This window comes from Anabrus simplex, chromosome 1 (assembly GCF_040414725.1).
Source record: "Anabrus simplex isolate iqAnaSimp1 chromosome 1, ASM4041472v1, whole genome shotgun sequence".
Taxonomy (NCBI): Eukaryota; Metazoa; Arthropoda; class Insecta; order Orthoptera; family Tettigoniidae; genus Anabrus; species Anabrus simplex.
The window spans coordinates 100,281,732-100,353,820 of record NC_090265.1 but is presented as its reverse complement, the minus strand read 5'-3'; positions in this window follow the sequence as shown (position 1 = coordinate 100,353,820).

Here is a 72,089-nt window from a genome sequence, read left to right as displayed (position 1 = left end):
GTTGATTTTCCATGTTTACCCATTTTTACACCAGGCAAATGCTAGGGCTGTACCTTAATTAAGGCCACGGCCACTTCCTTCCCAGTCCTAGCCCATTCCTACCTTATCGTCGCCATAAGACCTATCTGTGTCTGCGAGTAAAACAAGTAGCAAAAATGGTTTAGTTGAGAACTGTGCTGTCACATACATATATCCATACGATTCATCATTTTGGATGCTTTCAGTCTCATCACTTAGCATTCACCGTGCCAATGGAATTGTATTCGGACTTAGACGACATCCGGAATGTCATTGTTCACCCCAACGACCCATAGAAATATGAGTTCGCAAATAATATTAGTCGTATTCGATTATTCTTACATGTCATCCCCTTCCCATCCCCACACATAGGGATGTCCCACATATATAGTAATTTTTTCTAGATAGTAAATCAAATGTGTGCCAAGTTAGGTTGCAAGTTGCTTTACGTCGCACCGACACAGATAGGTCTTATTGGGACGATGGGACAGGAAAGGGCTTGGATTGGGAAGGAAGCGGTCGTGGCCTTAATTAAGGTACAGCACCATATTTGCCTGGTGTGAAAATGGGAAACCACGGAAAACCATCTTCAGGGCTGCCGACAGTGGGGTTTAAACCCACTATCTCCCCAATACTGGATACTGGCCGCACTTAACGGACTGCAGCTATCGAACTCCGTCAAGTTAGGTTTAGAGGTATGCTGGAACACACACACACACACACACACACACACACACATACATCCATAATCTCGGCCATTCTGGACATTATTTTCCTTCTCAACCCTTATGCATATTGGGACTAAACTTTGACTTAAACGGTAACTGGAGTGTCACTATTCATCTCAGAAACCCAGATAACTATGGATTCGACTCAAATATAATTCATTTTCGATTATTTTTACATTGAACTCCCACCCCTCTCTTTTCAATGTTTATATAGAACAGGTGGTAAAGGAAATCAAAGAAGAATTTTGAAAGGGAATCACAATCCTAGAAGAGGAAATCAAAACCCTGAGATTTGCCGATGATGTTAATTTATCTATGTCTGCAGAAGACCTGGAAAAACTGCTTAATGGCATGGACGGAATCTTGAGGAAGGAGAATAAGATGAAAAACAAGTCCAAAACAAAAGTAATGGAGAGCTGTCAAACAAAGTCAGGTGATGCAGGAAATACTAGATTAGGAAATGAACTCTTAATCAAAGTAGATTAATACTGTTACTTGGGTAGTGAAATAACTAACGATGGCAGAACTATGGAGGACATAAAATGCAAACTAGCAAAAGCGAGGAAAGGCTTTCTTAAGAAAAGAAATTTTCTCACTTCGAATATTGATATAGGAATTATGAACACGTTTTTGAAAAGTTTCATCTGGAGTGTTGCGTGCAGGTTTAGCAACACCGCCTCGTAAAGCCCATTTCAATTCGTTCGCGAAGCGAACTAATTGGCTAAATTCAGCAACTGATAAAATGACAAAGGCGAGAGATAACAATTTTTTCAAAATATTAATCAGTGTGACCAACCCTCTAATACTCACATACGCAGTTCACATTGTTTCCGACCACCCTGTATAGAATTTCTTAGAAATATTTGGGTGTGAATTATTATGCAGACATAGGATGTACTAATGAAATAAATCTGCGGGCGAGTTGGCCATACAGTTAGAGGCGCGCGGTGGTGAGCTTGCATCCGGGAGATAGTGGGTTTAAATCCCACTGTCGGCAGCCCTGAATATATTTTTCCGTGGTTTTCCATTTTCACACCAGGCAAATGTTGGGGCTGTACCTTAAAAGACCGTGGCCGCTTCCTTCCAACTCCTAGGCGTTTCGTAGCCCATCGTCGCCATAAAACCTATTTGTGTCGGTGCGACGGAAAGTCACTAGCAAGAAAAAGTGAAATAAATCAGTAAATGCCGCTCAATAATAGCGCAATAAAGCATTGTCCTTTGTGGAAAATAATAATATGAAATAGAAGAGAAGTAAGTCCAAAGTAATAGCTGTAGAAGAGAAGGTGCATAAGAAATGGGAGGCAGGATGGAGCGGGACGCGAAGCCATCAGAGTGGAGATTGAACGAGCAACGTAAATACATAATGACACGTACAGGACTTAGCCTGCATATCAGGATTGGAGAGATAAACAACGATAGCAGCTAGGATACGAGAGACTTCGGAGGCTCAAGAATACTCGTATATAGCCCACATTTTCGATCTTTCTGAGTACTATAAATTCATACTTTTCTTTTCGTTTTACGTCATGCCGTCACAGACAGGTCTTATGCCTATGATGGGCAGGATAGTGCTAGGAGCAGGAAGGAACAAACCACGGCCTTGATTAAGGGGGGAGACCTAGCTCAACACGGACAAAATAGACCAATATTAATTCGATTGTTATATATGCCACAAACGTTGTTGACAAAATCCTGCACGTACCCCAGGATTGGCATGCTTCAGAGCAATCAGAAGCAACTTCAATAAAGTCAAAATTCTAATTATAACATTAAAAAATAAAATGTTCAAAATTTCCCGCCTTTTAAACAATATATCACGGTTTCCTTCATAACTCTCTTACTGATTCACGGATAATTATGATTTTTTCAGAGTTTCCTTCCATAATGTTTTACTACAATCTGTACCTCATTCAGAAAAATAGGATTTAAATTCGATTTTATATAACATTTTTATTTAAAAAGCTGTTAATATTTTCTGGTGGTCGAAATAAAAAGGCGACAAAAATCCAAATCAGAGTCTATGTTAATGATCAAGGTTCATTTTGTAGCTGGAGTTTTGATACACACTTTAAAAAAGGAGAAGTACGAAAATTCTTATAAACTTGGAATTTATAAGGGAAACAGTGATAAACTGTTAAAAAGGCGGGAAATTTTGAATATTTTATTTTAAAATATTAAAATTATTAAAATTCTGACATTATTGAAGTTGCTTCCGGTTGCCAGGAAGCACGCCAATACTGGGATATGTGCAGCGATTGTCAACAACAATTGTAGCATATTTTACAATCGAATGAATATTAACCTATATTTTTCCTTTGTTAAGCTGGGTCTCCCCCCTTAACGTACAGTCCTAGAATTGTCTGATGTGAAAATGGAAAACCATACTCTATTCGGGTCTGTTGACAAGCCCATTATATCCTCAATTCAAGCTAACAGCTAGGCTTCTCAAACCCCGTAGCCAACTTGCTCGGTCGTTTAACTTTGATACGTTACATTTTGAGTTCAGCCAGGGAACACTTACCACTTCGACCTCTCGGGTAATTCGATCTTCTGAAGAAGTTTGTACCTTAAATTTGACGCTGTCAGTCACATTTTCGAAAACTCGTAAACTGAATAAGGAAAGCTATAGAAATTTGGTAGCTGTGAGTTCGAGGCTTGCTTTACAAAGTCAAGGTAGGAATATTCCTTGGACATTGTGCAGGAATTGATACGCTGAAAAAGGGACGGAATTCTCCACATGGTATAAATAACATTGCATATTCATTAGGAATGATCACAGGTGTGATGTCCGACTCCATGGCGTGCTGGCCTTTGGTCACAGGGTACCCGGGATCGATTACCGGCAGGGTTGAGAATTTTAACCATTATTGGTTAATTTCACTTGTACGGAGGCTGGGTGTATGCGTCGACTTCATCATCATTTCATCCTCTTCACGACGCGAAGGTCACCTACGGGCATCAAATCTAAAGACCTGCACCTGGCGAGCCGAACATGTCCTCGGACACTCCCGGCACTGAAAACCATACGCCATTTCATTTTTTACGGGTGTAATACCTGAAAGAATTATGCAAGAATTTCAAAAGGCACTGGCAACATACTTGGATATATAGCCATATGATTAAAGTGATTACTTTGTGTGATGTTTGGGAGTGTGCATTTCTGGCCATAGTTCCAAAAATACTCGTGAAAAAGCCGAAGTGAGTAGCAGACGTTTGGGTTCGGCCATGCGCTCTTTCATCCTTTGTTTGTAATATCTGGATCATTCTGCTGTGGTTTGGTAGGATATCAGTTAATATCAACGAGTTCTATTGGAGGCATTGAACCCGATTTCTGTTCGTACTTATTGGCCTCATGCTATACCTTGATTTTATGATTCTTAAACTACAACTTTTCTCATAAAATCTTAAAATCGATGGCTTTCTTTAAAAACCTCGTAAGTCGAAATACTCTTCCTATCCATTATATTCCTTAAGACTGGTCACGCCTCCCAGTCCCATATGTATATGCAGTCCAAAAGAATAATTTTCGTTATGGTCATTTTCCTCTGCCAATTTGTAAAGGAAAATGAACCTTAAATACATTATACTGTAGGAGTGTGTAAATTTGCCATGCAATCAACATCCCTACAATACGGTACGGGAAGGTCCATTTTCCTTTAGACATTAGCAAAGGAAAATAAACACAGCGAAAATTATTCTGAAGGACTGCATACAAATATATGACCGGGAGGCGTGGCCAGTATTAAGGGATATAATAGGTAGGAAGAACATTTGGACATACGAGGTTTTAAAAGAAAGCCATTGATATTTCGTGTATCATCCTGTCACTGCACGCTAATTTTATTGTCCAGTTCTCTGGTTAACACGCAGGCCTTTGACCCAAGGGTTCCCGAGTTTTACTCTCGGACTGGTCAGGATTTAAACTCTGAAGAGTAATTTTCGGAATGGATGTTCCATACAATGGGAAGAAATTATATTATTATTATTATTATTATTATTATTATTATTATTATTATTATTATTATTATTATTATTATTATTATTATTATTATTATTATTATTATGCCTTTATTTACATGGCGTGACTGAGGCTATAAAGCCTGCTATTTTGTTAATCCTAGCTTTTCTGCATCTAAATCGAGCTTTAGTAACCCGCATCCTGTCGAGATCTTGGAAAATCTCAGTGCATTCATTCCTGGTTGAATACCTAGCTGCTGCAGCATTTGAAGTCGCCCCAGATTTCCCTCATTAAATGCCAATACTGCATCAATTAACTCCTAGAATCAGTGTCTGATACCCCACAAATACTCATTTTGGAACCCTAGCCTACATAACACTATTAAAACTTTCATAAGGGTTATGGGTTTTCCCATGTAAGCACTTTTTCAGAAGCTCATTCAGAGCCCTACTGAGCAGAGTTATATCTGTAATAGAGTTACCTCCATCTAAGCTACCGTTATAATTATGTACACTAATTTCTCCACTGCTATATACTTTCTTTCTTGAAGAACTGCTTTGTTCGCTTACACTGAATTCACTGTCATTATTCGAAGCACTTCCTCGTTCTAAAAGCACCTCGTGTTCTTCACTCACACTAATCTCACTCTCATTCATTACATGAGTTGAACCTGTATTTAAATTATTTACAGCCTTTATTTTCCTTCTGCCACAACCACCTCACCTTTTCTTGAAAATTCTTGTTGGCCTGGACATGCTAATAAGTTACATAAAAATGACAAAACCACGAAGATACAAACTAACTGTCTGTTTACCAGGCTAGCCAACACACAAAACTCCCCCAGACAAACGGAAAAACCGAAATAAAAAGGAACTAATCTGGAAGACAAAAAACATTGCAATTCCCAGACCTGAAGGAACAGATCTCGAAAGGAGGCGTGGCTCCCTTATGTTATGTGGCATTTAAATGGACTTTAAGTGGTGTTTGGGGTGTTTTTCAGCAAAAAACACATGCACATTATAAAACGGGCATCCAGCTACCAAAATTATCAAAAATCTAAAACTGGGTTTTTTCAACCCAAAATAGCTTACAACCTCCCCTTAACATAAAGGTATATGAGCGTTAAATGGTTGATCGTATCCATAACTAATTGGAAAATAAAGATTTAATATCTGGCGCCGTTGTCATATTATCAGCTGCTGAAATTAGTCTCTAAGATTGCTTCGCGGGCGAATTCAGATCGACTTTGCGATGTGCTGTTGCCAAATCTGCAATGGCTTATGAACGGCTTGAGGGCGCCAATAGATCAAGAAGTTAATATAAAGAACCACCTAATCGATACTTTATTTTATGCCTTAGGCAAAATAGAATATATATTAACACTTACAGAGCTGATGATGACCATTAAGTGGTCGAAACATGTCCTTATGCCTTAGGCAAAAATAGAATATATATTAACAATTACATGTTTCGACCACTTAGTGGTCATCATCAGATCTGTAAGTGTTAATATATATTCTATTTTTGCCTAAGGCATAAGGACATGTTTCGACCACTTAGTGGTCATCATCAGATCTGTAAGTGTTAATATATATTCTATTTTTGCCTAAGGCATAAAATAAAGTATCGATTAGGTGGTTCTTTATATTAACTTCTTGATTATACTCATCAATACGGTCATGAAATGGACAACTTGTAATAAGGCGCCAATAGAGGAAATAAACTTCTCCAGGAGAGAGAATTGAACAAGGACCTCCGTGATGATAGGCTTGGCCAATAGCAAGTATGTTAAGGTGGCACTGGCTGAAATCTATGGTGTGTTAGCGTTTAATGCTCATTTCTCGGCATGGTTCCAAAACCCGACTACGCCACGAGAAGATTTAGCAACACCGCCTCGTAAAGCCCATTTGAATTCACCCGCGAAGCGACCTGATTGCTTATATTCAGCATCTGATTAAACGACGACGGTGCAAGGTATCGACGTAACTTTTTAAGATTACTTTTTAGCAAGACCCACATTCTAACGCTCATATGCTCAGTTCACGTTGTTTCTAACCGCCCTGTGTGTCACACTTAACTTACTCCACATACACACACACTATAATACTAAACTTTACACATGATTATAAAAACACATTAAAGGAAAGAAAAAATGTATATAAAATAACCCAGAATAAATAAAATTGTCCGAGTGCATTAATAAAACAAATTTAGTAAATTTTAGTGACACACGGAATGAAATAAGAACACAGGAAAACAGAGATCTTGTATTTACACTCAACTTGTTCCGTCCAAGTATCGCTGCCAACATCTCAACACAATGTATTTGTAGTTATACCAAGTTATACCAATTTCCACCCACTTGGGATGAAAACCTCGTTTCGAAACTGATGGAAGTGGCTCACCTTTCTTCTGCTATGATTTATCCTTCCGTAAATTGCTACAAACTATTTATTTTCCATCACCTGTCTCCAGGCGTTCCAGTAAACAATGCGTGTGATAGCGCCTTAATAACTAACCACAGACTGCTATTTTTGTTTTGTTTTGCTATTTGCTTTACGTCGCACCGACACAGATATTCAGATATGTCTTATGGTGGCGATAGGATAGGAAATGCGTAGGAAGTGGAAGGAAACGGCCGTGGCCATAATTAAGGTACAGCCCCGGCATTTGCCTGGTGTGAAAATGGGAAACCACAGAAAACCATCTTCAGGGCTGCCGACAGTGGGGTTCGAACCCACTATCTCCCGATTACTGGATACCGCGGACTGCAAAGCGCCGTTTAAGTGCCTGGCTACTCTAGCACCATCTCTAACGTTATCATCCGTCGATGGCTTTCTTTAAAAACCTCGTAAGCCCGAATACTCTTCATATCCATTATATTCCTTAAGACTGGTCACGCCTCCCAGTCCCATATTTATATGCAGTCCAAAAGAATAATTTTCGTTATGGTCATTTTCCTCTGCCAAGTTGTAAAGGAAAATGAACCTTAAATACATTGTACTGTAGGAGTGTGTAAATTTGCCATGCAATCAACATCCCTACAATACGGTACGTTAACGTCCATTTCCCTTTAGACATAAGCAAAGGAAAATGAACACAGCGAAAATTATTCTGATGGACTGCATACAAATATATGACCGGGAGGCGTGGCCAGTCTTAAGGGATATAATAGGTAGGAAGAACATTCGGACATACGAGGTTTTAAAACAAAGCCATCGTTATTTTTAATTCTTTTAACCTTGTCTTTAGAAATTATTTTTTTACAATTGGCTTTACGTTGCATCGACACTATTATGGCGACGATGGGATAAGAGAGGGCTAGGAGTGTCAAGGAAGCGGCCATGGCATTAATTAAGGTACAGCCCTAACATTTTTCTGGTGTGAAAATGGGAAACCACGGGAAAACATAACATCTTCAGGATTGGCGACAGTGGGGTTGAACCCAATATCTCCCGAACGCAAGCTCACGGCTGCGCACCCCTTACAGCACGGCCAATTCACTGGACATTACAAATTTACCGATCGAAATAGCGAAAACTACTTCTAACACACCCGACTGCATCTTTCATTCTGTTTTCTGAGGTGGGTTTAACTCTAAGTTAATACAAGAAATTAAGACTTTGAAAATGTTCCTTTTCATAGTCGATTCTCGTTCACACGAAAGATAAATCCAAACTGATGCGGCTAAGTTCAGAAGAAAAAAAAAAAACACGAAAAGACGTATTCCACAGCGGGCCTGATTGTTGACCCTATGGAGCAGGGGTATTTCGGCAACATCAATAATGTAGCTGTCAGCGGGTAAAACAATCTTGAGGCTTTTCACGGCGGAAGTTGCGATGCCAGAGAACAAACCTTTGAGCCCGGTGGATATGTACGCACTGAGCGAGTTGGCCGTGCGCTTGCATTCTGGAGAGACTGGGTTCGAGTCCCACTGACGGCAATCTTGAAGATGGTTATCCGTGGTTTCCCATTTTCACACTAGGCAAATACTCGGGCTATACATTAATTAAGACCACAGCCACTTTCTTCCCATTGCTAGTCCCTTTCCTATCCCATCGTCGGTGCGAACTACAACATGTACGAAAATGTATGTATTTCAGTTATGTGAAAGGCGACCAGCTATGATCTGTCAAGAAGCTTCAAGTCACCTGCCATGGTTGGATGGTAAAAAATTGTCGGCTTCCATATCAAGCGTTATTCATGTATACTTGAAAATATTTGTTAATGTGACCAGTGAAAAATACATAGGTCGGTTAACATTTGGGTAATAGGTAATATCAGGAATGAAATGTGTATCTACCTCGTCCCCGCAGTGGTCTACCACTGTCACTATGTGTTTCAACTGTAGCACAATAGTTTGGATTTTTGTGTGAATTGTGGTTTGGCTACGTGTGGCATTATTAGTATTTGGCTAACTAATTTGCAATATAAGGCTCTGAATATCAAGCATTGTTCTATACATGGTTTCTGCACTTGGTGCCATCATTTGGCCGGCAGCTAATAAAATACAAGGAAATAACCTGATACCACTTTCATTTTGAATTTAGGGTAGCGTACGTCACAATATCACAGATAAAATGCATTTATCAATACAATCGTATATTACTACATAAAATACACAACTATTCTAAGTGATTGACGACGTTTGAGGTTAAACAATGGATTCTCAAACCACTTCTGAGCAATATTTGAACTGTCGCTTGGTGCAGTTTTATGGGCGTGTCATAAGTGAAGGATCATCAAGTAAGTAGGTTATTATCAAGGGACCATCATACTCCGTGTTCAAAATTCATATGAAACCCATCATTCACAGTCATCAAAAGGGATCCCTACAATTAGTAGCCACCATAGCTGCGAGATACGTTGTTGGGGAAGGAGCATCCATTTTTGCATCATTACTTCAGGAGCACCCTGTGACTTCTTTCATTTTTTCGTATTCACGAGACAAGAGCTTTGAGCTTAGATTGTAATCTCTTTGGGAAGGAAAGGAATCCAAATTTATAAGATACTAGAGGAGAATTTCGGATGAATTCGAGTATACCCGTGGCTAATTTAAAAATTCGATGATCATCGAGAGCAAATTACAACTTGGATTAAAACAGTGCAACGCCCAGTAAAGTAGAAGGAATTATCATGTTATCAGTTCTCTTCTGGCCAAACATGGAAAGATTGTGTTAGGCCGTGGGAAGATTCGAAGGCACACGTTTTTGTCGTCATAGTGGGAGAAAATTATTTATCCGACCCACGCTTCAGAATTTTGGACTTTTCTGAGGCAAATTATGAAATCAGAAAATCCGCAATCCTCCGATGTTTCTCTTCATTATGGATACTAATAACAAAAATGAGACACACAGGACGAAAATGTTAGTAGATGTTACCCAATAAATTTCGTCACTCATCGCGCCAAATATTGCGTATATAAAGGAACCGGCAGAACAGGAGCCATTCATTCTACTGCCGGCGGTTTAGGTGTTGGGATATGCCTTCGCCTATGACCCATAATAATTGTGTGGAATTGAATACAATGCATAAGGAGTGCTCGTGAAAGTGGTGATATTAATCCTGGGTGCAAGCTAGGAGGCCAGTCTGTTTTTGAAGTAACAGAGAAGAATATTAAGAAGTGTAAACTTAAATATACTAGCAGTTTCCCGCTGGCTCCACCCGCAATGTATGGTGTTGTTCGTTACTATCCTCACGTATGTGTTTGGGAAGTTTCGAGTTAATGAAATAAAGCACATGATCTGCTATGGTATTATAATGTAATAATGCCAACAAAACACGTGAAAATGCATCACACGGAGAAATTGAATTAAACGTTCCTTGGAACAACACTATGCACCGAACTGTTAAAAAGTCCTTCAACGATCTTCGTCATGGAAACAAATGTACTCATAACTTTTCTCAGAATCTACCAATTTGAGTAGTTAATACCACAAAAGGAATCACTTGATCCATTGAGTGTTTTTTTAGACCAAAACTAACTGCGTACTTTAATTACAACGAATGATATGATTGCTTCAATGTGAAAAAATGTTGAAGAAATGAGACGTCAAATTGAATTTGCTCTCAGAACTTTTCTTAGAATCTACCAATTTAAGTAGTTAAAACCTCAAAAGAAAGAAATTGATCCACTGAGTGTTCTTAGGCCAATACGAACTGCGTACCTCAATTAGAGCCAAAGATATGATTGCTTCAAAGAGACAAGCAAGTGAAAATAATAAAAAAAATTGAGGAAGGCGAAAGTTAAAGTGATTTATAGTACCTGATGACAAATCTGTGCATGGATATCTTTCAGTTAAAAAATTAAGGAAATCGACCGGATAGAATGGCCGGACTGACTGACTTTAGATTTCATATTTTTTTTTTTTAATATATAGATGTTGCGAAGTACCAAGTGAAAATAAGAAAAGTGATAGACTTATACAATTGCATCACAGAAGAAAATATATTTTGTTTTATTATCATAAAATAATTATATATTAGTAAGTTGTTAAATGCAAGAGTGAATTATTAATGTGATATAAAGTGATGGGAGAATTTGTGATATGTTGTCCATGTGTAGTGAAATGACGGGGTAAGCGCGAAACGCACAGGCGAACTGCCATGCCTGATGGCGTCCATCGTTTAACAAACAGGGATAATGGCATGAATTGTGTTATTTAAGTCTATTCAGCGTATTTATGTTTCGTAGAAAATTGGTCGAAGCTCCAGGACAATAGCTTGTTGTTTGTTTGGGTTCTTGTGTTGCAGAAATAATTGAGCACTTGGTGAAGCACGATGGAGCCCGTGGGATTATTGGAAGAATTATTATGTGCGAATTCCGATGTCCAAATCTCAGATTTTCAGCTAAGGATTGTGATATTTAGTCGTGAATGTATCGAGTAAAGATCGGTGGTGGTTTCTATCTAAGAAATACGAGGGCCATCCGGAAATTAGTACCCGTTAGCGCCGCATGAAACGCTGACGACTCGGGTGGCCGCTGGGTAAGGTCGGACCGCGTCAGTGGCTAGTCTGCCTGCTCTGTGCGAGGTTGTGTGACGCTAGCATTGCCTGTGTTGTGTCTGTGATCGTTTAAAATGTTTAAACAAATTTAGAACCCCGCCAGTTGTGAAGTGAGGGCCGTGATTAAATTTCTTAATGCACGAAACGTTTGACCTTGTGATATTCATCGCCAAATAACGGAGGTGTATGGGGACAATGTGATGGACGAGTCGTCTGTTCGGCGCTGGTGTCGCAACTTCAATCTGGGGTGGGGGAATACACACGACGAGGAGCGTTCAGGGAGACCATCTGTCATTACAGACCAACTGCTGAGCGCAGTAGACGAATGCGTGAGGAAAGATCGGCGCGTCAAAATTGATGAACTCTGTGAACATTTTCCTAATGTGTCTCGAAAAATAGATCATGAAATTGTCAAAGACCATCTGCATTATTCAAAAATCTGTGCAAGGTGGGTCCCTCGCCTGCTTACAGAGGAGCACAAAACCAAGCGTATGGCTGCAGCACTGGGAAAATTATTCCGATGAAGGAGCCTCTTTCCTGACTCGCATCATTACTGGGGACGAAACATGGGTTTGTTATGCATCACCTGAGAGTAAACGACAGTCAATGGAGTCTCACCATGCTCATTCACCAACCAAACCAAAAAAATTCAAGACAGTTCTGTCCACCAGGAAAATCATGGCAACCATTTTCTGGAATCGCCGACGTGTACTGCTCATTGATTTTATGTCCCGTGGAGATGCAATTAATGCTAATTAGTATTGTGAAACTTTAAAGAAATTACGATGGGCAATACAAAATCGACGGCGAGGTCTATTGTCCACAGGCGTCATTCTACTTCATGACAATGCCAGGCCTCATGCAGCTGCGATAACACAACAACTTTTGCAGCAATTGAAGTGGAAAACCTTCGACCATCCCCCACATATCCCGGACTTGGCCCCTTAGGATTTTCATCTCTTTACGAAGCTTAAATAATTTCTGGTGGGAAAACGATTTGACAGCGATGAAGAACTTAAACGAGCCGTGACTACGTATCTCAATACGATGGCGAAGGAGGACTATGACGCTAGAATACAAAACTCGTCCCACGTTATAATAAATGCCTAAATTTGCTTGGAGATTATGTGGATAAGTATGCTCTCTCCAATAAAAATGTGTATATGTGTTAATATTTACTCCTGTGTCTTTATTGCGCAAACGGTTACCACTTTCCGGATCGCCTTCGTATGTTGATATTTTGTGAGTAAATTAAATAATATAAAAGTGTTCCGAGTTTTGGGAAATGTTTTCTTTTCATCAATATCAGTTAAACTTTTTATCACGTACAAATTGTAGTAGGGATTAGCGTCGTGCCGTATTTTTTATGGGAGAGTGAGAAGTTCGAGGAACTTGAAATAAGCCGTGACGATAAATGTAATATGCGAAGTTAACACAGGTCACGTGGAAAATTTTGAGAAACATCCCTGGACAGATTCCTGGGGATGAATACTTACCACCAGACTACAAAGAGAATTGGACAAAGTGAACATTCTTCATTATGTTGAAATCAGCTGAGGGCAGATCCAAAGTGTTCTTAGGGAGATAGAATCACATCGATTTTGACAAGATAAGTGCAAAATCGCGGAAGACCATATTCCGAAACAAACGCTTCAATATCCGTTGTGCCCATCCTTCCGCACAGAAGATAAACTCTCTCAAAGCACATAGAAACCACTTTTTGTACCAAAGTTACAGTGTAAATTTGTGTAGTTTTACTCCCTGTCAGTGTAATTTTAACAGTATATGCTGGCTATTTCTGACGCGAGATAGTAATAATTTGCAAAAGAGAGGGAACTGTCGCAAGGAGCGTTATATTAACACTGTCTAGTCCTCGTAAACCGAGTACCGATGGGAACAGAGGAAAGTACGTTTAATAAGAGAGGTTGGGTAGGATTGATGAAAAGTAGATAATCGGCATAATCACCAAATGACGATCCCAAGTTGAGAGTTCTTCAAGTTTAAACTTTGAAATTGTCCCTTACTACAAGAATTTTGCCCAGATGTATCCAATTAATACCACTTCAGAAGACCAACAATTTGATTTAAATTATTCTTCCTTGTAACCGAAGAAAAGTGACTGTAGCATTTCAGAAGAAATTACAAAAATGATCCGCAACGCCTAGCGTCTGGCATTTAACTTTCCCCACAGAGGATTAATTCTCGAAGGAGCTTCATAAGGACAGTGGAGACTCTCAAACTTCACAGAAATCTGACCTTGTGAAAATACAGAAGTAATTTGAAAAGCCCAATCATCCCTCTCTCTAAAACGCAAGTCACTGAATAGTTTAAGAAGTGAGTTTCACGGTAAAAGACCAAACTGAAGAGGTGGAATATGCTGAATATCAAAAGCGACAACTCGCATCTGTTATCTAGTTTTATTGGCCTGCCCATTGACTAACAGCTTGTGTTCAAGAAGACGTTAGGTGTAAAAGTGTTAAAGCCGAAACCATTGATACACATTATTTGCTCCGCGTAAGACAGGAAAAAGATGCTGTCTATGTTTTACATAGCGCAGTCCATGGGCATTATTTTGATCGACGCGGTACAGTGTCCCATAGATGTCTTATGACCACTGTGGTGTATAATGGGACCATTGCAGGCAGACAACACACAGATTGTCCTTTCAACTTCATAGTAATGAGCCTGTATCGGAGAAGAAGCGAACAAATAGGGTTACTATTTGCAATCAACCTGACGTTCCAGTCGTGTGACAAGCGAGCAAGTCAACAAGAAGATCTAGTGTTAATTTGGAATATTACGTCGATCTGTGCAGAAAATTATACATTCCAATCTGCACTTGTTCTTTGCAAGATGACCGTGGTCTACAATATAATGTCAAGCAGATTTTCTGAACGTCATGAATGGACAAACCTGGCCATTCTGTGACCCAGATATCATCAGGTACGAATTTTGCCTTTGTGGTTTCATCAAAGAAAGTATGTACTTTAGAAAACCTGAAAATGTGCCTCAACACTGCGATTTCTGAAGATCTTTCTCAGAGAATTACCACCAACGATAGGGTGTACCTTAAATAAGTTGTGAGGCACAACGACATACATATGGAACATTTGATTCGTTAGTTACCGTATGGTATGGTCAATGTTGTATCACTGTGAATAATTTTACTTGTAGGCGATGGTGTCTATTTGCTGATTACTGTCATGGGAAGTGAGACCATGAAATTGGTATACGTTGAATCTCTTATCCTTTATATTACCATTGATAGCTGATCTAGCAACATGATGAAGCGAGTTACGTAAGAGTTCGTCATGAAGATGGGCTCCCAGGTTATATGTGAGTGTTTCAAACTCTCTGTGGCAGCACGAACAGATGTTTCTGTACTGAGACCTGGTATACTGTGTTCGTCTGATACATTGACATACATTTTGATACCCTCCCTCCATTAAATGCATGAGAGAGCTCCACAAATTTCCTGGTGTTTATTCCTTGTGCAGGAGCAAGACTTCCGCTTTGTGTTCCTTAGTAGCCCAGTACTGATCTAAACTGATATTTGCAACTCTGGGACATGTAAGGGTTAATTAAAGTTTGGGCTACTGACCTTTCTATGTCCTTTTTCCACGAACGGCAAGGGAGGACTTGATTTTTTCCAGGTTCAAGTGCTTGATTTGTTTCAATATTTACGACAATGTTGTCTTTTATATGTACTGGTGGGAATTACTTGTTACTGAATAAGTGTTGTATTGATGTGCGACTTTCCTGACCGCATCCCTTAGTGCCAGTGCTTAGTTAGAGTGTTGAACAGAAAGAACTGGAGAAGACTCTTTTGTTCCGGCTGTGAAGAACTTGTTAGCAGGGAAAGTTGGAAGAGCTGTGTGAGATTGCAAGTGAAAAGGTTCGAAGGAGGACTGGTTCCGAGATTCGGGATGGAGAATAGGTGCGGAGGTTTTGGCGTTTGTAATGGACTTTAATTGAGTTTTTGAAGTACGGGCAGCCAGGAAATTAAGAGATATATTTGCTATGGCAATTAGCACACTTCGCCTCGTTCCATGGTACGTAACAAGCAGTGACCACCACATATGTCGCAGCGGATGGCGTCTGTGCTAGAGGCAGCAGTGTGGTTCAACTTTAGATCATTATAGCCCATTGCGACAAGTGTAGCGTGGCTTACGCCCAGTGGTCTTGGTTCGGTGTAGTTGAGCACTCTTGAAGCTTGGGTTGGTTTTTGAAATGTGTCATTTTAGTCGCAAGAGTCTGTGTAAGTGTTTATAATTGCCTTTCAGTGGTGGGATGGGGGTATTTTTGCACTTCTTATTCTGCCTTTGGGAATTGAGGTTTGTGTCTTTTAGTGAGTGAGTCGAGAATTTGTTTGGTTTGTGCGTTGTATATGTTTGTGTTGTTGTTTCATTCGTGTGGGGTGGTGCGATTTGGGTTGCAGTGGTGGTGATGGATGTAGTGGTGTCAGATTTGGGTGCTGATGGTGAAGGTGATGTTTGCTGGTTTGGTTCGAGGCGCGGGCATTTCTTCTCTTGGTTGTAATGCTGGGTTGGGGATATCTTTCAGATGTGCTACTTCTTCAGGATGCAGCGAACATAGTAGTTAATCATTAGGGTAACAATCGGCATGTTATTGTGCGGCTCGTCAATAACAGAGAATGGATGTGAATGAAGTTGGCTAAAGTTTCCACTACAGGATACCAGGTCATGGGCACGGGACCTGGCATTGCAAGTGGAAAGATAGGAATTTAGCGTCTGGGGGAGATTTGGAATGTGGTGTTCTTCTTTACATACAGCATATAAGTAAGGGTACTCGTAGATGAAGTTGGAATAATTTTCCTTTGAGTTGAGCTGGAGAAAGTAGCTGATGATGAGTATCGAGTTGAGTACTGAGACTGGTTATCGAAGGTGCGGCTGAGAAAGGATAGTTCTAACTTGAGTTGGACAACTGTTTCGCTGAATTTGTCGTGGTCAAAGACTTGATGTACCCTTTCGGGTTGGAGGTGATTTCGTAGCTGTGTTAGCCTGGGGCATCAGTGTCCCGGCTACTCAATCAATTCGGGTGGTCCCAACTCCAGGGCATTACAGATATCCTTGAGTTTAAGAGAGGGGTAGTAGAATTGTGGTGAGTTTGAAGCAATGGAATTACCAAACGCACGTGCGGATCTAGATATGTGTGACAAATTGTTACCTGAGTCGTGATAGGGCTCGTATTTTTAAGTGGCTGGTGCCACTGGCAAGTCGTGACCTCAGAAACTGTCGTGAAAAATTGTTTTACGTGAATTTTAAGGTTTCCTTCTTAGGATCTGCAGACTGGTGCTCTTTTAGTCCGAACGCACTCCTTGACTATTTGCTTGGCGAGTGATATTAGCTCAATCCTCACAAGTTGTAAGTCTCAGCATTTGCCTTACCTTGTATAAGGCTTCGTCACTCACGAACTGCATCACTTTATTTTACACTTATTGCAATGAAATCTAATTAAATCTCTACAGGAAGCTACCTTGCTGAATTTAGAAAAGTTTTTTTTTGACAACGGTGAAATGAAATGAAATGGCGTACGGCTTTTAGTGCCGGGAGTGTCCAAGAACATGTTCGGCTCGCCTTGTGCAGGTATTTTGATTTGACTCCCGTAGGCTACCTGCGCGTCATGATTAGGATGAAATGCCCCCGTGCCAGCGAAATTAACCAATCATGGTTAAAATTCCCGACCCTGCCGGGAATCGAACCCGAGACCCCTGTGGCCAAAGGCCAGCACGCTAACCATTTAGCCATGGAGCTTGACAAGGTGATCTCTTACAAGAGATGATATGTTGTACCTGCACCTTCATATCTGTATACATAATGTCATTCGGGATTCCTTAAGAGCACGTACTGTATGACTATCGAACTCTCATCACTTATAAAATTACTTGTAATTCGTGCAATGCAGTTTCGAACATAAAATGCATGACCGAATTTCTCTTTTGAGCAGAGTAATATATCGAGGGATTGATCCAATTACTGTCTCGATATATTAAGTGCAATCAGATACTCTTAATGGTGTTTCTCCCCCCCCCCCTCCATTTTCATATCACTTAAAGGCACACACACTATAAGGTCCTCAAGCACTAACTAACTAACTAACTAAGCTTTCCTTCCTCCTCTGAGGGAACACCAACTCTCTGGCCAAGAGAATCATGACGTTATTATTTTCTAGAAAGTCGCTAAGTAGTTGCGAGATGCATCACCGAAAAAGTTAAGAAAAATTCATATACTGTATACCATGAACCTAAACAAACTGCATGGCATTATAGCCCTAATTAGCAGTGACCTAACAAGCAACCAGTGTTCAGCCCGAAGGCCTGCAGTTTACGAGATGACGTATCCCCTTGGCCTTATTCTTTCTTTAGATGGAACTGTCTCCATAGAGGCTCTCTTAACTCAGACTGTAAGTGTAGAAGGAGCTCGAATTATTTAGTGTACATTGCATTTTTTTAACAACGTAACTCTCTAAAGTAATATAGCCCACTGTTACTGACAGTAACCATGTCCTATCCATTATCTTATCTCTTAACACATATCATTCTTGAGTTAATGTGATGGATACTTAGGAAGAGAAGACTACATTTCATCACCTACCATAAAAACCTAGCGTATAACTTTGCAAGTTACTGTGCCTTAAAAATTAAATACAGTTCTTGAGAAGGTAGTTCTCTCTCACAATTTGTGCTCTGTCTTAAACTAATTAAAGTGCAGTGTTAAAGCTAGTTCCAGCTGTCTCCAGAATGGGGTACAGATTTATCACTGAGATATTAGCTAACCGGCGGAAAATGCAATATGGAACGGTTGCTAATTAAGAGCAAGGCGCAAAATGAAGAGAAGGATGCAATCATGACAGGGAAATGAAATAATAGTACATTTGATAATAAATAAAGTGAACGGTATCATAAATATTTTCGCAACTTTATAACAGAATACGAGATTACCTCAACACTAAATTGATTGTTGACCCGACTTAACAGTATTTACATTTCCGAATCAAGTAAAAATTAGCATATTTTTCATTTATTTAAAACGTAGCTTTTTAATTTGTATCGCAAAATAATTTAAAAACCATTTTGTTCGGTTATTCTTGATAGTATAATATAATCCAAAAGAATATTGCTACAGACGTGCATTTATGTAACGAAAGTTGCAATGTGCTGTGCAGTACGATTATTTTTATGGAGAGGAGATAAATTAAGTACAGTAGAAAAACGTCGGATTAAAGAGGATGAGGCAAAAATGAATGAGTTATGTGTAAATTCGTAACAAAATCAGTTTGAGGAAGAAAGAATGGAGGTGTAATTTAAAGCGCCATGCAAAGATAAAGTGAAATTTAAAGGTTTCACTTCTTTATGGAGAATTTAACTTAATATAACAAGTATTTAAAACGGGAAGATGGAATAAAATTTAAACGAAAACGTGTTTGACAAAGGCAATGCTGGAAATGATCAAATAATCAACGCAGGTATTTAACTTCTTTACTTCGAAGACAGTCCCGCTCCAAGGCTAAATGGTTAGCGGGTTGGCTTTTAATCACTAATGTTCAGGGTTCTATTCCCGGCTGAGTAGGGAATTTTAACCATAATTTGTTCATTTTCCTTACACGATGGCTTTTAATCACTAATGTTCAGGGTTCTATTCCCGGCTGAGTAGGGAATTTTAACCATAATTTGTTCATTTTCCTTACACGATGGCTGGGTGTATGTGGCGTCTTCATCATCATTTCACCATCATCACGACGCGCAGGTTGGCTACGGGAGTCAAATCAAAAGAACTGCATCTGGCGAGCCGAACTTGCCCTCGGACACTCCCGGCACTAAAAGCCGTACGCCATTCCATTTTCATTTCGAAGATATTCGAATATCAATCATAGAATACACAACTTTTAATTCTGTAAATTCCAAATAATCTTTTTTAATTACACATAACACAACCTTAGAACTTGGAATATGGCCGTCATTTTAGTCCTTGGAGTTGGCATTTTAGTTTTTCACACAGCTGGCAAGGGTACATTCTCGAGTTTGGTAACAATAATTTACTATCTCGTTAAAAAAAGTAAATTAAATTGTATTTGTTTGTGTGCAATTCAAATTTCGTCCTTATGCTTCGCATTGATCTCGTATTAGATATATAAAACTTTAATTAAAATTTTGTCCATCTGTATGTTTAACGAAACATCACGAAACATCACGCGGAAACGGCCCGGCAGAATTGCTTGAAACTTGGTCCCTAAGTCCGGAAATGCCCGTAGTGTGTCGTGGCCTACATCGTCGCTGCACCTTCGGAAACCGCTATGTGAAATATTTCAGCTCAGACGATTGCTCGGTAAGGTTCAATACTGTGCGAGTAAGTTCAATTAATTCTCACTCTCGATGTGCTGCTGGTCATTATTTCTCCTACAACATTGTAAAATAGCGTTTTTCTTGGGGTCGACGACGATATATTATTTGATTACAATACTGTGACGTAACAATATTAAGGAGAAGAAACAACAGATGTCACTGTAATCATTATGAGTTTTATTAAAATATCATATCCTTATGTTTTAGACACTTTTACGTCATGAATTTTAATAAATGTGATATTGGCAATTTTTACATCTTTCTCAAAATTCCCACTATCTCCGGAAATATTAAACCTATATAAAATAGATACCGTACATAAAACTATTATCGAAACTATATACATTACAATTGGCTGATATATATTTTTTAACAACTCGATCTATAATAATGGGTATATTCATGAATTAAGATTTTTGATAATTCCATCATGGATTGAAATGAAAATATGTTTCAGTCGTCATAATTACAAACTGGCTGGCGATGGTGGTGGTGGTGGTGGTGGTGGTGGTGGTGGTGGTGGTGGTTGTAATATTTTATATACCTAAAATCTACTTGTTCATTGCCCCTTATTGATGACCATGATAATGGTGAATACTATAAAAATTGCAAGAAATTTCTCAGGGAACAATCACGCAAAGAATGAGAAAAATGGGTGTCGTGAAAGAAGGGTTAGAAGCCTAGGCCTCGCTTGCATTAATGTCACTGAGCCTGAAGAAAACTAGTGCCTAGCAATTATCAATAATAACATTATGTTCACTGACCAATGTTAGCTGAGGTGTACACTGTCTCTTCTGCTGCAACTTATCTCCATTAGATGGCATTAATGCTGAAATTATACAAAATCAACCACGTCAATGAAAGGTCTGACAGCTAGTGACAAAATAAAGATGATTTAAATTCACTTTATAAGCAGTTTCCAATGATCTTGCAATTTAGCGCACGTTGAATAGTGAGAAGGTGTTGAACTCGTCCGTTACTTATTCGAGATTTCAGGGATTGTCTACAATATAATGTCTAAAGTACAATAATGATGACAGAAGTATTTTACTTTTTTACCTTTTTAAAAAAAATTTGCTTTACGGTGCACGAACACAGGTTGGTCTTATGGCGGTAATCGGATAGGATTGGGAAGGAAACGGCCGTGGTCTTAATTAAGGTACAGGACCAGCATTTGTCCGGGGTGAAAATGGTTTACCACGGAAACCATATTCAGTGCTGTTGAACGAGGGTTTGGAATACACTATCTCTCGAATGCAAGTAGACAGCTTCGTGACCCAAACCACACAGCCTCTTACTCGTTGCCAGATAGGTCTTGTGGCAGCGATGAGATAGGAAAGGGCTAGGAGTGGGAAGCAAGCGGCCGTGGCCTCATTAAGGCACAGGCCCAGCATTTGTCTGGGTGAAAATGGGTAACCGCGGGAAACCATATTCACGGCTGCCGAAAGTGGGGTTCGAATCCACTATCTCCCGAATGCAAACAATTACCTACGTGACCCCAACCTCGCAGCCTCTTGCTCGGTGGTGAACGTCCATACCATCGTCTGTATTAATATTGGAAATAGACCAAATCGTTGGCCACATATTAGCACGGCCTCCATTTATGTTTTATTTTGAGTATTTTAAATAAACTGGACTGGATTTTTGATTGCTGCTCACTATTATGTCTTTTAATTCAGTTACATCTTTTAACAATGCTTTTTGTGTTCACCGCAATCTTAAGATAATAGCCCGCCTGGTGCTGAGCATATACGTTATATGGTCTGCCACTGTACTCGAGTCCCTTTGGCCGAAAACAAAATTCCCCATCAAAATGTTGGCCGGCAGGGAAGGGTGAGTGGTGGTATATAACAGAGATAAGATATCTATTAGGTTCGACCTATTCAATAATAATAATGTGTTGATGTTACAAATAAATTTTATTCAACTTGGGACCGGTTTCGACATATAAAATGTCATCATCAGCATAAAATGAATCACAAATATATAAGCAAAGACATAGTAATCAAAACTATTGTGGATACACATTGAAATATGTTCATTAAAATCTATAACCGTCCATTCACACCAAGTGTTAAGATAAATCGCCATAACAGAAGAGCAACGGCATAATAATTAAATCTGGCGCGGTGACACATTGAAGTACGCATATAGTCCCTCATTATTCAAAGAACAAAAGAAGGTTCTTTAATATGTAGTCTTTGTGCATCCGTTCAATAGAAGGCTCTGACAGTCTTCCAAACTAAGGAGTCATTTAAAACACTCACACATGCAATGCGTCAACCAGAGCGTCATATCTTTGAATGGTGGTATATAATTCATAATCACTAGATTGCGTGCCAAGGGCCACCTTTTCGCAATGTCCATATCGATGGCTTTCTTTAAAAACCTCGTAAGTCCGAATACTCTTCATATCCATTATATTCCTTAAGACTGGTCACGCCTCCCAGTCCCATATTTATATGCGGTCCAAAAGAATAATTTTCATTATGCTAATTTTCCTCTGCCAATGTGTAAAGGAAAATGAACCTTAAATACATTGTACTGTAGGAGTGTGTAAATTTGCCATGCAATCAACATCCCTACAATACGGTACGTTAAGGTCCATTTTCCTTCAGACATTAGCAAAAGAAAATGAACACAGCGAAAATTATTCTGATGGACTGCATACAAAAATATGACGGGGAGGCGTGGCCAGTCTTAAGGGATATAATAGGTAGGAAGAACATTTGTACATACGAGGTTTTAAAAGGAAGCCATTGATATAGAGTAAAATGAAATGGCGTATGGCTTTTAGTGCCCGGATTGTCCAAGGACAAGTTCGGCTCGCCAGATGCAGGTCCGTAGGCGACCTACTCGTACTGATGAGGATGAAATGATGATGAAGACGACACATACACCAAGCCTCCGAACCAGGGAATTAACCAATTATGGTTAAAATTCCCGATCCCTGCGGGAATCGTACGCGCGACCCCTGTGACCAAAGGCCAGCACCCTAACAATTTAGCCACGGAACCGGACTCCTTATGGAGTGACGACATATGACGCTGTTGATGATGATTCGTCCGTCGAATGGTGAAGTTCAGCGTTAAGCAGACCGTTTGGTGTTTTTCGGTAGGAGTAGGCTATGTGCGGGCACCGAGTTTCGCCCTTTCCTACTATCAATTATCATGTCATTCAGTACATCTCACTAACAATTCTGATGAGGTTGACGTCAGGAAGGGCATCCGGTCGTAAAAATCCGCTACGAAGATTCATCTCACTTCATACCCAACTCCATGGATAAGCGGGACAATCTTAAGATATTGGACGGATAAATAGAGGCTTTGTTTGTTTGTTCATGAATGTGCAGATATTGACAGAATGACATTCATCATAAAGATACAATAGTCAAGAATCAATTAAGATTTGTGAAGTTCAGTGTAAGGGACTTCAGTTATGTGATAAACTAAAGCAAGCTTATAGTTTTACATGATTTTCCATGTCGTTGTCACAGCCATGGAACCTCCGATAATACGTGCAATCCGAACCACTGTGACTTGAATTCTTATTTTAATAATCTCACTTACACGGGCAGGGATTCAACCGCGAATTCCTTGCTAAGAAGTCCATGAAAGTATGGTTTCATGCGATGCGATGCGATGCGATGCGATGCGATGCGATGCGATGCGATGTGATGCGATGTGGTGTGGTGTGAACGAAAACGAATAGACTACTCAAAGTATTTAATTAAATGGGTGTAGAATCAGATAATTTGCATGTAAATAAGTTACAAGTGAAATGGTTCAGAACAGGTGGATGGTGTGTATTCCCATATTGCTTTAGCTACTACACAAAAGACGAAGGACGGAAGGCCAAGATTGTGAAAGGTATACGACCAGATCGATTTAAAGGAAAACAATATATCTTTGAAGAGGTTTCCGTCGCAAAGCGAATCTTTTACATTTAAATGAGTCTCCCGAACTCAGAGCAGATCAATGATGCTCTGTTCTGAGTAAGAGAAGAATATATTTTTTAGAGTAATCAGAGCTCTTTGTTACCTCTACTGTCGTTCTCGTGTTCACGCATTACCATAGTACAGACACATAATATATTAAAAACAATAGCTGAAGTACCATAGATGGCATTTTTGAATTAGTGTCCAGGAAAAAAAAGTATTAACGTACTTTCGCCACGATATGCATTTGGAGAGATGAGTATTTTAGCTTAAATCTTGTATTTCCAGTCATATACTCAACATATAGAATCCCATTATGATCAACCGGAAGAAGTGGACTTAGAGAAAAGTTCAAATAGGGAGTAGAAAGAATAAGAAATTGAAAGGAATGTATTAAATAGGACAAATTGGCTTCTTACCAATGTATCCAAGGTCCGAATCTCAGCGTATACATGTGAGATTTTTGTAAAGAAGTTAAATCCTGCGTTCTAAGAATGACAGATATTGGATTACCGAAGCTCGCTCTTGAATACTGTGTTGTTGAAAGAAAGGACATTGGTCGATCCATAAAAAAAAAATGATCTAAAGTCTGTGTTCAGAACATGTTAATATCCATAGCTGGCTGTCTGCTAAATTAAATAACTAGGATATTCCCTCTTTATTCACTCATGTTTGCAATGTTTGAAACATACAATATTACTGTTGTATGATGTATGTATGTATGTATGTATGCCATATCTAAGAAAAGTTACTCAGCATAAATCTTTACTTGAATATAGTATCAATATCCTAGTCTCGTTTTATCCTTGTGATACTTTTAAATCCATAATATCGTCCCTGTTCTGCCAAAATGGCGAATGTGACAATGCTCTTCCTATCCATTATTTCCCTTAAGACTGGTCACGCCTTCCAGCCACATATGGATATGCATTCCATCAGAACAATTTTCGTTGAGTTAATTTTCTAATGCGGGTGTGTAAAGGAAAATGAACCTTAAATACATCACACTCTAGGAGTGGGTAAATGCCATGCAAACATACATTCCTTCAATACGATACAGTAAAATTCATTTTCCTTTACACACGCACATAGGAAACTGAACTCAACGAAAATTATTCTGATGGACTGCATACCAATATATGGCTTGAAGGCGTGATCAGTCCTAAGGGAAATAATGCATAGGAAGAGCATTGTAACATTCGCCGTTTTGGCTGAACAGGGACGATATGGTGGTTGAAGCATTCCCATGGCTTAGAACCTCTATGGACATAGTTACATACTACGAAATTCGTGGAATGAAATCTCGGTAGCATGTATCCGGCTCCATGGCTAAATGGTTAGTGTGCTGGCCTTTGGTCACAGGAGTCCCGGGTTCGATTCCCGGCGGGGTCTGGAATTTGAACCACAATTGGTTAATTCCGCTGGCTGGGAGGCTGGGTGTATGTGTCGTCTTCATCATCATTTCATTCTCATCACTACGAGCAGGTCGCCTACGGGAGTCAAATCAAAAGAACTGCATCTAGAGAGCCGAACTTGTCCTCGGACACTCCCGGCACTAAAATCCACAAGCCATTTCAGTTTTTTCTGTAGCATGTGACATGTTATTAATATTCTTCTTACAATGATACGAAATCCCATTAAACCAGTCCACCCTGCATTCTGAGATGCGCTTTATTTTCACATTTTTGAAACATAAATGATGGACGTAATTTTTGAAGTAGTCATGAACTTTAATGCACCTGCTAGATTTAATGTCCAATAAGTTCACCAATAAGACAATATATATCTTCTGAGGTGTGTATTACTATATTTCCGCGTATGAATCGTTTACAGTAATGCAAGCAGCATGTAGAATCCGTTCAAAATGGAACCGAGCGTGCGGTATTGTAAACACATTATTCAAAAATTGAAGCTATAGATATGATGTTTTTGGTGGGGATCCACAGGGTTTGAACCTACGTCGGAGATGAATTATATTTTGATAATTATCAGAATCAAGTCTGATAAAGTATCAACTCACAGGAAGATGCAATATCATGCGTTCATTCTCTTTTTTTAGCGATTATACATAACCATCTCATGTCATTAAGTCACATTAAGCGATCGAGTGTCAGGTTTCAGGATCATAGTGCATTCAATAGTTTGGAACTGCATGGAATCACTTCAGTCTCTCAAACACCCCAATAGGTAACAGATCAAGTAATGGAGAGCACACCCCTGCGTCTTATGGTATATTACATGGATATTGATTTTGTTCAACCCTACTTTACATAAATGTGTAAGTACTTCAGTGGTATAGCAAATTTCGAACCTTAAATATCAGTTCGTATACCTGCCACGCATAAGTTTTTTTAAATGGTATGTTCTAATGATTCTAGTCTATAAAGGACGTTACCATCCATTCAGAACGCACTTAACAGCCGTCTATATAAATAGCTCTTCGCTTTAGATTTGTGTCAAACAGTTATGGAATTCGTGCTCACTGGCATTGCATACTTGTGCGAAGCGTTGTTTGTTCTGTTGTGGTTACTGCACTAGAATACACAATTGAAAAGGAACAGTTGGCATTCTCGATTAGCAATATACAATACGAGTCTTCATTATTTAATTTACGAGAAGTTCTAGAAGAACGAAGTCATGCACTGTTAACTAGCTACGCAACATTACTGCGTTTGGAATACCGACTTATTATATTTTGGATCTCAAATTTCAACTTATTACTTCCCGTATCAGTAGTATAATTGGATGGTTCGGGCGCCGCCTCCGCCTCAGGGCTCCCAGGGGCCCCTCCGCCTCCGCCTCACGGGGGGCCCTCCCAGAGGCCTCTTCCGCCTCCGCCTCCGCCTCCCGAGGGGACTTCCCAGAGGTCTCCTCCGCCTTCCGCAGGACATTTGAATTTGTAAACAACAGCACGTGCTTTTTGACAGCTGTCATCGACAACAACGCATCGCTAACCTCACTGCTGCCATCTTGACGGGCCTAAACCTCAGTGGTACCAACTTAACCTAACTAGCGCGAGATTTGAATTGGTAAACAAATCCACGTGTTTTTTGACAGCCACGTGCTTTTTGACAGACAACAACGCATCGCCAACCTCAGTACTGCCATCTTGACGGGCCTAAACCTCAGTAGTACCAACTTAACCTAACTAGCGCGAGATTTGAATAGGTAAACAAATCCACGTGCTTTTTTGACAGCTGTCATCCGCCATCTTTAAACCACAGAGCATTGTGCTGCCCTCTTTATCACAGTAGCTGCAAATTCGTCACCTGTCATCCGCAGTGCTGCCATCTTAACGGGCCTAAACCTTAGTGCTACCAACTCAACCTCACTAGCGCGAGATTTGAATCGGTAAACAAATCCACGTGCTTTTTAGACAGCTGTCATCCGCCATCCTTAATCTATAGAGCACAGTGCTGCCCTCTTTAGCTACTTACCTTTGAAATGTGGTGGCGGATAATTTGAAAAATGCCTTTTGACAGCAGCCATCTTTAATCTAGAGAGCACCGTGCTGCCCTCTTTAGCTAGATACCTTTGTAATGTGGTGGCAGGCAATTCCACATGACAGCAGCCATCTTTAAACAAGAGAGCACCGTGCTGCCCTATATGTGGTGGCGGCAATTTGAAAAATTCTACATGCTCTTGTTTGGAAACAAACTCACGCGCTTTTTTGACAGCCGTCATCCGCCATCTTTAATCAACAGAGCACAGTGCTGCCCTCTTTAGCTAGATACCTTTGAAATGTGGTGGCGGCAAATTCCACGTGCTCTTGTTTGGAAACAAAGCCATGTGCTTCTTTGACAGCTGTCATCCGCCATCTTTAATCAACAGAGCACCGTGCTGCTATCATGCGGGCAATTTCGTCAGCTGTCATCCGCCATCTTTAAACCACAGAACACCATGCTGCCCTCTTTATGGCTACTACATTAAGCACGTAGTAGCGGGCAATTCGAAAAGTTCTGTTAGCTATCATCCGCCATCTTTAATCAAGAGAGCACCGTGCTGCCGTCTTTAGCTAGATACCTTTGAAATGTGGTGGCGGCAAATTGAAAAATTTCACGTGCTCTTGTTTGGAAAGAAACTCACGTGCTCTTTTGACAGCTACCATCCACCATCTTTAATCAACAGAGCATAGTGCTGCCCTCTTTAGTTAAATACCTTTGAAATGTGGTGGCGGCGAATTCTACATGCTCTTGTTTGGAAACAAAGCTATGTGCTTTTTTGACAGGTGTCATCTGCCATCTTTAATCAACAGAGCACCCTGCTGCTATCATGCGGGTAATTTCGTCAGCTGTCATACGCCATCTTTAATCTACGGAGCAGCGTGCTGCACTCTTTAGTTAAAATGTGGTGGCGGCAAATTCCACGTACTCTTGTTTGGAAACAAATTCTATGTGCTCTTCAGCTGTCATCCACCATCTTTAATCAAGAGAGAACCGTGCTGCCCTCTTTGTGGTGGCAGATAATTTAAAAAATCCTTTTTGACAAGCAGCCATCTTTAATCCAGAGAGAACACTGCTGCCCTCTTTAGCTACTTACCTTTGAGGCGGTTAATTTGAAAAATTATATTTGACAAGCTGTCATCTTTAATGAAAAGAGCATCGTGCTGCTATCTTGCGGGTAATCTTTACGTCACAGCTGTCACCTACCATCTTGCATTGCTAACCTTAGTGTTGCCCTCTTTAGCTACTTACCTTTGAAAAAATCTATTTGACAAGCCGTCACCCACCATCTTGCATCGCAAACCTCAGTGCTGCACTCTTTAGTTGAAATGTGGTAGCGGATAATTTGAAAAAAATCTTTTTTGACAAGCACCCATCTTTGAGCACCGTGCTGCTATCTTTATCGTAGTAGCGAGCAATTTAAAATCTAGATGCTTTTTTCTAACAGTTGTCATCCGCCATCTTTAATCTAGAGAGCACCGTGCTGCCCTCTTTGTGGTGGTGGTAAATTCCACGTGCTTTACAAACCCACGTGCTTTTTGTCATCCGCCATCGTTAAACAAGAGCGCGCAGTGCCGCACTCTATGTAGTAGCGGATAATTTGAAAAAATTCTTTTTGACAAACAGCCATCTTTATTCAACACAGTTACCGCTATCTTACATCGTTTACCTCGGCGCTGCACTCTTTAGTTGAAATGTTTTGGCGGTTAATTCGAACAAGTTTAATCATACATCGGGAGAGCTAGAGTAAGCACGTGCTGCAGTGATGACGTCATCATGCATGTTTAGACTTGTCTGTTTTCTTAGGAGTAAGTCGGTGTAAAGGAATGCAATAAGTATGCATCATAAAAACAAGAGTTTGCATGTGCTGCAGTGATGACGTTATTGTGCATGTTTGAACCCGTTCGTTGACTAAAAGCTTTAGTCTTCGAGAAACAGTGATAGAGAGTGGAGTGCAAACATGACGAAAACATTAATAGTTAATGTGCAAGTCTTTAAAGTAAACGGAAACAAATTTGTGTTTAAAGAGGTGGCTGTGTTAGATTGCAGTGTGTTGTGGGCACCAAAACTTGTTAGTTTAGTATTTAGTCCACCGTTCCCTTACTGTTTGCAAACAGATGAAGATAAAAATCAGACTCAGTGGACTGAAAACAATTTAGGTTTGAAGTGGGAAAAAAAAGGAATACCTTATCGCTTTCTACCTTTAATGATGAATGCACATTTGTCAAGAGCAGATCTTGTTCTTTTAAAGGGTTGTGAAAAGAAAGAATGGTTGCGTGATTTTCTACCATCATCGTGTGAAGTTATCGACTTGCATGAATTGGGGTGCCCATAATTTAAAACTCTTCCGAAAGAGCACAGTAGAGAAACAAGTAAACAGTCTTTACAACATGTATGCATGCTCTTTGATTGGTTGTGTTGCAGTGCATGCCGGGAAGTGAACAACGTATGTAAACTGCAATGTCGAAATAACCTTAGTGTAAAAGAAACATTTGTAGAGTAAAGACATCATGTCATTTCTAACAGATACTAAGTGTAACGCAGTTGAAAAGGCGATCGTAAAGTTTTATGCATGCAAAAAGAAATTAAACACTTTTACTGAAGAAGAGTTAAATGCATTACCAAAGGCATTTTTGGTTAATGTAGCTGCGAATGCTGTAAAGAAGATTTGGGATAAAGTGCCTCGTGAGTGGACTCAAGATCCTGTTTTGTCAGAGCTTCAAACGTGTAGTTTACATCATGAACACGTGAGTTTAGGTAGAAGACCTTCTGTGAGACAGTGCCGTTCATATCAACTAATTAAACTGTATCACGGACCTAAAACTAACGAGTTGTCTTCGCTTATAAACACTTATCATAGCTGCGGAGAGAGTAAACAAGGAAAAGGTGAAGAAACGTGCTGGGAAAAAGATGAGGAAGCATGTTGGGCGTGGACTCATCAATAGAGTGATTGATCTTTTCTTCGTGCTTCATCTCCCCTGCGGCCCTAGAACACGTTCGCCTGACACGTAGTTACATGCTGCCTGCATAGAGTATGTCGTGTAGCTGTTAAAATCTGCTTCTTAAAGTTATGCTGTGTGTGTGTGTGTTATTACCTAGTGCTTTAGCTGCTCAGAAGATAGCAGCACTTGTCATTGTTGGTGCAATAAAACGAAAACTGAGTAACAAAGACCGTAAAATAAACAAAGGATAAAAATGTATATACAGTCTAAAATAAATATGAATTGTCAAAACATATTACAGGTGTTGTTTAATCCTACAGCATGTCCTAGTGACTTAGAAGAAAGGAAACGTAGAGGATTAAAAGAAAACACACATAAGATTTAAAGTACATCCTCTTTATTAATCCATGAATTAAAGCTGTTATTAAAACCAAGCCATTTAACATACAGTTTATTGCCACGACGTCGAATAACACGTTCAAATAAATAGTGATCAGGATATTTTGTTTTCTGCAGTTCTTCGATGTAGAATCCTCCTTCAATAGGCTGTCCTCTGAGATCGCGAAGTAAATACGTAACTGGATTAGTAAGCTTAACACTTCTGATTTGAAGAATTTCAGTGCTCCAGTTAGGTGTGTATCCTTTTGCAGAGATAGACTTGTGTTTGCTGATGCGAACAAAATCACCTTCTTTAAAGCGATAGCGACGTGGATCAGCTGTTTTAATTACAAGATGAATAGTATTTATACGAGGTGTATTCTTTGTAACAAGACGTGGCTTTGTTCCGATAGTGCGATGAGGTGTATCGTTGTAGGTAGATAAAAGTCTAGGTAGCAGATCAGTCCAACGATATGAACCTTGCGCTGTAAATTCTCGCCACATCATTGTTTTGAATGTACGATTAAAGCGTTCTACAACACTTGCCTTGAGATTGCTGAACGTAGAGTAGTGTTGAATTTCAAGTAACTTGAGGTAAGAAGAAAAATCCTTGTTGTAAAACTCTTTACCTTGATCAGTTTGAAGAAGCCTTGGGCAGCGTTTCGATTCTTCAACAATATGTTTAAATGCTTCTTTAACTTGAGCTGCTGTTTTAGAACGCACGGGTTGTGCAAAAGCAAACTTCGAGTACACATCGATAACAGTAAGTATATACTTATACCCCTTATTACTAGAAGCATATGGAATCATTTCTACTAAGTCTGCTTGCGAGAGATCATCTTTTCCTTGTGTAATAACGCGTCTGCGACAGTAGGTGCGACGTGCTGGTTTATGTAACTCATGTGCGATGTTTACCTTTACAGGTGAGATCTACTCTTGACGAGCCATTACAAAATAATACCGGCATAACGTAGTTCTCTTTCTATTTCTAGAATTTCTGATCCGTGACCAGTGTGACCAGCCTCTTGCGATGCTCTTAAAAGTTGTAATCGTTCAACGAGTAAGTTTGGGTCATTCCAGTATCTTACATCCACATACGGCAACAAAGGCTTGTAGATAACATCTAGACTACGTGCAGTCGGAAACAGCTTAGAAATAAACTCACGATACTTGTAACTCTTATTCGCATTTACAGCTTCTGTTCTCTTGTAATTACGTCGTGTTGCGTCAGCAGCAAAAAGTATTGCTTTATATTTTTTAAGATCATCTTGTAAAATTATATCCTTGTCTGGTATTCGTGAGAAAAGAAGTTCTAAGAGTCCTTTCGTAGGTTTATAGGTAACACCTTTTACAATGAGTTTGTTGTTATTAATCTTAACATTTGAATTTCCTATCCGGAAACAGTCATCTTCGTAGCGAATACCGTAGGTAGTGTCAGTTTGTCCTGTAAAACGTTTTTCTATATAAGGTGCAAAGAGAGATCCATAGGTATCTTGAATAAAAGTTCTAAACTGATTGCGATACTCTGGTGTAATCATAACCTCAGACAAACATGGTAGATTTTGCGTCGATGTAGTAGGTCTTTCAGCAATAACATCTGTAGTTAAAAACTCAACACGCTTAGATGGTGATGTATCATTAAGTTCTTCTTCTCCTTATTCCTTATCTTCCTCTTCCTCTTCTTGATCTACATCCTGCTTCTTCTCTTCCTTATCTTGTTCATGCTTTTCTTCTTCATGCTTCTCTTTATGATATGACGTTTGCATAGAAGCAAAACTTGAAGTAGACTGCGGTAATGAAGTAGAATTAAAAATTTCTTTGAGTGGTGTACTTAGTTGTGTTTTTAAAAATAAATCCGTGTCTGCTTGAATACGTTTAAGCTCTTTAAATTTCCGTCGGATATTGTTTCTAGCTTGGATGATATGTTTTGTGATCTCCTTGCTAGATGATGGTTTTTTATCAAGTAGTTACTGTAATTCTGTGTTAATGCATATAAAATGATCGAAACCCATGCGATATCGTCCATGCTGTACATCACTTTCTTTATCAATAACTAAAAAGCTGTAACGGTGTAATGACCAACATTAAGCACACATACGTTTAAAGTCATCGAATGTCATATCAGTGTTAACATGATCGTTATACACATGTCGCATGTTGCGCTCATCTTGCCGAAAAAGCACAATAACATTTGCGTTGTCGCGTATCAACTGCTTAGGCACACGAGAATAGGTTTGGCACAAATAGATGCAATCAACATATTTATGCCGACCCATACTAAAGAATGCACGAATAACGTTTCGCTGTTCTGTTGCGACATCATCAAAGATCATGAGAGAATTATGAAGCACATCGTCTGGTGATGGTACTTGCTCATGTGAATTAAATTTAAAATATCTTATTCCATCTTTAACTAGATCGTGCATTGCAGTCTGTAGAATAGTATATAGCGGCTGATAGAGTGACTTTGCGAAAACGTAAATATTCTCGAAGCATACACCATTTACAGAAGTAATAAGTGTGAGTAAAAGATTTGTTTTACCGCATCCCGACGGACCTGATATAATACATCGAACAGTGAAAGGAAACAACGTTCCATGACTTTTTCTTGTAGTTGTACTAGAACTAGGTAAGAGATGTGGTACAATGTCGGTGACAGGTAGTGTGTCTTGCTGCTTTATAATCTTCATGATAACTGAATCATAAAGTACGTAATAGTAATATATATATATATATATATATATTAAACGAAACAAGAGACAACGGTTAGTTTATGATTTGCTCTTGACTAGTAAAGTCGTGTACAGCATGGTGAAACAACGATATCCAAACGACATGAAGAAGAAGAAGAAAGTAAAAACTGTTGGATGGAAAGATGTTATAAAGGCTGCGCAAAAAGCTATTCGAGGGGAATACAATCCTCGTGTGGCTATTACTAAAGCGTTACGCGCAGCAAGATCGAGAATTTCTCCAAAGTGCAGAGCAATATTTAGTAAACGTGCACGAATTATTCCTGTACCAAAACGAGGAGGATTTCTTCCTGCGCTGTTTGCTGGCTTAGCAGCTTTAGGGTCATTGCTAGGTGGTGCTAGTGCTGTAGCGAGAACTGTCAAAGCTGTAGAAGAAGCGAAACAACAGTTGAAAGAGAGTGAACGTCATAACAAGACGATGGAGGCAATTGCGTTACGAGGCAAAGGTATGAACATGAAGCTAGCGCCATACAAGAAAGGGCTTGATATCTACATTTCTCCAAAAAACGTCTACTGAATCCACTGCCATATCGAGCTCTAACGCATGATGTTTTTACGTTTGCTAAACAACTAGGAATTCATTATTTTCGAGGAGTGTATATGCGCGATCAACTACCAGCACGCCCACGTGAACGTGAAAGTGCCGTAATTAACTTAGACGACAGTCGTGGACCTGGAAGTCATTACGTTGCTTATGTAAAACGTAAATCTAAAGTATGGTATTTTGATAGCTATGGAGACTTACCTGCTCCTTTTGAGCTCATACGTTATTTCGGAAGCAGTATAGACATTGTTTACAATAAAAACCGTGTGCAAAACTTTTATACACGCATGTGCGGACGATTATGTCTTATGTTCTTATATCAAACCCAGACTGTAGAGAAAGTGCATTAGTGTCTACGTGATGACGAACAGTGAAAGAACGTTTGCTGTACGTGGAGAAGGACCTGAAACAACAGTCTATTATAATCCACCAATCGAACTTGGTTATCAGCCGCATAGTCTTGGACTAGTATCGTTTGAAAACTACAATAAAATATATAATGTGCGTGATGGTGTAAACAAGTTCTATTACGATGAGTATGTGCTAAAACTACCTTCAGGTAGTTATACAGTAGACGATATTCACGACTATATTGAAAGTACGTTAATTGATAAGTTTGGGGAAGATAGTTTTCGTAATCATAATTACAAGTTCTCTATCACTATAAGCAACATTACACATAAATGTGTTATTGAATCATCATTTAAGATTGACTTCAAATCACAACCTGAGACCACTGCTTGGATTTTCATCGAGGGAGCTCCAACCGAACGTACGTTACGAGTCTGATCAACCTATAAAACTCTTCGATGATTATAATGTGAACATTACTTGTAATATTATTACAGACTTGAATAGTAAACTACAACCTTCGCACGTCCTGCACGACTTTATTGTTACAGAGGAACGTGGATATACTATTTGTGAGAAACCAGCAGTAGTTCTTTATCATCCTGTGTCTGTAAAACACATTAGCAACAACACTCTTAGACTTGTAAATAAACACAATCAGCATATTCATTTAGATCAGCACGCGTACGTAGCTTACAAACTACATCTTAAACCAGTATGAAAACCATCTATAAAACACGGTGTACATTCCGAAGACATACTACATGTGTGCAGAGGCTCATCGAGTTAACAGATAACCATAAGCAGATACTCCAAGATTTAGGATATACAGTACTACAACAGAATGGAAGAAATGCTAGACATTACGAATACAGTAGAAAGTCGTGAAGGTGTAGTACGAAGTGAGCTTCATTCATATCAACCTTTTACGTTTGAATTAAATAACAATGATGAAATTCATTTTATTATTAATCAACAAGATGTTTACACCTTACCACACGAAAGCTACCTCTATATTGAAAGACGACTAGAAAAGTCTGATGGAAGTGGACCAAGCACTTCACAACTAAACAACCATGCTCTAGCTTTTCTCTTTTCTGAAGCGCGATATGAAGTAAATAATGTTGAAATAGATCGAACGAAGAATGTTGATATTACAAGTGCAATGAAACTCTACCCTTCTTTCTGTGATGAAGAAAGTAATCTTTTGCGGATGGCTGGATGGTGTCCAAAAGCTACTAACAACTGGATGATTAATGAGGATGGAACTTTTACGGGTATGTTATCACTGAAACATATTTTTGGATTCGCAGAAGACTTTACACGTATTATAATCAACGCAAAACAAGAGCTTATTCTAATCCGTGATCGAAGTGATTACAATTCTCTTAAAGCAGTAGAAACACCAGTAGAATCGAAAATAACACTGCATCGTATACTGTAGCGGATTCCACATGTAACCTTATCTGACCGTGAAAAATTTCGATTGCTCAAGATTGTAGAAAATGATACACCATTACCTATACGTTTTAGAAGTTGGGAGCTGCATGAATATCCTGTGTTACCACCTACAAACAAGCATAGCTGGGCTGTTAAAACATCACGTTTTACTGAGAAGCCCTTGTACATTATTTTTGGATTTCAAACTAATCGTAAATTCAATCACGAAAAAGATTGCTCACTGTTTGATCACTGTAAATTAAGACACGTTAGACTATATCTCAACGGAATTACGCATCCCTACGAAAACATAGACATTAGCTTTGAGAAAAATAAGTTTGGGATGCTCTATGACATGTTTTGTAAATTTCAATCATCGTATTATCAGAAAGAAGATCGTCCGCTATTTACACCTCAAGAATTTAAAAATAAAGCACCGATTGTAGTTATAGACTGCTCTTATCATGAAGAATCTATAAAAGAATCTCCAGTTGATATTCGTTTAGAATTTGAAACATCTGAAAACATTCCTGCTCACATAGCAGCCTATTGTCTTATTATTCATATGAGTGATGTTACTTACCATCCGCTAACGAATATTGTTACGAGACTATAAATAAGAATAGATCTTTATCACTTTCATTAGTGTGTGCTTCGACATCGTACGCTATGGAACAAAACTGTAAATGTGCATGCTATTTGCATGCTCATACGCAACATCTTATTTATCTTACACGAGTGAGTGAGGCTATTAAGATGTTCTATAAACATAGATCGTCGATGCCGAAACATCTTATTCAATACTTACCACCAGGATTTTTATATACGTACGCTGCCTCTTACGTACATACTTTTTGGGACATCCTTCCTCTACACAGTAAGATGTCGATCGAAGTAGCTTTATGCAGAACTTGTGAACGACATTACAAGCATCGAGGAGAAAATGGTGATGATGATTGGGATGGACCAAATCCGAGGATTGAACACTGTACACAGTGTATGAATGAACTTTCTCTAGTACCTCATGATGATGATGATGATGATGATGATGATGATGATGATGATGATTCCGAAAAGGAATAATAACAAGGTAAGAAGTATATGATCTTCTCTGCAAAGCATAACATAATTAGTATAATATATTTCTAAATGTTTTGTTTAATTTGAATGTTGCAGGAGGCATTTCAGAAGCATACGTTGTTAAGAAGCACACCAAACTTGTCAGCAGCAAAAACGAACACTGTTGTAGTACATTTGTAAATAAATATTTGATCGCATTCAAAAATGTTGTATTTATTGCATTGCTTTACACCGACTTACTCTTAAGAAGAACGATCAGGTCTAAACATGCACAATGACGTCATCACTGCAGCACATGCTTACTCTAGCTTTCCCGATGCTTCTTTAAACTTGTTCAAATTTACCGCCACGACATTCCTTTACACCGACTTACTCTTAAGAAAACGGACAAGTCTAAACATGCATGATGACGTCATCATTGCAGCACGTGCTTACTCTAGCTCCCCCGATGTATGATTAAACTTGTTCGAATTAACCGCCACCACATTTCAACTAAAGAGTGCAGCGCCGAGGTAAGCGATGTAAGATAGCGGTAACTGTGTTGAATAAAGATGGCTGTTTGTCAAAAAGAATTTTTTCAAATTATCCGCTACTACATAGAGTACGGCACTGCGCTCTCTTGTTTAACGATGGCGGATGACCAAAAGCACGTGGGTTTGTAAAGCACGTGGAATTTACCACCACCACAAAGAGGGCAGCACGGTGCTCTCTAGATTAAAGATGGCGGATGACAACTGTTAGAAAAAAGCATCTAGATTTTAAATTGCTCGCTACTACGATAAAGATAGCAGCACGGTGCTCAAAGATGGGTGCTTGTCAAAAAAGATTTTTTTCAAATTATCCGCTACCACATTTCAACTAAAGAGTGCAGCACTGAGGTTTGCGATGTAAGATGGTGGGTGACGGCTTGTCAAATAGATTTTTTTTCAAAGGTAAGTAGCTAAAGAGGGCAACACTAAGGTTAGCAATGCAAGATGGTGGATGACAGCTGTGACGTAAAAATTACCCACAAGATAGCAGCACGATGCTCTTTTCATTAAAGATGACAGCTTGTCAAATATAATTTTTCAAATTAACCGCCTCAAAGGTAAGTAACTAAAGAGGGCAGCACTGTTCTCTCTGGATTAAAGATGGCTGCTTGTCAAAAAAATTTTCAAATTATCCGCCTCCACAAAGAGGGCAGCACGGTGCTCTCTTGATTAAAGATGGTGGATGACAGCTGAAGAGCACATAGAATTTGTTTCCAAACAAGAGTACGTGGAATTTGCCGCCACCACATTTCAACTAAAGAGTGCAGCACGCTGCTCTGTAGATTAAAGATAGCGTATGACAGCTGACGAAATTACCCGCATGATAGTAGCAGGGTGCTCTGTTGATTAAAGTTGGCAGATGACACCTGTCAAAAAAGCACATGGCTTTGTTTCCAAACAAGAGCACGTGGAATTCGCCGCCACCACATTTCAAAGGTATCTAACTAAAGAGGGCAGCACTATACTCTGTTGATTAAAGATGGCGGATGGTAGCTGTCAAAAAAGCACTTGGGTTTGTTTTCAAACAAGAGCACGTGAAATTTTTCAATTTGCCGCCACCACATTTCAAAGGTATCTAGCTAAAGATGGCAGCACGGTGCTCTCTTGATTAAAGATGGCGGATGATAGCTCACAGAAATTTTCAAATTGCCCGCTACTACGTGCTTAAGGTAGTAGCCATAAAGAGGGCAGCACGGTGTTCTGTGGATTAAATATGGCGGATGACAGCTGACGAAATTGCCCGCATGATAGCAGCACGGTGCTCTGTTGATTAAAGATGTCGGATGACAGCTGTCAAAAAAGCACATGGCTTTGTTTCCAAACAAGAGCACGTGGAATTTGCCGCCACCACATTTCAAAGGTATCTAGCTAAAGAGGGCAGCACTGTGCTCTGTTGATTAAAGATGGCGGATGACGGCTGTCAAAAAAGCGCGTGAGTTTGTTTCCAAACAAGAGCATGTAGAATTTTTCAAATTGCCGCCACCACATATAGGGCAGCACGGTGCTCTCTTGATTAAAGATGGCTACTGTCATGTGGAATTGCCTGCCACCACATTTCAAAGGTATCTAGCTAAAGAGGGCAGTACGGTGCTCTCTAGATTAAAGATGGCTGCTGTCAAAAGGCATTTTTCAAATTATCCGCCACCACATTTCAAAGGTAAGTAGCTAAAGAGGGCAGCACTGGGCTCTATAGCTTAAAGATGGCGGATGACAGCTGTCAAAAAAGCACGTGGATTTGTTTACCGATTCAAATCTCGCGCTGGTGAGGTTAAGTTGGTAGCACTAAGGTTTAGGCCCGTTAAGATGGCAGCACTGCGGATGACAGGTGACGAATTTGCAGCTACTGCGATAAAGAGGGCAGCACAGTGCTCTGTGGTTTAAAGATGGCGGATGACAGCTGTCAAAAAAGCACGTGGATTTGTTTACCTATTCAAATCTCGCGCTAGTTAGGTTAAGTTGGTACTACTGAGGTTTAGACCCGTCAAGATGGCAGCAGTGAGGTTAGCGATGCGTTGTTGTCGATGACAGCTGTCAAAAAGCACGTGGCTTTGTTTACAAATTCAAATTTCCCGCGGGAGGCGGAGGAGGCCTCTGGGAAGGCCCCTCGGGTGGCGGAGGCGGAGGAGGCCGCTGGGAGGGCCCCCGTGAGGCGGAGGCGCAGGGGCCCCTGGGAGCCCTGAGGCGGAGGCGGCGCCCGAACCATCCAATTATACTACTCGTATCGTAACACAGGGCTGAGCAGACTGTGTGTAGGTCACGACTTACTCAGCCCATACTTCTTAAGTCGCTAAGCATCTATGCACGACGATAGTCGTAATATATAATTTCCAGATTGCCCTTTATCCTCAAATTAGACGTAGTTCAGCGTTATTGTCAACATATACGCTATACCGCACAATTCGAAAGGTTGAAAAGATACTAACTAGTCCTTGAGGGTTCGTTTTTCAATGAATTACGAACAGCAATGTAGATTTTAATACAAAACCCTGTGTCAGGACAAACCTGGAAATGCTAGGTTTCGCACAATAGAACATTTCTTTATCCATATTTCCAAAATTCTCTACATTCAGAAATAATTCAGAACTGATCAATGAAGTGATAGTCGTTTGTGTAGAAAGAGAAACTTGACATATGAAGTTTTTAAAAATATCGCTCAACGCATTCAATACAGACATCACATTGAGGTACTAAACTGTGTGGACAAACGACTATAACTACCTAGGTGTTAATATGAGGAGATATCTTCATTCGCGTGATCACATAAATCAGATTGTATATAAAGGGTACAGATTTCTTCACTTGGTTATGAATATAATTAGGGGATGTAAAGGAGAGGGCACGTAAGTCCCCAACCAGAGTATGGTTCCAGTGTATAGGGCACTAAGCAGTATTACTTGATTTGTGAACTGGGAAAAAATCCAAGGAAAAGAAGCTCGATTTTTTCGGGATTGTTTTGGAGAAAACAGTAGGGTTATGAAGATGTTGCAAAGTTTGGGCTGTGAAGATTTGGGAGAAAGGAGACGAGCCTCTCGACTACTTGGTATATTCTTCCGAGCTGTCAGTGGATAGATGACATGGAATAGTATAGGAATAAATTTGAGTGGTGTTTTTAAAAGAAGGAAAAATCACGGTATGAAGATAAAGGTAGAATTTAAGAGGACAAATAGGGGAGAATAGTCGTCTATAAGAAGGGGGGTTAGGGATAGGAATAATTTACCAATGGCGATGTTCAATGAATTTCCAAATTCCTTGCAATGAAAACAACAGAACGGAAATCTGCCACTTCGGCGACTGCTCTAAATGCAGATCAGCGATTGATTGATTGATTGATTGATTGATTGATTGATTGATTGATTGATTGATTGATTGATTGATTGATTGATTGATTGATTGATTGATTGATTGATTGATTGATTGATTGATTGATTGATTGATTGATTGATTGATTGATTGATTGATTGTAATCTTTGAATTGTTTCGGAATGTAGCATCCCGGGATTGCCCCGACGCAGAGTTTCGTTTTGGACTATACGTTTCAATTCGAAAGTCGCTGTTCTTCGAGCCCTCTATGGGCTAATTCAATTTCTGTGGGTGTGCTTGAATCATCCGGTGTATTATTAATAAAATTAGACTGAAACAAGAAAACCTTTAGCCCAATTTCAACTGTGTAAGTTGTTAAAGAATACTGGAAAAATTAAGAACCCTAAGGGATTCTGGATCTCACCACGTCAGCTTAAATATGTATATATGTACCGCCTGTACGTATGTATGTACACCTTTTAATTCACAATGAATGCAACCACTAACTCTGTACCTACGGTATCCCCCTTACGAAGCAGGAAGGTAGTTCTACGTGACTGTTAGTATCGTGAGGATAATTCCGCAAACTCAATTTTAACGTAGAATCCGAACCATACGGACATGGAATTTTCGTTTCAAAAATCCAAATTTCACTTCCCGTAAATCTAAATTCAGTCAAATTGGTGAGATTTAGTAACGATGCCACTCGGGTTTCGGGCCCCGAACTACTTGTAAATGGATCGATCAGTTCCCCACAAGCGGTAACTTGAACTTATACATCTAAGAGATTATTTTCATTCAAATATGGAATAATTTCACTCGCCCCATTACAGCGGATACACAAAGGAAACGAAATGGGAACTTCCTGGATAATCGCTTTTGGCGATAGTTTGGAAATATTAGAGATAATTGAAAAGTCATCCTTGGAATGGTAACTACTTGACAATATACTTGTGTAAGATTGTCGAATCGTGATATGGAATACCCTGCATGGGAATAGATATGTTTGAGACACTTGAGGGAAATAGGTAAGCAGAGAACGGATTTGCTATTGAATATATCTCCTCGTTTCTGTAAGATATTGAAGGGTTTGTACGCTCTGAATTCCAGAGGTCAATGAGCTTTACATTCTTATGGGACGACACATTAATTATGCTCCCATTAATTTAGGCCAGGGTCGCCCCTTTCCCGATCATAGCACTTTTCTATCTCACTGTCGCCATGAGACACATATTTGGTTGGTGTGACGCAAAGGTAAGGGTGTATTCGGCCCGAAGATAGGTCCGAACCTCCGCAGTGGTGTGCCTGAGCCGGAGTTTACGTACTGTAGGGTGGCCAGTCCCTTTCCGCTCCTCCATTCCCTTACACTCCCCCCTCCCGCCAACAGCGCGTGACAACTCATCCAAATATTGACTACGCCCAATGTTGCTTAACTTCGGAGATCTCACGGGATCTGGTGTCTCAACAGGGCTACGGCCATTGGCTGTGTCGCAAAGCAAATTGTAAAAATTAACATGTTTTGTTTTTCCTGTTATGGATATAACGATATGTATTAATCGGGAATATTTCTAATGCCTGCTTGAAAGACTGTTAATGGATGAAGGGAACTGTAATATATTGATATCAGTTTTACGGAGAACATCTTCTTTCTTGTAGTTTTCCTCTGTGATATATCGAAGTGGGATAATAACGATTTTGTGTAAAAAGCACACTTCCGTATTTCCTCCTGCGCTGTATAAAGAAAGATGATGAAGGTAGGACTACTATGAGATGAATCTACACTTTCCTCACATCCGAAGCCCGTATCTCTTTTCTCTTCACACTGAGCCGCGGTGGAGCGTGTCGTTGTTTTATGGCCCGAGGGAATTGGTGTTAGCCGTAGTGAGGGAGGGATGGGTGGTAGCGCAAGGTAAACTACCGCACACGTTTCTCAGACGTAAACCCAATTTACTCTACACTCCAGCAAGTTTTATACTGCAATATGTTTGCCTACCTCGTACTTATCTTTACTGGAACCTAATTTGCAATGTTGGTCATTCTAACGACCATAAAAACCAGGTTGCTTTCTTAGCCATTGGTCGTGGGAAACTATACTTTTATCACCTACAGTATAGTCCGACTCGTTGGCCGAGCGGCCAGCGTACTGGTCTTCGGTTCAGAGGGTCCCTGGTTCGATTCCCGGCCGGGTCGGGGATTTTAACCTTAATTGGTTAATTCCAATGGCACGGGGGATGGGTGTGTGTGTGTTGTCTTCATCACCATTTCATCCTCATTACGACGCGCAGGTTGCCTACGGCCGTCAAATAGAAAGACCTGCACCTGGCGAGCCGAACCCGTCCTGGGATATCCCGGCACTAAAAGCCATACGACATTTCATTTCATTTTTACCTACAGTATGGGGTATAAATTATATTGTCAGAAGTTTTGTGTACTTCGGACTTAAATGGAACGTTTTGGCAACCTACAACATCATGTTGCTTATAATGAAGCAGTTGTTTTATAACATTTTCTGAATATGGGGAATTAAGTGGCCGAGATCAATTAACAAGCAAAGACCGTAACATTTCCAGTGAATTAAGAGAGGTTTCCATGTACGAGTATTCTGGCCTTCCAGATTAATTTAATTTTACAAGAAAGGGAGATAAATTGTTTCATCCGTATTCCCGTCCACTAGTTCAGAATTTTAACTAGTTCCTAAAAGTTTCTTTTGTTTCAGTAGTGTGTCACTTTTATTATTTGTCATGTTTACATCGCAAGGTGCTTATCTATGCTACACGTGATAGTCTCTTAGGTATCAACTCTGTGCCACCTTTATTGAATAAAGAAAATATCATGTATTATGCAAAGAGGTGAAAATGCCAGAAATTAAGTAATTCATCAATAAAATGAACGAAGATTAAACATGATGATTTACCATAAAATGCATACAAGATGTTGAGGAAAATTACACGAAATCTTCGTGCAAGTTCAAATGCTTCGAGTGGATTGTTTACCTTCACTGTCATTTCAGCTGGTTAGGGAAATTATTTCATTGATGAACACACAGGGTGGTGGGATGAAAAATTCCAACTAGCAATAAGGGTGAAAAATAATTTAGTATCTCGCCCAGTTGTTTTATGAGCTGTTGAAGTTATCCAATCAGACCGCTTCCTGGTCGAATTGAAAGGGGCTTTGCGATGCGGCGTTGCCAAATCTGCACGTGGTTTAAGACCGGCTGGTGTGAAAATGGGAAATTATGTAAAATAATTTTATGGTCTGCCAACGGTAGGATTCTAACCCATCGTCTCCGGAATGTATGCTTACAGCTACGCTACTCCGACCACGTGGCCAACTGACTCGGCTTACAACATTATGCAGGACGTCGTCAGTATTTAACTGCTTACACAACAATAATGCTCCGAATCTGTGGGATCATTTCAGTAAAGCATGGTGTGCGCCAGTCTATGAAGACGAGGATAGTATTCTAAATGTAATTACACTAGTCTGAGAAAATGACACATAATGAACCTGACAGAGATTCGATTTCTTTCAATTGTGGGACAGCGCGTAAAAGCAATAAATCAAATCCGTCCATTCGGCTTGACAATGAAGCTCAGATGGTTTACACCAGTGCCAAACATGTCATATTCATTCCTCAAAATATAATACTATAGTGTTTGCTGCGAAAGGTTCAGTGGGGACCAGCCTGTACTCCCGGCCGAGTCGGGATTTTTTCAATTGGCTTTATGTCGTACCGACACAGATACGTCTTGTGGTGACTGAATCGGGAATGTTAACTGCATATGAGGAATTTCTCTGACTCGGGGATTGGGCTTTGTGGGTATCTTAATACCTTTATTTCCCTATATACACATTGCCAACCCTCACAGAGACTCACATTAGTGGATACATCCCTCTATGCAGGTTTAGTGCTGGTAAGGGCATCCGATCGTAAACATAGTCCGACCCCAGGCAAATAGGGAAGAAGGACAAAAAGAAGAGTGTTTGTGGGGAGGAAGCCATGTTTGCAGTATCTGGTCGGTTATGTATTTACCAATGAAATTATCATTAATATCACTTATTATTAAAAATTTCCCGTAATAGACTAGACCAGGGCCTCTCAAACGCCCAAAATCTCACGCGTGCAGAGCGAGGCGCAAGAGCTCCGTGCACTGTGCATCGGTGCCACTCGGTGCCGCTCGGTATGGCTCGGATCAACGCTTCGTCTCTGGGCTACTCGGCTATGCTCGGCTCTACTCGGCTATACTCGGCTCAACTCAGCCCGGATTTGGAGCGCTACGGCGCAAGTGGGGGAGAGGGAGACAGGCGGAGCGAGCGAGACAGGCGTGAGGAAAGAGAGAGATAGCGCTATTGCTCCAAATCGAGGAGTGGGGGGTCTGCACTCTGGTCAACCAAGCCAAGTCGTCTTTTGCACCGTGCACAGTGCATGCACCCTGAGAGGCCCTGGACTAGACTCTAGACGGTCCGTAAAATTTTCAGAATCTCGTTGTCCAGCCTACTCTAATATGGGAAGTGATGTGTCGAAGACAGATGTATCATATTAATTGGAGGTTGATAAACACATATGTCAGTCTCCGTAGCGTAGGCGTAATGTCTAGCACTACAGTATTTAGCTGCCATTCCAGGAGGCCCGTGTTTTATTCCCACCTCGAGATGAGGGCCCTAGTTTTCTTTACTTTATCAACACGAGTGAAAAATGTTTTAATCTATCACTAGACGGCGTTTGTCATTTCCTGATAGCTGCTCGCCAATGTTCAGGTGTGTGTTGTTACACAGATTATTAGTAGGGTATCTGAGAACTTCCGGTTCACCCTGAATTTAAAATTTCCAATATATTGAGCATGCGAGTAATTATTTACGGTAACGAACAAACATTGCTGTAGGTAAAATCCTGATTTGATTAAACCGAGCGCTCGATTTGTTGAATTCGTTTTTGTCAACATATGTCCGTAAAAAAATGAAATTTGAGGAATATTTTTCTCCAGTTAAATAGATCACTAAACAAGTATCGGTGAATTATTCTCTATGTATTCATCAACTGTGGAGTTGGCCGTGCGGTTAGGGGCGCGCAGCTGTGAGTTTGCATCCGTGAGATAGTGGGTTCGAACTCCACCGTCGGTAGCTCTGAATATGGTCTTCAGTGATTTCCCATTTTCACACGTGGCAAATGCTGGGGCTGATCCTTAATTAAGGCCACGGCCTGTATCGGTGCGTCGTAACGAACATTTCAAACAAATAAAATCCTGGTCTTTCGGTTATAACATGTGTATTTTTGCTATTTGCTTTACGTCGCACCAACACAGATAGGTCTTATGGCGACGATGGGATAAGAAAGGCCTAGGAATGGGAAGGAAGCGGGCGTGGCCTTAATTCATGTACAGCCTCAGCATTTGCCTGATGTGAAAATGGGAAACCACGGAAAACCATCTTCAGGGCTACCGACAGTGGGGTTCGAACCCACTATCTCCCGGATGCAAGTTCACAGCTGCGCACTCCTAACCGCACGGCCAACTCGCCCGGTCATGTATATTTTCTCCTGACAATTGGTCTTATACAGGGTAAAACCCAAGAATTTCGATCTGTGCCCAGTCAAATAGTATCTTGGTAGCTATCCTCAGTATATTCTCAAAAGCCTTCATGCTTGCCTCTATTATGGATTTAGTTCATTCTCCTTTCATTCTCAAGATCCATCCTATATGAGGTCAGTATTTAAATATATCTTCGTGTGGAGTTTTGACTTCCGGCATGCTGCAAAAATTTGGTCACACCCAAGTCGATTAAAATCTGCACCAATAAGTAACTTGTATAATTATTTTCATTTTCCGGCTCCATAGCTAAAGGATTAACGTGATTGGTCCCGGGTTCGACTTCCGACCATGTCAGGGTTTATATGTCAATAGGCGTCAACTCGGTAGGGCCACACGCTATTATTATTATTATTATTATTATTATTATTATTATTATTATTATTATTATTATTATTATTATTATTATTATTATTTCCCATCTTGTACGTAATTCTTTCATTGAATGTAGCCGAAGAATGTTTTGGTTTTTGTGTTAGTAAGCACAAAGGTGTTGGCATCAAACTCCAAGAATTAAAAGAAAGATGTTGTTGAAATTCTAACGAATATCTCTATATTAAAGCTGAGTCAGTTTATTTGTTGTAATTCAGTAACATTGACGTGACTGTCTTTGACCGTATAAACAGATTCCGTAACGTTTTGTTGGCTCTGAGTGTGAGTGAATCCTGTTCACTGGTCACCAAAGAGAATATTCAGTATCCCGTTGAGACATCTTTGGTCTGGTAATGTGAGGAAGCAATTAGGCACAAACCAACTTGTGAGCATTTAAATGAAGTTAATTATGCCCGGATGATCCATGGGAGCAAGGAAGACATGAGCCTCACTAGGTGCGCGCAAATTAATTTGGTCCGACCAAAGCGTGGGTGGAAATAATGAGAGCGTGTTTAGTGCCGGGTGCTGGGTAGAATAATAATAGGAAGAACTATACCAGAATAATGGAGGAACATCAACAGAAATAAATGAAATATGAGACTCTTCTAAACGGGAATAATGGTGTGAATTTGATTTTTTAAAAACGCTACTTCCTTGTTTTCTGATTTATCTTCAATTTCAATCTCCGACCACAGTATATGCCATCAGCTAATTGGTCGTAATGAGCGTAATAAAGAAATATGTATATGAACGAGAAAAATAAATGTAGAACTAATTGAAAACGAAATTGAACGTTACGCACTTGGTAACACTTTTAGTGACATATTATTTAAGTACTACAATGGTTTGGTTTAAAAAATATTTTGAATCCATTCATATGCTTTCCAATACGTTCATTCTACTTAATATTTTGAAAACCGGACGAGTTGGCCGTGTCATTTGGGGCGCGGCTGTGAGCTGGCATCCGAGACAAGGAGGTTTCGAACCACACTGTCGGTCGCACTGAAGATAATTATCCGTGGTTTCCCATTTTCACACCAGGCAAATGCAGGGGTTGTACCTTAATTAAGGCCACGGCCGCTTCCTTCCCAGTTCCAGGCCTTTAGTATCCCATTGTCGCCGTAGGAACTTATCTGTGTCGGTGCGACGTAAAACAAATTTTTACATGTTAACTACATTTTCTTTACTACTATACCCTTAAAATGTATATAAGAGAGGAAATGCATGGTAAATAATATCAACGAAATTTCCTTGATTAACACTTATACCAAATATGGTTATTGGTTTTACAATCTACAATAAAATAGCGACATATTTAAGTACTTCTGGAAGAAACACATTGATCACGCTGCTAATTATTTTAGTGCGAATGGGCTTTCATGTACATCGATCTGGAAGACTTCGTTTTTTTGTATAATGTGGATAAAAGTATGACGAAATTATTCTCACTATTATTACACTTTAACAGTACAGTAATAATATTATAATAATAATACCGATATATATCTTTTTATTTACCAATGACGGAAATTTTTACCCTGACAATCAGCTGAAAGCACCAAAATATGCGTATAAAAGCCTATATTGTTATAGTAGGCCTAGTTACTTGAGCGTTTCACCTGGTTTACACGCTACATGCTTGTGATGGTGGTGGTAGTTACGGTGGTCGTGGTGATTATTGTTTTAGGATAAAGTACAATTGGAAAACTACCCTTACTCTAAATGAATACGAAGTTCCTTCTGTTTACCCGCACAATTGTTCCTAATCCACAATTCTTCTTAATCAACTTAGATTTCTTTCTGCTTTTGTTACCTGCCCCGCTTCATTCATTTACTTTTAAATCCTTCTGATCATACTACACCAACTAAATAAATTCTAGTGTACATCTTCTGAATAGATTAAACTTATCGGTTTCTGTTCACTAAGAATGATTCCCGACCATAGTTCTTCTTCTTCTTAATCTGCTTAACTCTCCATGGTTGGTTTCTTTCCCTCGGACTCAGCGAGGGATCCCACCTCTACCGCCTCAAGGGTAGTATCCTGGAGCTTGAGACATTGGTTCGGGAGATACAATTGGGGACGATGACCGGTACCTCACCCAGGCGGCGTCACCTGCTATGCTGAACAGGGGCCTTGCGGGGGTATGCGAAGATTGGAAGGGATAGACAAGGAAGAGGGAAGAAAGGGGCCGTGGCCTTAAGTTAGGAACCACCCCGGCATTTGCCTGGAGGAGATTTGGGAAACCACGGAAAACCACTTCCAGGATGGCTGAGGTGGGAATCGAACACACCTCTACTCAGTTGACCTCCTAGGCTTAGTGGACCCCGTTCCAGCCCTCGTACCACTTTTCAAATTTCGTGGCAGAACCGGGAATCCAACCAGGGCCTCCGGGGGTGGCAGCTAATCACACTAATCACTACACCACAGTGACGGTCCCCTACTATAGTTACTAAACATATTTATTACCAAAATATTAATAATAGGCCCAATAAAATCCGTTATTTTTTTATTAGAATCGCGTTACTGTCCTCTTCAACGTTTTCATTGCCAACTAAGGTGTAAGTCTGTAGCTATAGAGTGAGTGACCGCGCGGTTCGGTTCATGCAGTTGTCAGCTTGCATTTCAAAGATACGTGGTTTGAACCACATTATCGGCAGCCCTGGCGATGATCTTCTGTGGTTTATCGTTTTCACACCAGGCAAATGGTGGGGGACTGTGCCTTAATTAAAATTCGCCAGTGGTCGCTAGGATGAAAGTAACGCGAGGGGTCGCGTGTTGAGCAAAATGCTCACGGTATGGTGTGGCGTGTTTTCATAATAAACAAGCGTAAATGTACTAACACATTAAATTAAAATAAGAATAAATCTCGGATGGTTATGAAGAACAATAAAAATTCCAAATTATTTTAGAAATAAGAATGTTTATCAAGAACACTAAAAATTACAAATAATGCAAATTGTCAGCTGGCACTTTCCATTTTCATGAAATTCTGGTTTACCTCCAACATAGGATATTCGCCAGCTGCATATTGCTCTCCAGGTACAGTTCCAATCAGCACGTTCTTCTGCCTCGGACTGTTCAGTATCCGTATTGTGTTCACTGTGTTCTCTTTCACAGTGCGAGACAATGTGTTCGACCTCGAGCTGATCACTAGGAATTTCATCAAACCAATCTAAAATGACTTGAAGCCATCGTCACGCACTAATTACATAACACATTAATACAACAAGTTGCAATGAACTGTTTCAACTGTTAAACAGAAATTTGCTACAAACGTGACTGGCCGCGCGTGAAGCAAAATGCCCGCTGTTGACTATCGCTGATACTATTCAATCAATCAATCAATCAATCAATCAATCAATCAATCAATCAATCAATCAATCAATCAATCAATCAATCAATCAATCAATCAATCAATCAATCAATCAATCAATCAATCAATCAATCAATCAATCAATCAATCAATCAATCAATCAATCAATCAATCAATCAATCAATCAATCAATCAATCAATCAATCAATCAATACTGATCTGCATTTAGGGCAGTCGCTCAGGGGACAGATTCCATATCTGTTGTTTTCCTAGCCTTTTCCTAAATGATCTCAAAGAAATTGGAAACCCATCGAACGTCTCCCTTGGTAAGTTATTACAATCCCTAACTCCCCTTCCTATAAATGAATTCCCTGTCCCTTCTCAAGGTCACAAATGTGGGTTTCAATACATCCGTCCTTCTCTCAAAACTGCTGTGCGAAGGTACATCAGGGCCCAAGTTCGAAATTGCATGCTGCATAAAAGTGCGGATAATTTTCAATGACCATGGGCATTTTACTCATATAGCGACCGCTGGCGGGTTTTAAGGCCACGGTCGCTTCCTTCCCACTCCTAGCCCTTTCCTATTCCATCGCCGCCATAAGACCTAACTGTGTCGGTGCGACTTAGAGCAAATTGTATTAATTGAAAAAGAAAGAAAGAAAGAAAAAAAGAAAGAAAGAAAGAAAGAAAGAAAGAAAGAAAGAAAGAAAAAAAAGCTCTTCTTAGAGATATATCCACCAAGTGACCAAACACTGAAGCAGGAATAACGTTTATAACATATTCTGTTTATTGTAGAATCTTTAAAAACCTGACGTATGAATATCCAATGAACTAGACTATTTTAAGAGTGCTGTTCAAGGTCACTCACCTCTTCATACTCATACAGCAGACCGCACTACCTACCACCACAGAAACACGTAATAGTGCATACATCCGTGCATATAGATTTGGCGTCAGGAAGGGCATCCGGCCGTAATACAGGGCCAAACCCCCATATGGGACACATTTCGCACCCCCAACCTCACAGGTGTGGGAGCAAGAGGTGGAAGAAAGTTCCCCAGGTATAATGCAATCTAGGTTAGGTCTAAGGGCATAGACATGCTCTAGTAAGTCCGAAAGAATAGTGCAGCGCACATGAATAATCTCTCGCAAACACTGTATCAGTACTCGAGATTAGCTGAGCCCTTTTCGCACTATTGTAGAAAGATCACGTAAGCCTAAAGGGATGATTCGATTGCAAATATGTTGACACGGATCTCTGGTACTTTAGGATTCATGCAACTTCAGGAAAATTAGGAAACCAGCACCTAGCTGCTACTCTTGTCAATCTCTCTTTGCTTTCATAACACGGCGCCAATGAACAGGTCTTACTTCATTCTCATCAAATTATCATCATCATCATCATCATCATCATCAATTTCACTATTATGCCATGCTTTCGTTTGGTTGCTAGTTTAAAATAAACTTCGTAACAGAATACGGCTTTAATTAAGCCAATAGAACGGAGTGTTCAACTGCAGGAACAATATTCACCCCTATGGACCTTGGGTCACTGTCATATCCACCAAGTTGAACTAACACTAACTGCAGCTTACACAATGTGCCAGCATCCCCATTTTAAGCCGTTTATGTAAATGATGCCCCGGAACTCTGAAGCCCGCATAACATTTCCAATTTGATGTAGACAAACAGCATTGCACTCACTGGCTGGGAATTGAGAAGATTACGACCCTCGACCGACTGAGAAGCTGATGGCACTCCAGTCGAATAATCATTCAATAACTCAGGAGCGATTGTAATGCAAACTTTCTGCACTATCCAGCTAAAAGGAATTTTTAATCCTTGTTATGGGCAGTTTGATTAATATTGCCAATGACTTACTGTTACCCGTGTGTTACACACGTACAATTTGCAATTATTTTTAGAAAATAACTCAACGATAAAAATACATTACTACTGGAATGGGCCGCTAAGCGTATCACTATTAATAAATAGGTGATCATGGTCCGTAGCATTGTCCTCTAATTATGTTTCCTTACAACCTTAATATCTGAAATTCATGAGCTCAATATTCGGTGTTAAAAGTTAACTTGAACCTTGAGAAAACGCTCAAGCGCATAAAATCAAATAGCGTGTGGCCTCCGGAAAGTCCTGGCGCAGGTCTTTCGAGTTGACAGTTGACGCCGTGTAGGCAACTGTGGGGATGGTGCCATACCTACGATGAATACAAATGCTTATGAAGGCACAAACATGCAGCGATCGAGCCAGAGTAATTAACCAATGAAGGAAAAAATTACCGACCTGGATGGGAATCGAACCAGTGACCTCTTCGACCAAAATCCAGCATGCTAACCATTCAGCCATGGATCCGGACTGTACGCTCATGGAAACTGTATATTATGGCTTTGGAAGACAATTTGTTTTCCGTCGAACCGACACAGATAGGTCCTATGGCGACAATGGGAGAAGAAAAGCCTAGGAATGGGAAGGAAGTGTCCGTGACCTTAATTAAGGCACAGCCCCAGAATGTACCTGGTGTGAAAATAGGAAACCAAGGAAAACCTTCTTCGGGGCTTACGACAGTGGGGATGGAACCCACTATCTCCCGAACACAAGCTGATAGCTACGTGACCTACGTCGCACAGCAACTTGCTAAGTCATTTTGGAAGAAAAAGTCAGAATTCTTTGAAATCATTTAAGAATAGATTAGGTAAACAATTGTTAGGGAATCTGCCACCTGGGTGATAATCCTAAATGCAGATCAATGATTAGTGATTTATGATTGATAAAGTTTCACATAGACACTCAAATTGAACCCATGGAAAAATTTTGAGCTCTTTCAAGTCATTTGTGTTTCTCGGGATATAAGTTTCACTGATACCAATTTATGTTTCTAACTGACTTAAAATCACCTCATTAATTTCTGTCGTTAGTATTTTTAAGTCCGCCTCTGTGGTGTAGTGGTTAGCGTGATTAGCTGCCACCCCCGGAGGCCCGGGTTCGATTCCCGGCTCTGCCACGAAATTTGAAAAGTGGTACGAGGGCTGGAACGGGGTCCACTCAGCCTCGCGAGGTCAACTGAGTAGAGGTGGGTTCGATTCCCACCTCAGCCATCCTGGAAGTGGTTTTCCGTGGTTTCCCACTTCTCCTCCAGGCGAATGCCGGGATGGTACCTAACTTAAGGCCACGGCCGCTTCCTTCCCTCTTCCTTGCCTATCCCTTCCAATCTTCCCATCCCTCCACAAGGCCCCTGTTCAGCATAGCAGGTGAGGCCGCCTGGGCGAGGTACTGGTCATACTCCCCAGTTGTATCCCCGACCAAGAGAGTCTGAAGCTCCAGGACACTGCCCTTGAGGCGGTAGAGGTGGGATCCCTCGCTAAGTCCGAGGGAAAAACCAAACCTGGAGGGTAAACAGATGATGATGATGATGATGATAGTATTTTTAAACATACCTTTATATCGTTAGACTCAGACTTTCAATTTGTCTTCATACCTTCTTCATGTCGCGAATATTTTCTTCTGAGCTCCAATTTCGAGTCACGCCACTTTCACTACTTTGGGAAGGTTATAGGGTACCCGGAAGTATCGTACCTGATCAATTAATTTATTTTCGGTTTTATAATACACAGTATACAATTATTCATCGGTACTCACTATTCCGATTTATCAGTATGAAAGAGCATCAGGTTTCGTGCACCACCCTGTTATTGAAATTTCTAATTGGATGGCCACTTACTTCTCTTAAAGTTTGACAAGAAGGAGAAGAAGGAGATAAATATCATCTGCCGCTGCTGATCATTCAAGGGAAGAAACAAGGCAAAATACAACAGGAAAAAAGACACATTTCTTAGATTTATAATCTGATATCTGTAATGGTAGCCGACCTTCTGAGAGGAGAATGCACTTTAATAATAGTAATAATAATAATAATAATAATAATAGTAAGAATAATAATAATAATAATAACCAAAACCAAACCCCATGGCACCACAGCCCTTGAAGGGCCTTGGCCTACCAAGCGACCGCTGCTCATCCCGAAGGCCTGCACATTACGAGGTGTAGTGTGGTCAGCACGAAGAATCCTCTCGGCCGTTATTCTTGGCTTTATAGACCGGGGCCGCCATCTCACCGTCAGATAGCTCCTCAATTCTAATCACGTTGGCTGAGTGGACCTCTAACCAGCCCTCAGGTCCAGGTGAAAATCCCTGACCTGGCCGGGAATCGAACCCGGGGCCTCCGGGTAAGAGGCAGGCACGCTACCCCTACACCACGGGGCCGGCAATAATAATAATAATAATAATCATAATAATAACTACGGGCGAGCCCGCGCTCGAATGACGCCTGCGGGTGGAGATTAGTAACGGGAAGTTAAACCATAGTTTTATGGTAAAATAACACGTTTCAGAAGTTCATTATTTTCCAAAATTATTAATGGCGGTGTTGAAACTGCCTTCATTCATTCTGCACACATTTATGTCAAATTGTGAATGAAATAATTAATCACTCGCTGTCGTTCATGTAGACGTGTCCTGGCAATTTTCTGAACGAAAATTATATTTCAGTTCTGCCGTACTCAGCATTCAGATTCATCATAGGTTTGGTCCCATCCTTCCAGACGTGCAGGTCCCCTATACTGGGTCAACTCCAAAGACCTGCACCACGTCCCTTCGGAGGCCACGAGCTATTAATAAATTGCAAACCGTCTATTCCTTGAATGATAATGTTGGTCTTTTTTATTTCCTGACAGTAGCGGTGATTCATGGAGGGGGCCAGGGGGAGTCAATCGCCCTCTCCCACTTTGTTGGGAAAAACAAATTTTTATCCCCTGTTAATCACCCGATAATTTTTAAACATTGATAGATTGGACAACCTAAGAGTTATTTAAGAAATCACCTGAAACCAGACATGATGAAAAAGCAATTTGTGCAATCCATATTGTTTTACAGCTAATTCCATCCTTTAATTTATTTAATTACATATTAAGACAAACTCAGAGGAAATACTCAGAAGTTATCGTTCGTTGCGGCTAACCGATTCACCTTCTTGCCGCGCTCCCTCGTCATTCTGGTAGTCTCGCTTTTAAATGTGCCTGTGTAGTTCTATCTAGTGTCTTTTTGTCGATGTGTAGTCAAATACTAAATGACATTTTAATTGTATAATCACGATGAACTTCTTTTTAAGTGAAATGCATGTATAGGCCCAATTATTGTCCCTTTGGTGAAAGTTCTATTGTATAGAACTATTATTACAGCACTAAGGTTAGTAGACTCAACCTTTATGTCTCTACCGAAAATCGCTCAGAGAGTATTTAAGAACTTACCATTTAGTACCTATATTTTTTTTCTAAATTTTATATCTTATACCCCCCTCCCCCACCTCTCCAATATATCGTCGCTGGAACGGTAAAAGGTTGTATTCCACAATACTCTTCCTATCCATTATTCTCCTTAAGACTGGCCACGCCTCCCAGCCACATATGGATACGCAGTCCATCAGAACAATGTTCGTTGTGTTCGTTTTCCTATGTGGACGATTAAACGAAAATGAACCTTACATGCATTGTACACTAGGAGTGCGTAAATATGTAATGCAAACGTACATTCCTACAGTACGGTACTGTAAGGTTCATTTTCCTTTACACATGGGCATAGGAAAATGAACACAACAAAATATGGAGAGAATAATTTATAGGAAGAGCTTTGTGGAATACAACCTTTTACCGTTCCAGCGACGATATTTTGAACCCGAGTAGTTTGTGCTGTCTCGTTTTTCCCCCCTTCCCCCTTCTTCTAACTCCCAATCGCCGCTACTGTTTCTTGAATCCTACCTGCAACTAGCATGTAACATTTCCGGGTGTCTGACTTACGTTTCGTTATCTGACAAGGTTGAAATATTTCACAGCGCATGGTAATCAGAAACCAGCCTAGGTGTGTCATTGTTAATAATAATGTTATCTGCTTTACGCCCCACTAACTACTCTTTTACGGTTTTCGGAGACGCCGAGGTGCCGGAATTATATCCCGCAGGAGTTCTTTTACGTACCAGTAAATCTAAAGACACGAGGCTGACGTATTTGAGCACCTTCAAATACCACCGGACTGAGCCAGGATCGAACCTGTGTCATTGTTAGTCTCCGGTAATAATATAAGCGTTCGGTGCATCATGCCCTATTTTTCAATGCACCAGTGCAAAGCAAGGAAAACTACAGTGAACAATTACCTTTTGCCTCCTAAGACCCGAGAGTAAACCAAGCTTCCGTTGAATATTCGCGAATGCTACGTCAGAAATCCAACATGGCGTGGCACGAACGACATCACAGCTAGTTACACAAGGCTGCCATCTTAGGACCTCAGGTCCGGCTAGTGACAACACCATTGGTCTGGATAGGTTAAGTACGGTTAGTGACAAGAACGTGTCGATGTATTGATTAAGTCCGGCTAATGACAAGACCATTCGTTTGAGGGCAAGTAAAGGGAGTCCGGAGATCGCGGTCAACAGGCCTCTGAAGTTCTGCTAAAATGTGACCAAAAGGAAGGTTGCGAGTTCACGCATTGGCAATTTGAAACTGCGTGCCTTTCTTATTTCTGCCTCGTTGGTGTAATCTTTGTCAATTTTACATGACCGACAATTATCTGCTTGATGGCTTAAATACCATTCACAGCAGAGCTCTAGCATTCGTTGCATTTACATACTTGTTTTTGAATGGTTGTCCGACTCGTTGGATGAACGGACAGCGTACTGGCCTTCGGTTCAGAGGGTCCCGGGTTCGATTCCAGGCCGGGTCGGGGATGTTAACCTTAATTGGTTAATTTCTACGGCACGGGGGATGGGTGTATGTGTTGTCTTCATCATCATTTCATCCTCATTGCGACGCGCAGGTCGCCTACTGGTGTGAAATAGAAAGACCTGCACCTTGGCAAGCCGAACCCGTCCTGGGATATCCCGGCACTAAAAGCCATACGACATTTCATTTCATTTTAATGAATGGTTCAGGGTCATTATAGTTACGACGAATCGGTGCGCATGCTGTTAGTGTATGGGGAAATTCGAAATTATTGATATCCTTTCGTGGGAATACTAGAAAAATCACATGAAAAAGAGGTATGATATTGCAGGCAGGACTAGGGCAGTAATTACCACATCCTTCTTGATCCCACCGGGTGAGTTGGTGCAGATAGGAGAAAATACACATGACCGGGCAAGTTGGCCGTGCGGTTAGGGGTACGCAACTGTGAGCTTGCATCCGGGAGGTAGTGGGTTCGAATCCCATTGCCAGCAGCCCTGAAGATAGCGTTCCGTGGCTTCCCATTTTCATACCAGGCAAATGCTGGGCTTTTACCTTAATTAAGGTTACGGCCTTTCCTGTCCCATCGTCGCCGTAAGACGTTTCTATGTCGATGCGACGTAAAGCAAATAGCATACTTCTTGATCCCAAATAACGTACAAATTCGTCAGTAGGCACATAGCATTTTATGCAGAAGAAGACAGTGTATATTTTCAAAGTATATTAAAAATGAACAGCACAGTAACCAAACCATTCCTTATTCCATTACTTGGGGGTGCTCAACTTAAGTGGATATGTTGCAGGTACACAAAGGGTTTCGATATAAAATGTAATTCCCCAAAGCACCTGTTACTTTAGGTCATCCAGCTTACTGGTCTGTATGTATCCAAAACATGTGGAACATCCTACTTCAAATTTAGTGACGATCAGTTGAATGGTATTTAAGCCATCAAGCAGATCACTATCAGTCATGTAAGGCGACAAAGATTACAATTGGTGTGACAGAGAGCAGTGAAAAGGGCTCATAATCACGTTGTTTTGTCCCCTTAAAACTACAATCACCCCAACAAATCACAGACCAATGGGGAATTTCAATTTTAAATGCTGTGCGTGTATTTACAGCATTAAGCTTAGCTTTGTACCAGCAATCAGTCTGTGAGTTCCAGAGTTCATGATAACATTCAATACTCTCTGCGAACAACGCATACATAATGGAAAACTAAATATTTAACCTTTTACCTCATAACTATTTATGAAATTAAACTTGCTTTAATTCTAGCGATTGTGGTGAATATATTTCCTGTCATTTTGAAGTTATTTAGTGGACAGTTTTAATTAATGTAAAACTGATGTGAATTCAATAATCTAATAGTACTGGAAATTTATACATAGCGTAGAAATCAATGCAGCAAGTTAGAGATGGAGAGGAAAACTGTATTGAGTAAAAACTCATTCATAATGAATATTCATTACCTAGTGGACCTTCATTACTCGTAAATACCATTAGGGGTATACAACACAAGACGATATGGCACATCCTAAATAATGACTCAAATCACATCAATGAGGCCTGCTTGCAATAGTTACTCGATTCCATCATCCTCCTGCAGGTGTGGGGTTAGAATACACTGACAGTAACCCTGCTTGTAGTAAGAGGCGATTATAAGCGGTAACCCCGAGGAGCTGAACTTAATAGCATGGATTTGGGGTCATGAGACTCCTAGCAGAGAATGGCACTGCCTCCGCTTGCTTGTGCAAGTCTCCAACGTTTCATCTTTTATACTCAGGCTCCCTTAATCAACTGTTGTTATCTTCCAAATCGACGGCATTAGGTCTGTAAGGCCGCGGGAGTTGTGCGTTTGCATGTTTTTCGTGGTCTTTCTTTTTGTTTTTCTTCGTTGGACGAAACATCTTCTTATTTCCAGTGATTAGTTTTAAGAGATGATGGTTGCATGGTTGTACGTTTCCTTAAACAACAATCACCACCACCGCCTGAGATACATAAACTCAAAAATAGTTATCTCGTCATATGAACGAAACACCGGGGTATGCGCAGGGCACCGAGAAGTGAGATCCACTCCGCACCTCAAACGGGAGGCTTTCATATAGTAAAGGTCCGACTCGTTGGCTGAGTGGTCAGCGTACTGGCCTTCGGTTCAGAGGGTCCCGGGTTCGATTCCCGGCTGGGTCGGGGATTTTAACCTTCATTGGTTAATTCCAATGGCCCGGGGGCTGGGTGTTTGTGCTGTCCCCAACATCCCCGCAACTCACACACCACACATAACACTATCCTCCACCACAATAACACGCAGTTACCTACACATGGCAGATGCCGCCCACCCTCATCAGAGGGTCTGCCTTGCAAGGGCTGCATTCGGCTAGAAATAGCCACACGAAATTATTATTATATAGTAAAGGACTTGGCTAGCGTCAATTGAAGATTACTCCTCTATATTGTGTGAGAGGGTCAGTAATTTGAAGACTACATTGTCTAGCAAATAATATTGCTGTATAAATATCTATAAAGTATTTTCAGTAATTATTATTATCATAGAAGAAATATCACTCACACAGTTCAATTATGCATACATTAAGCTACATAATATACTATAACACTGATAAAAAATCAAAGCACTTCACTCCAATCTCGACCAGGACTAACAACATCAAGTGCATTCCGTTTTGCATGATAGAGGTCATTAGTTCAGAAAGATGGACACAATTAACACTGGATTATATGCTGCATAGTTTATTCTTCAGCACAGCCACAGTTGACGTTGTTAGTATCGATATAGCCCCATCTTGCTAGGTTAACTTTGTATCTGCCCACTCCTATCCTCAATCTCTTCAAGGACTTCCAGACAGACCAATCGTCATGACATAAAGGTGGCAAACGTTCTGCCACTGTCATCTGTTTTGGGATGACGGGGAGCTTGGCTTTCCAAAGCTGTACTCTTGCAGTGTCAAGTGATCCAGTTAGTTCCTCAGACGTCCATAGGAAACATTTTTTGGCTTCAGTCTCTGGACTGGAGGTGTATGGCCACGCAGGGGATGAGGATTTTGTTGCTCCACTTTAGTCCTCTCCTTGTCTGCAGCTACTTTTCTTAGAGCAATCCCTGGAAGACAATATAGTTTGTAAACTAGAGTAGACTTTAAGCAGCCAGTCACTAGCCTGTATGACTTGTTGAGGGCCACATCCACCTGTCTTGCAAGGAATGATGGATACCAAAGAGGACTTGCATATTCTCCGACGGAATAACGAAGTGTTTTGAATAATGAAAAATTGGGAGTATTCTGGCTTATTCTAACAACGAATGCTTTAATACTGGTACAAGGGGAAACATACAGAGTAGATAAATATAACTATTTAATGGGTAAACCGTCCGATATAAAAGTACTTTTTAACGGGAAAACTACTCGGTTGGTTAGCGTCGTTTGACAGGACAATCAATAGCGGTAATACAACTCCTCAATGGACAAATCAACAGCGTTATTTTCGCCCTTTAAGGAAAAAAATCAACATCGATTTCAGAATCATTTCGTGGGTAAATAAATGTGATTATTAAAACCATTTAACATCTTTTAACATCCTCTATAGATCAAACCAACAGAGTTATATGTACCCTTTAATGTTGCTCGAATGAGGAAGGAGGAAATGGAATAGGTACGAGCGTGTGAACTAGGAAATGGAAGGAGGGTAGAACACATCGATGATATTATACAATCCGCATGTGATAAAAGTAATAATAGTTGACGAACACAGATCAATAGGAAATATGTCTGAAGGAAAATGGTGCAACTGAGAGGCAGTAATACAACACTCATGAGAGGTGAGGAGGGTTAACTGATAATAATTTACTCTGTGCATATTGCCTTTCATTTCATCGCATAAGAGGTAGTATATGTATTTACTAAGGGTGAACACCCAGAGTCTTTAAGGTTGACCACTCCGAATCTTATTCAGGAGTGTTGATTCTTACAGAGCGATTGCCAGTCACTCCAGCCCTCCTCTTCCGTGGTCTATGAAGTAAAAATAAAAGGACTTACCTTCCGTTGGGATTCTTGACACTGATGTCTCAGATCACCCTAAATTCAGTAAATTTAACCTTGTTAAATCTCGCAAACCTCTTTCACAGGAACGAAAGTAAAAACAAATAGCAGGACTCAAGGCGTATTGGGATCGGAAGCAAGCATCCAAAACTAACTGCTCTCATGGGAAAGCTGTACGAAACCACATATACCAAATTTACTACGCCACCATTATATAATCAACTCCTTAAAATTACTTTTAACATTTCCGTTTTACTGTATACTTTGCCCACGAGGGAAATATCCAGTTGTGGAAAGCAAAAATAAATAAAATAGTAAAATATGTAACAGTTTTCCAGGTTCCTTAGTACTAAAACGACCTTTCTGCCAGGTAGTGTGTATTAATACCGCCTACCTTTATTTAAGGTGCTATGTGTAGTAATTATAAGTTCACTAAAGTAGGGGTACTCCACAAATTTTCCTATCACGAACTCTTAGGACAATACAGCCCACCAGCACGTCGAACTCTTGCTTTCTAACGGATAAAGTCCTAAGTAGTCGAAACGATACGTGAAAATAAGTATAGGCCTAGTACATCATATAGCCTCTCCATCCATATCCTTATCTCGTTTGGGACACAATATCTACAAACAGATATACATAAACTTGAACTTCTCTTGTCTACCTCAGTAGCATGATCAGCTGCATTTATTTCTTCCTAAGAAAATGCGTTCATTCTTGGCCCAGCGATAAATAATTGGTACAGGACACAATTCCGGGACGTGCGTTAAGACAGTTACCAGTTACAGTGGATGTTAAAACCTGCTTATTGTTATTATTATTACTATTATTATTATTATTATTATTATTATTATTATTATTATTATTATTATTATTATTATTATTATTGTACCAAGCGGTACACCTCCACGCCGCTAATTCAAACATTGCGCCAGTTGAAGCTCCTCCACTGGAGAAAGCCTGGACTTTAACAACCATGTTAATTCTAAAGTTTCTCAGAAGATGTCGCTATTGTAAATTTTGAAGAGTTCTGAACTGTGTCTTTTTCGATTTATATTTGTTTGCTCTCTAGTAAGAAGTGTGAACATTCTATTCTAGACGGCACTACTTAAGAACTACAATTGTGCACCCTAGTGCGAAGTGAAGGAACTTTTTTGAAGAAATTTTGTAGTCATAAGTTTGTTCTTTGTAAAATTTCTTTCAGTTATTTTTTGGGTTGGCAGTATAACCCTTCTCTTTCCGCTTGTTTTGAATTTAGCAAATCCTGAATTTCTGTAATTAATTTTTGACCAATAACGTATGTCTTCTCCGATAAGGAGATGTTGCTTTATGCTACCCAATAAAATTGAGGGGGTGTGGGTTCTCATTCTTGAAAGGTCTCGAATGTTCCACGAGGGTATTTAAACTGCTGATTTTCTGGTCTCCGGGCCACTTCAGTAACATCTATCCTAGCGTGATTATGTAGCAGGGGGCGGGAAGCGCCTCTTTCTTCGGGCAGCAGTTCATCCATCAGGTAATGGCCTCTTAATAACTTCTTTGCTCGCTAGCTCAGCAGTTTAACCCTCGGGGCAGGTTCGAAACTTTTGTCATGTAACTTTCCTTTAAAATGTAAAAGACACTTGGTATAAATTCTGTCTCTTTAACTACAAATTGGGATAGAGAGTGCCTAACCCTCTCGAGCTCACACTCATATTGTTTTGAGGTGACTACGTTTTCATAACAGCTTCCCTTCTCTTCGTAATGTAATAAAGTTTTCCTATCGTGTCACCTCCGTAGTATGGGATTAGCCCTTGCATAAGCGACCTAGTACCAAATAGGTTTAAAAAAAAAAGTGTATTAGGAGTGCAAGTTACGCCTCCACTCAAGTTGGTACTTTGGGGCCATGTAATTGTCCTGTTTCTTTACTGAATAGGCCTCAGTAGGTTGGGTATTTTTACCCCTGTTCTTGTGTGCCTGGAGGGCAGCTTGAAGGTTGAGTTTGGTGTGGCCTTTGAATAGGCTTGAACTTTGTGAGCGGGTTGCTCTTTCTTAAATTTGGTTTCTGTGTGCCTCGAGCAGGCTTAAGTGGGTAATTGGGAGCTAGTGCTCCTTGGCATGATTGGGGTTTTCTGCCCCTTTGTTGAACTTTGTACATAGGTAAAGTTGGGCTCATTGCTCAAGGATTGCGTGTCTGGGGGCTCGAAGCCCAAATCCATTAACAAATTGCAATTGTACATTCTTAATTTGTTGATATGCTACTGAGTACCTGTCATACTTGTTATTTCTTGATCTTGAAAAGAAAATATAACCTTTGTTAAATTTTAAATTAACTTTAATTTCGTAAGTTGAGACCTATTCATCCCAGCACCTTCTTTCACCTCTGCCGGTCCACAAAACATCGTAACAAGTGGTAACAGAGCGTGGTTGAATGGGTCTCAATTTAGCCCCCTTTGACGGCTAAACATTGTTTTTAATTCGAACTCTAATAATTTTCTCAGTTGCTGGAATTTTTTGATTTTTTCTAAAAAAATCTGTCATCATGTCCGGCCCTCGCGAGGTTCTCCATCCTTTCTATTTGCGTAAAGAAGAATTAATTTATGAACTATCTCTCCGAAACGTTCAATCTGGAGGCACGGTTGCATTGGATGCTAATAAGCTTAAAGATTCCCTTGAGTTGCCTATTACCACCCCAACGTTGGGAGAGAAAGAAGTAGACGATGCTCTCTCCACGATCAATGACAATACTACTGAGCTAGCATCTGTAGTTAGTTTTTTTGAAGAAAGGAACGCATTCCCTAACCAACTTAAACGTGTGCATGCTCGACTATTTTATTTTTATAATAGGCTTAATGATCTATTGTCTCTCAAGTTGAGTGACATTCAAGGAAAGGGGGCTAGTGCCCTCATTGAAAACATTTCTAAATTGTCCAGTACTGTTGGTCACTTGTTATCGGGGGTAACGCCTCCCAAAACTGACCCGCCCCTGGCGGTAAACACTGTTAGCGAGGAAACTTCTTCCAAAGGGTAAGAAAATGGAACATCAACAGTTACTCAAAAAACCACTCCCCCATTAGAAACTGAGTCCGATCGTCGCACGTCCATTCCACCCTTTGTGTTAAATAGGGCACCTTCGGAATCGGCTTCTCCGCCACTTAGGCCCCTTTCTACTTTGTCACCTGGTTTCAGCAGTTTACCCCATCCATTAGCTATGTTACTTAGAGGTATTTCCAAGTTTTCTGTTAACTCCACAATCTATGTCATTGCTTTCTTAAGGTTTTTAGTTGAATTCCAAGATCATGCCCTTGTTTTTTCTCTGTCTCCGTGTCAAATCCTTCAGATAATTTACCCTTATTCCATTGGTGTTCTCTCCGACAAGATAGTTAGGGCAACGCTGAACAGTCATCCATAGAAGACTTCCATGCCCATCTGTTGGCAAATTTTATCCCCGCTCGAGCTAGGTCATCGCTCATTCAAAAGTACTACTACCGAGTACAACGGTTGGATGAGAATTTGGCAGACTTCAACCAAGGCATCAAGTTTTACACTAGGGCGTTTGCCCTACATTTCCCTGAAGATCAAATTGTTCAGGCTATTGTAGAAGGTATTTCACCACCTTACAGATCATACTTGTGTTTTGCGTCGCGTCCGCAAACTTTCGCTGAGTTAGAGGCTATGGCTGTCTCAGCCGAAGGAGTCAGATACGCCGATACCTTGATTGCGTGTTGCGAAAGAACCCCCTCCATCCTCTAGTAGTTTTCGGCCTCCACCTCGCCGACCCATCACACACCGTAAATGTTACGCTTGCGGGTCGCCTGACCATCCTCGCAATAAATGTCCATTGATCAAATCTAGTAGGACAAATAATGGAGCAAGTTCATCCCAAGGTTGCTTTAAATGCGGTGCGTTTTCACATACTGCCAAGAACTGCCCTAATGCTAACAGCACTCCCTTCTGCTCAACTTCTGGTGCAACTTCCACCAAGGCCAATAATAATAAGTGACTAGGGGCTTCGGCTGAGTCGGCGAACCCTTCTTCTCGAGGCTCAGCCCCAAGTAATCATGTCGAAAATTCAGGGAAAACTCTGTCTTCAAATTTATCCTTTTGAAGGTCCCAAAGAATGTCTTAGGATTGCGGCGGATACCCCCGCACCTGTTCCTTTTCTCAAAATTGAATTAAATAATGAACCTGTAACAGCTTTATTAGATTCAGGCAGTGTGTGTTCTATTATTTCGGCTGAATGGTACTCCAAATTGAAAACTGTTTGTAAACTTCCTGACTATTGCTCATCTTCAGTTCAATATGTTTCGGCTAATTCTTCTCCATTAGAAATTTTAGGTTTTTTATATGCCAAAATTCGGATTTCTAAATTTACTTGGAAAGTTAAATTGCTTGTGGTAAAGCACTTGTCCTGCCCCATTATATTGGGAGCAGATTTCATGTCCCACACTGGTCTGGTGCTCGACCTCCAGAGTAGGTCGTGCACATTCAAATTTGCTTCTAATGGTAAAATCCCTTTGTTAAAGTGTAGTTCTGTATCATGTTCATCTATTTCGCCTACCCAGGACGAGATGTTGTTAGATCTTAGACATCTCCCTGAGGAGCAGGCTGATAGTATTCGTAAGCTGTGTGAGTCGTTTCCATAGGTGTTCTCGGATACTCTTGGTGTTACTGACCTTATTGAATACAAAATTGAGGTCACGGATTCGATTCCTGTCCGTTTTCCACCTTATAGGCTATCTCCACCTAAAATGAAGGCATTGAAAGAAATCATCGATCAAATGTTAAAGGATGGTATTATTGGGCCCTAAGTCGGCGTATTCTTCGAATATTTTTCTAGTCCCGAAACCCCAAGGTGGCTTCAGGCCTGTGATTGATTATAGGGCTCTCAATCGGAAGGTGGTGTTACAATCCGTGCCCCTTCCAGACCTTCACTCTTGTTTTTCATGGTTTCGTAAGGCTAAGTTCTTTACCATCTTGGATCTGAATCAGGCCTATAATTAAATTCCTCTGGCTGAAGAATCTAAACATCTTACAGCGTTTGCCACGGATTGGAATTTGTATGAATACAACCGCGTACCCTTCGTGCTCCCCACGGGAGCAGCTGTACTTACGAGACTGCTAGATAGGGTCTTCTCCGACATCAAATTGGAGTACTTGTACCACTATCTTGATGATGTCGTCGTATTTTCGGAGACTTTCGAAGAACATCTAGATCATCTGAAAGAATTTCTCAATCGCCTTCGTAAGGCTGGGTTAACTGTGAAGTTGTCCAAGGTCGCCTTCGCTAAGCCTTCCATGTCATTCCTAGGGCATATTGTGTCGCCCGATTGTGTTACAGTCGATCACTCTAGAACACAGGCCATCCGTGATTTCAAGCCTCCCAAGGACATCAAAGGTATTGCCAGATTCATTGGTATGGTGAATTTCTTCAGGAAATTTATTCCAAATTTCGCCAATAGAGCGGCGCCCTTGAACTTACTACGTAGGAAAGGCGTCAGATTTGAGTGGGAACCTTCTCAACAAGCCGCTTTTGAAGATCTCAAATTAGCTCTGTGTAATGTCCCGGTTCTGGCTATGCCCGATTTCTCCAAGAAATTCATCGTCCAAACCGACGCGTCGTCGTCGGCGGTAGCTGCATTCCTTCTTCAAGAGACTGAACTAGGGAGGCGACCCATCGCCTATGCCTCTAGGGCTCTATCGGCTCAAGAAGCCAAGTATTCCATCTACGAGCTCGAAGGCTTGGCAGCCTTATTTGGTTTAGAAAGTTCCGTCTCTATCTGGAACATGACAAGTTCGACTTGGAAACTGATAATCAAGCCTTAAGCTGGGTCTTAGGTAGGCCGCGTCGTGCTGGTCGTATAGCCCGGTGGGCCATCCGAATTTCTGCCTTCCAATTTGATGTTAGGCATATCAGAGGTACTGAAAACGTGGTTGCTGACGGACTAAGCCGTATGTTTTCCAATGATGTAGAGACCCATGAACTGGTCGATAGTTCGTCACCTCCCGAGTCCATACGACCCGAGGTTTATGCCATTCTGACTGATGCTCCCATGTTGTTTAGGGATATTGAAAAATATCAACGTGAAGATCCAGTGCTGGCTCCCATTATGGAAACCCTTTCTTCTGGGGAACATGTCGTCCCTTATGTACTGAGGAATGGTGTTTTATGTTGCCCGTCGAGAAATGATCAAAAAATGAAAGTTGTAGTTCCAGCCGTTCTTGTACCAATGATCTTCAAGTACTATCATGAGACCCCATTTGGGGGGCATTTAGGCATCATCAAAACCCATGAAAAGATTCGTGAAATGTTCATCTGGAAGGGTATGGACGGAGAAATCCGTGAATTGGTAAAATCTTGTAAATCATGTTGGCTTAGTAAACCTACCATGTCAACTAAGCAAGGGCTTTTGTCTTCTCATCAAGCGTCGCGCCCCATGGAACGTCTCTACATCGATTACGTAGGACCCTTCCCCCAGTCAAAGGGGAATGCCAACAAGTCCATCCTTGTATGTGTAGATGGTTTTACAAGATTTTCTTGGTTATTTCCAACTAAGCTGGCTACCGCCCAGTCCACCATTACTTGTTTAAATTCCATTTTTGCTTCTTTCGGTCCGTGTCAATATATTATGTCTGATAATGCTGAAGCTTTCACATCCAATCTCTTTCGTAAATTCTGTTTTGACCTGTCCATATCGCATGTAACAACATCTGCTTACTATCCTCAACCATCTCTAGCGGAACGGGTCAACCGTAATGTGAGATCGGCCCTTATTGCCTATCATCACGACGATCATTCTAGGTGGGACACATCCCTGCATTGGTTAGCTTTTGCTTTGAATTCGGCGGTTCATGAATGAGATAAATTTACTCCAGCTTCTTTGGTGTTCAAGTTTGTTCCAAACACGCCGCTCTCTAACCTTTGGTCTCTGAGTGACATTCTACCTGAGACAATAGATCCTGATAATATTAAAGATCTTTGGAAGAAGGCTAAAGCCAATCGTAAAGTGTCTCATGAAAAAGTTAGGGAAAGATATGATCGTGGACGGAGACCCACCCATTTGATGGTAGGCGACCAGGTTATGGTTAAGAATTTTGTTCCCGCGGGCAAGCTTGCCCCCGGATTTCATGGGCCATGTATTATTCTTGATTTCCGTACACCCGTTACTTTATTATTAAGCAATCCAGCCACTGAGAGGATATTTAGGGTTAACCTGTCGCAGGTGAAACCTGTGTAACTTCCGCGCTAACTTGCTGGTTTTTATTTTTTGTTACATTTTGAAAGAATTCGGAAGGTTATATTTTTTGGTTTCATTTTTTAGGCGTTCTGCCCCTTGAATTAGGTCTCTTGTATTAAAATATTCTTTGTACAACCTCCCCCGACCAGTTAAACTGCTATCCTGTCCTCACCATGGCCATTACCATGCTCCCGTCTCCTGCTCAAACACACCAGTGGCTAATTGAAATGAAATAAAACCTCCACGCCGCTGGCCCCTCTGCCTCACCACAAAGACTGTACCCTAAAATCATTATGGTCCAACAAAATCCTGCCGCCGAGATCTTAATGTTTCAGTGCCCCCGCAGCTGTGCTGTGCCGTACCGCTCCTGTAGTAGAGAACGGGCCCGATCTACTCCAGTGAGGACAACCAGTGTACGGCGAGCCGGAGCCCTCCTCCCGGCCAAGGCTGATGTGCTGCGCTCCTCCGGCAAACTGCCCGCGGACTGTAAACAATCGTCGCGTGTGCGGCGTGCTTCACCACCACTACCCCTCTCATAGTGCGGGAGAGCGGTATCTCAGGGTACTTGAGGGGTCCGAGCGGCCTCATCGGGACACAAGCTGCTGCGGCTGGCCTTGCCATCAAGTAATAGGCAACTAATGTACTTATCCAGCTACATGGACATTCCATCTCCAAATTACTACATTTTTGGATTCAGCTGCAACATGCGGTGGACTTAGACATTTATTTTGTCTCTTCCTTTCAAGAATTAAAAGATTTTTTTTCTGAATTCAGCTACTACAAGCATAAAGATATTTCATCAAAAACTACTACAAAGAATTTTGAAACTGGATCAAAACAATTTAAAAACCTTCGACTACGGGAAAACTTTATTTTCTCTTTTAAATCCGTCTGCATCTAATTTCAATAATCTACAGCAAAACTTGGACTTGTTTTAAAACAAATTTTGTTTTCTCCTGTGTCACCCCTTGGAAGGACTTTGGGGGGGGGGGAAGGAAGTTTGTACCGAGCGGTACACCTCCACGCCGCTAATTCAAACATTGCGCCAGTTGAAAGCCTGAACTTTAACAACCATGTTAATTCTAAAGTTTCTCAGAAGATGTCGCTATTGTAAATTTTGAAGAGTTCTGAACTGTGTCTTTTTCGATTTATATTTGTTTGCTCTCTAGTAAGAAGTGTGAACATTCTCTTCTAGATGGCACCACTTAAGAACTACAATTGTGCACCCTAGTGCGAAGTGAAGGAACTTTTTTTGAAGAAATTTTGTAGTCATAAGTTTGTTCTTTGTAAAATTTCTTTCAGTTATTTTTTGGGTTGGCAGTATAACCCTTCTCTTTCCGCTTGTTTTGAATTTAGCAAATCCTGAATTTCTCTAATTAATTTTTGACCAATAACGTATGTCTTCTCCGATATGGAGATGTTGCTTTATGCTACCCAATAAAATTGAGGGGGTGTGGGTTCTCATTCTTGAAAGGTCTCGAATGTTCCACGAGGGTATTTAAACTGCTGATTTTCTGGTCTCCGGGCCACTTCAGTAACATCTATCCTAGTGTGATTATGTAGCAGGGGGCGGGAAGCACCTCTTTCTTCGGGCAGCAGTTCATCCATCAGGTAATGGCCTTTTAATAACTTCTTTGCTCGCTAGCTCAGCAGTTTAACCCTCGGGGCAGGTTCGAAACTTTTGTCATGTAACTTTCCTTTAAAATGTAAAAGACACTTGGTATAAATTCTGTCTCTTTAACTACAAATTGGGATAGAGAGTGCCTAACCCTCTCGAGCTCACACTCATATTGTTTTGAGGTGACTACGTTTTCATAACAGCTTCCCTTCTCTTCGTAATGTAATAAAGTTTTCCTATCGTGTCACCTCCGTAGTATGGGATTAGCCCTTGCATAAGCGGCCTAGTGCCAAATAGGTTTAAAAAAAGTGTATTAGGAGTGCAAGTTACGCCTCCACTCAAGTTGGTACTTTGGGGCCATGTAATTGTCCTGTTTCTTTACTGAATAGGCCTCAGTAGGTTGGGTATTTTTACCCCTGTTCTTGTGTGCCTGGAGGGCAGCTTGAAGGTTGAGTTTGGTGTGGCCTTTGAATAGGCTTGAACTTTGTGAGCGGGTTGCTCTTTCTTAAATTTGGTTTCTGTGTGCCTCGAGCAGGCTTAAGTGGGTAATTGGGAGCTAGTGCTCCTTGGCATGATTGGGGTTTTCTGCCCCTTTGTTGAACTTTGTACATAGGTAAAGTTGGGCTCATTGCTCAAGGATTGCGTGTCTGGGGGCTCGAAGCCCAAATCCATTAACAAATTGCAATTGTACATTCTTAATTTGTTGATATGCTACTGAGTACCTGTCATACTTGTTATTTCTTGATCTTGAAAAGAAAATATAACCTTTGTTAAATTTTAAATTAACTTTAATTTCGTAAGTTGAGACCTATTCATCCCAGCACATTCTTTCACCTCTGCCGGTCCACTAAACATCGTAACAATTATTATTGTTATTATTATTATTATTATTATTATTATTATTATTATTATTATTATTATTATTATACCCTGTGGCTGTATCTATGAATCTCCATACCACAGACTTCAGTAAGGACACCGAGGGTGAAAGAATGGGCTGTGTTTCCCAAAATATAATATGTGGATTTAACTGCGATATATTGAACGAAGTATTGGTATATTGAACCTTTCAAATCAACCTGAATTAATCTACAGATCGTCAGGCTGAGAGACGTCGCTTTTTAGACGAACACTTATAAGGGATTTTGCGCAACGTGGTTTACTCTCTTTTCTGTCAGTAATGTTTAGGCTCATTTCATGTAATCAAAAAGAATTTACTGGGAATAAAATTTACACGATCTCTGGCGGCAATTGTATATTTCAAGTGCAGGTCTAGGACAAGAGGAGGAAAAATGCATGTGTGTTGTCCACTACCTAATGACAACCTCTGTGGATAAATAAGTTCGTTAGCAACTCCGTCAGCGCGTAACACAGATCGTGCAGTCCTCAGCGCGGCGGACCAGCACAGTCACCATCTACATCGAGCACAGTGAAGGACGCTGTGGGCCGCACAATGGTTGTCTAATGGTTTTCCAATTTGCCCGTTCTTGTTCAACACACTGTATCTTCTCTCTATTGCTCTCTCGGTAATAGAATCGACTATAGGATATCGCTATGGCTCCTGCTGAATGATGTGATAGGGGAGCCCAGCACTGTACTGCATTACATTCAGCTTTGCAAGAGCAACATGATACTCTATCCTCCTCGTCCGATATTGAATAGTGTAGCCCATACTGATAAAGAGAGTTTCAGGAAATTCCATTGACTATGGAGATTAATTCTTCATTCCCTTCTACCCTTGGGAAGTTAATCTTTATTCTCTTTTATCCTTCCGTTTTCAGCATTTGAGTTGGATTCATTCATAAAACATAAAACACCGTATATATTGTACTTTAATTATGCCGAATGACCGCATGAATTCTTATTATATATATATAATACTGTAATTAGATGAGAAATTATAGAATAAATCGTGATGAACAAAATTGATACTCAAGTTAACCCATCAAGTTTTCACTCCCCCCTTCCCCCAATTTATTACAAAAACCTGATTTTTTTAATGGTATTTCGTTCATAATTCATATAATGAGATCAGAACTCTATATTAATATGTGCAATTATTTGATAAGATTGCTTTAGATCATACCATCTCACAAAGGAAAACGTTCACTATACTAATTAATTACAGGTAATAAATTAATGCATATTAGTATTTTACGTGGAAATTAACATATTCACTCCAGTTAATAACAAAAGTGAAATAAAAGGATTGATTAGTGGTTTAAGCCCACTACGGAGTGATTATGACTAATTGAATATGCTACTGAGGTCGATAAGATAATTGCAATTTTAGATATATGTTTATAGATTTCGGGTCCCTAACGAGATAAGAAGATGGATCGGTATATCGATGGCTTACTTCTAAAACCTCGTATCTCCCAATGCA